This window comes from Lolium rigidum, chromosome 2, assembly GCF_022539505.1.
Source record: "Lolium rigidum isolate FL_2022 chromosome 2, APGP_CSIRO_Lrig_0.1, whole genome shotgun sequence".
In the NCBI taxonomy this organism is placed as follows: Eukaryota; Viridiplantae; Streptophyta; class Magnoliopsida; order Poales; family Poaceae; genus Lolium; species Lolium rigidum.
The window spans coordinates 64,772,812-64,844,900 of NC_061509.1; the positions used below are offsets into that span (position 1 = coordinate 64,772,812).

At 44.4% G+C, this 72,089-nt stretch overlaps 2 protein-coding genes across 7 annotated transcripts; both read left to right on the forward strand.

Moving 5' to 3' along the window:
* The first annotated feature begins 16,323 nt into the window (after positions 1–16,323).
* On the forward strand, positions 16,324–19,576 carry LOC124691856. Of its 6 annotated transcripts, none has more exons than XR_006999198.1 (7): positions 16,324–16,439; positions 17,873–18,028; positions 18,155–18,222; positions 18,380–18,557; positions 18,638–18,730; positions 18,905–18,995; positions 19,125–19,576. XR_006999198.1 is itself a non-coding variant. In XM_047225135.1 (3 exons), the coding sequence occupies exons 1-3, from the start codon at positions 18,277–18,279 to the stop codon at positions 18,968–18,970; spliced, it is 327 nt and encodes a 108-aa protein (XP_047081091.1). In that variant the 5' UTR covers positions 18,251–18,276; the 3' UTR covers positions 18,971–19,118. The 6 variants fall into 6 exon arrangements, 1 of the variants encoding a protein (XP_047081091.1); XR_006999199.1 differs by having other exon boundaries at positions 18,380–18,544; XR_006999201.1 differs by having other exon boundaries at positions 18,380–18,444.
* A 6,543-nt stretch (positions 19,577–26,119) lies between these two features.
* LOC124689819 (glycosyltransferase family 92 protein At1g27200-like) lies at positions 26,120–32,211 on the forward strand. The gene is made up of 5 exons (XM_047223288.1): positions 26,120–28,181; positions 28,307–28,352; positions 28,425–28,475; positions 28,579–29,503; positions 31,960–32,211. Exon 1 carries the CDS (start codon positions 26,120–26,122, stop codon positions 27,950–27,952), a length of 1,833 nt encoding a protein of 610 aa, XP_047079244.1. The 3' UTR covers positions 27,953–28,181; positions 28,307–28,352; positions 28,425–28,475; positions 28,579–29,503; positions 31,960–32,211.
* The last annotated feature ends 39,878 nt before the right edge of the window (positions 32,212–72,089 follow it).

Sequence of the window (72,089 nt, forward strand, 5' to 3'; positions counted from 1 at the left end):
TTTCAGAAATCCTAGTAAGGAAATATTCTCGGAATTGGACGAAATCAAAGCCCAGGGGCCTATTTTCTCACGAAGCTTCCGAAGTCCGAAGGAGAGACGAAGAGGGGCCACGGAGGGGCCACACCCTAGGGCGGCGCGGCCCCCTTGGCCGCGCGGCCCCGTGGTGTGGGGCCCCGTGCCGCCTCTTGACCAGCCCTTCCGCCTATAAAAAGTCTCCGTGACGAAACCCCCAGCACCGAGAGCCACGATACGGAAAACCTTCCTGAGACGCCGTCGCCGCCGATCCCATCTCGGGGGATCCAGGAGATCGCCTCCGGCACCCTCGCCGGAGAGGGGAATCCTCTCCCGGAGGACTCTACGCCGCCATGGTCGCCTCCGGTGTGATGTGTGAGTAGTCTACCCCTCGGACTATGGGTCCATAGCAGTAGCTAGATGGTTGTCTTCTCCCCATTGTGCTATCATTGTCGGATCTTGTGAGCTGCCTAACATGATCAAGATCGTCTATCCGTAATTCTATATGTTGCGTTTGTTGGGATCCGATGAATAGAGAATACTTGTTATGTTGATTATCAAAGTTATGTCTATGTGTTGTTTATGATCTTGCATGCTCTCCGTTATTAGTAGATGCTCTGGCCAAGTTGATGCTAGTAACTCCAAGAGGGAGTATTTATGCTCGATAGTGGGTTCATGTCTCCGTGAATCTGGAGGGGTGACAAGAACCTCTAAGGTTATGGATGTGCTCGTTGCCACTAGGGATAAAACATTGGTGCTATGTTCAAGGATGTAGTCACTAGTTACATTACGCGCAATACTTAATGCAATTGTATGTTGTTAGCAACTTAATACTGGAGGGGGTTCGGATGATAACCTGAAAGTGGACTTTTTAGGCATAGATGCAGTTGGATGGCGGTCTATGTACTTTGTCGTAATGCCCAATTAAATCTCACTATACTCATCATGATATGTATGTGCATGGTCATGCCCTCTTTATTTGTCAATTGCCCAACTGTAATTTGTTCACCCAACATGTTGTTCGTCTTATGGGAGAGACACCTCTAGTGAACTGTGGACCCCGGTCCAATTCTCTTTACTGAAATACAACCTACTGCAATACTTGTTCTACTGTTTTCTGCAAACAATCATCTTCCACACAATACGGTTAACTCTTTGTTACAGCAAGCCGGTGAGATTGACAACCTCACTGTTTCGTTGGGGCAAAGTACTTTGGTTGTGTTGTGCAGGTTCCACGTTGGCGCCGGAATCCCTGGTGTTGTGCCGCACTACATCTCGCCGCCCTCAACCTTCAACGTGCTTCTTGACTCCTACTGGTCCGATTAAACCTTGGTTTCTTACTGAGGGAAACTTGCCGCTGTGCGCATCACACCTTCCTCTTGGGGTTCCCAACGGACGCGTGTCGAACGAAAGACAATACGTCAACCACGCGCATCAAGCAAATTTCTGGCGCCGTTGCCGGGGAGATCAAGACACGCTGCAAGGGGAGTCTCCACTTCTCAATCTCTTTACTTTGTTTTTGTCTTGCTTAGTTTTATTTACTACTTTGTTTGCTGCACTAAATCAAAATACAAAAAAATTAGTTGCTAGTTTTACTTTATTTGCTATCTTGTTTGCTATATCAAAAACACAAAAAAATTAGTTTACTTGCATTTACTTTATCTAGTTTGCTTTATTTACTGTTGCTAAAATGGCCAACGCTGAAAATACTAAGTTGTGTGACTTCACTAGCACAAATAATAATGATTTCTTATGCACACTTATTGCTCCACCTGCTACTACAGCAGAATTCTTTGAAATTAAACCTGCTTTACTGAATCTTGTTATGAAAGAGCAATTTTCTGGTGTTAGTTCTGATGATGCTGCTGCCCATCTTAATAATTTTGTTGAACTATGTGAAATGCAAAAATATAAAGATGTAGATGGTGACATTATAAAATTAAAATTGTTCCCTTTCTCATTAAGAGGAAGAGCTAAAGATTGGTTGCTATCTCTGCCTAAGAATAGTATTGATTCATGGACTAAATGTAAGGATGCTTTTATTGGTAGATATTATCCCCTGCTAAAATTATATCTTTGAGGAGTAGCATAATGAATTTTAAACAATTAGATACTGAACATGTTGCTCAAGCTTGGGAAAGAATGAAATCTCTCGGTTAAAAATTGCCCAACCCATGGACTCGACTACTTGGATGATCATCCAAACCTTCTATGCAGGACTAAATTTTTCTTCACGGAATTTATTGGATTCAGCTGCTGGAGGTACCTTTATGTCCATCACTCTTGGTGAAGCAACAAAGCTTCTTGATAATATGATGATCAACTACTCCGAATGGCACACGGAAAGAGCTCCGCAAGGTAAGAAGGTAAATTCCGTTGAAGAAACCTCTTCCTTGAGTGATAAGATTGATGCTATTATGTCTATGCTTGTGAATGATAGGACTAATATTGATCCTAATAATGTTCCATTAGCTTCATTGGTTGCACAAGAAGAACATGTTGATGTAAACTTCATTAAAAATAATAATTTCAACAACAATGCTTACCGGAACAATTCTAGTAACAACTATAGGCCATATCCTTACAATAATGGCAACGGCTATGGTAATTCTTATGGGAATTCTTACAACAATAATAGGAATTCACCCCCTGGACTTGAAGCCATGCTTAAGGAATTTATTAGTACGCAAACCGCTTTTAACAAATCTGTTGAAGAAAAGCTTGGGAAAATTGATATACTTGCTTCTAAAGTTGATAGTCTTGCCTCTGATGTTGATCTTTTGAAATCAAAAGTTTTGCCTAATGAGAATCATCATAATAAAATTACTACTACAGCAAATGCCATTCAAGTTAGAATTAATGAGAATATAAGATTAATGGCTGAGCTGCGTGCTAGGTGGGATAGAGAAGAAAATGAAAAACTAGCTAAAGAGAAGAATATAGCTAAAGTTTGGACTATTACCACCACTAGTAATGCTAATGCTACACATGTTGCTGCACCTCCTACTAATACTAATAAAAGAATTGGTGTTAGCAATGTTTCCACTTCTAATGCAAAACGCGAAAACCGCTCGAAACCGCTAAACTGCTGAAACCGCTCGTGATAAAGCTGCCGAAATTTTTTCCAACATTGGGGATGATGATTCTATTGCTTTAGATTATAATGGTTTGAATTTTGATGATTGCCACATCTCTGAAGTTATAAAGTTCTTGCAAAAACTTGCTAAAAGTCCTAATGCTAGTGCTATAAATTTGGCTTTCACGCATCATATTACGAATGCTCTCATAAAAGCTAGAGAAGAGAAACTAGAGCGTGAAGCCTCTATTCCTAAAAAGCTAGAGGATGGTTGGGAGCCCATCATTAAGATGAAGGTTAAAGATTTTGATTGTAATGCTTTATGTGATCTTGGTGCAAGTATTTCGTTATGCCTAAGAAAATTTATAATATGCTTGACTTGCCACCGCTCGAAAAATTGTTATTTGGATGTTAATCTTGCTGATCATTCTACAAAGAAACCTTTGGGTAAAGTTGATAATGTTCGCATTACCGTTAACAATAATCTTGTTCCCGTTGATTTTGTTGTCTTGGATATTGAATGCAATGCATCTTGTCCCATTATATTGGGAAGACCTTTTCTTCGAACTGTTGGTGTTATTATTGATATGAGGGAAGGTAATATAAAATATCAATTTCCTCTCAAGAAAGGTATGTAACACTTCCCTAGAAAGAGAATGAAGGTACCTTTTGATTCTATTATGAGAACAAATTATGATGTTGACACTTCATCTCTTGATAATACTTGATGCACACTTTCTGCGCCTAGCTGAAAGGCGTTAAAGAAAAGCGCTTATGGGAGACAACCCATGTTTTTACCTACAGTACTTTGTTTTTATTTTGTGTCTTGGAAGTTATTTACTACTGTAGCAACCTCTCCTTATCTTAGTTTTGTGTTTTGTTGTGCCAAGTTAAGCCGTTGATAGAAAAGTAAGTACTAGATTTGGATTACTGCGCAGTTCCAGATTTCTTTGCTGTCACGAATCTGGGTCCACCTCCCTGTAGGTAGCTCAGAAAATTATGCCAATTTACGTGCATGATCCTCAGATATGTACGCAACTTTCATTTAATTTGAGCATTTTCATTTGAGCAAGTCTGGTGCCATTTTAAAATTCGTCAATACGAACTGTTCTGTTTTGACAGATTCTGCCTTTTATTTTGCATTGCCTCTTTCGCTATGTTGGATGAATTTCTTTGATCCACTAATGTCCAGTAGCATTATGCAATGTCCAGAAGTGTTAAGAATGATTATGTCACCTCTGAATATGTCAATTTATATTGTGCACTAACCCTCTAATGAGTTGTTTCGAGTTTGGTGTGGAGGAAGTTTTCAAGGATCAAGAGAGGAGTATGATGCAACATGATCAAGGAGAGTGAAAGCTCTAAGCTTGGGGATGCACCCGGTGGTTCACCCCTGCATATATCAAGAAGACTCAAGCGTCTAAGCTTGGGGATGCCCAAGGCATCCCCTTCTTCATCGACAACATTATCAGGTTCCTCCCCTGAAACTATATTTTTATTCCATCACATCTTATGTGCTTTTTCTTGGAGCATCGATTTATTTTTGTTTTTTGTTTTGTTTGAATAAAATGGATCCTAGCATTCACTTTATGGGAGAGAGACACGCTCCGCTGTAGCATATGGACAAGTATGTCCTTGGTTTCTACTCATAGTATTCATGGCGAAGTTTCTCCTTCGTTAAATTGTTATATGGTTGGAATTGAAAAATGATACATGTAGTAATTGCTATAAATGTCTTGGATAATGTGATACTTGGCAATTGTTGTGCTCATGTTTAAGCTCTTGCATCATATGCTTTGCACCCATTAATGAAGAAATACATAGAGCATGCTAAAATTTGGTTTGCATATTTGGTTTCTCTAAGGTCTAGATAATTTCTAGTATTGAGTTTGAACAACAAGGAAGACGGTGTAGAGTCTTATAATGTTTTCAATATGTCTTTTATGTGAGTTTTGCTGCACCGGTTCATCCTTGTGTTTGTTTCAAATAAGCCTTGCTAGCCTAAACCTTGTATCGAGAGGGAATACTTCTCATGCATCCAAAATACTTGAGCCAACCACTATGCCATTTGTGTCCACCATACCTACCTATACTACATGGTATTTTCCGCCATTCCAAAGTAAATTGCTTGAGTGCTATCTTTAAAATTCCATCATTCACCTTTGCAATATATAGCTCATGGGACAAATAGCTTAAAAACTATTGTGGTATTGAATATGTAATTATGCACTTTATCTCTTATTAAGTTGCTTGTTGTGCGATAACCATGTTTACTGGGAACGCCATCAACTATTCATTGTTGAATTTCATGTGAGTTGCTATGCATGTTTGTCTTGTCGGAAGTAAGGGCGATCTACACTGAGTTGAATGGTTTGAGCATGCATATTGTGAGAGAAGAACATTGGGCCGCTAACTAAAGCCATGATTCATGGTGGAAGTTTCAGTTTTGGACAAACATCCTCAAATCTCTAATGAGAAAAGAATTAATTGTTGTTGAATGCTAAAACATTAAAAGAGGAGTCCATTATCTGTTGTCTATGTTGTCCCGGTATGGATGTCTAAGTTGAGAATAATCAAAAGCGAGAAATCCAAATGCGAACTTTCTCCTTAGACCTTTGTACAGGCGGCATAGAGGTACCCCTTTGTGAAACTTGGTTAAAGCATATGTATTGCGGTGATAATCCAGGTAGTCCAAGCTAATTAGGACAAGGTGCGGGCACTATTAGTACACTATGCATGAGGCTTGCAACTTATAAGATATAATTTACATGATGCATATGCTTTATTACTACCGTTGACAAAATTGTTTCATGTTTTCAAAATCAAAGCTCTAGCACAAATATAGCAATCGATGCTTTTCCTCTATGAGGACCATTCTTTTACTTTCAATGTTGAGTCAGTTCACCTATTTCTCTCCACCTCAAGAAGCAAACACTTGTGTGAAGCTGTGCATTGATTCCTACATACTTGCTTATTGCACTTATTATATTACTCTATGTTGACAATATCCATGAGATATACATGTTACAAGTTGAAAGCAATCGCAGAAACTTAATCTTCTTTTGTGTTGCTTCAATACCTTTACTTTGAATTATTGCTTTATGAGTTAACTCTTATGCAAGACTTATTGATGCTTGTCTTGAAGTGCTATTCATGAAAAGTCTTTGCTTTATGATTCACTTGTTTACTCATGTCATACACATTGTTTTGATCGCTGCATTCACTACATATGCTTTACAAATAGTATGATCAAGATTATGATGGCACGTCACTCCGGAAATTATCCGTGTTATCGTTTTACCTGCTCGGGACGAGCGTAACTAAGCTTGGGGATGCTGATACGTCTCCAACGTATCGATAATTTCTTATGTTCCATGCCACATTATTGATGTTATCTACATGTTTTATGCACACTTTATGTCATATTCGTGCATTTTCCGGAACTAACCTATTAACAAGATGCCGAAGTGCCGATTGCTTGTTTTCTGCTGTTTTTGGTTTCGAAATCCTAGTAAGGAAATATTCTCGGAATTGGACGAAATCAAAGCCCGGGGGCCTATTTTCTCACGAAGCTTCCAGAAGTCCGAAGGAGAGACGAAGAGGGGCCACGGAGGGGCCACACCCTAGGGCGGCGCGGCCCCCCCTTGGCCGCGCGGCCCTGTGGTGTGGGGCCCCCCGTGCCGCCTCTTGACCTGCCCTTCCGCCTATAAAAAGTCTCTGTGACGAAACCCCCAGTACCGAGAGCCACGATATGGAAAACCTTCCAGAGACGTCGTCGCCGCCGATCCCATCTCGGGGGATCCAGGAGATCGCCTCCGGCACCCTGCCGGAGAGGGGAATCATCTCCCGGAGGACTCTACGCCGCCATGGTCGCCTCCGGTGTGATGTGTGAGTAGTCTACCCCTAGACTATGGGTCCATAGCAGTAGCTAGATGGTTGTCTTCTCCCCATTGTGCTATCATTGTCGGATCTTGTGAGCTGCCTAACATGATCAAGATCGTCTATCTGTAATTCTATATGTTGCGTTTGTTGGGATCCGATGAATAGATAATACTTGTTATGTTGATTATCAAAGTTATGTCTATGTGTTGTTTATGATCTTGCATGCTCTCCGTTATTAGTAGATGCTCTGGCCAAGTTGATGCTAGTAACTCCAAGAGGGAGTATTTATGCTCGATAGTGGGTTCATGTCTCCGTGAATGCGGAGGGGTGACAAGAACCTCTAAGGTTATGGATGTGTCTGTTGCCACTAGGGATAAAACATTAGTGCTATGTTCAAGGATGTAGTCACTAGTTACATTACGCGCAATACTTAATGCAATTGTCCGTTGTTAGCAACTTAATACCGGAGGGGTTCGGATGATAACCCGAAAGTGGACTTTTTAGGCATAGATGCGAGTTGGATGGCGGTCTATGTACTTTGTCGTAATGCCCAATTAAATCTCACTATACTCATCATGATATGTATGTGCATGGTCATGCCCTCTTTATTTGTCAATTGCCCAACTCGTAATTTGTTCACCCAACATGCTCTGTTCGTCTTATGGGAGAGACACCTCTAGTGAACTGTGGACCCCGGTCCAATTCTCTTTACTCGAAATACAACCTACTGCAATACTTGTTCTATCGTTTTCTCGCAAACAATCATCTTCCACACAATACGGTTAACTCTTTGTTACAGCAAGCCGGTGAGATTGACAACCTCACTCGTTTCGTTGGGGCAAAGTACTTTGGTTGTGTTGTGCGGGTTCCACGTTGGCGCCGGAATCCCCGGTGTTGCGCCGCACTACATCCCGCCGCCCTCAACCTTCAACGTGCTTCTTGACTCCTACCGGTCCGATTAAACCTTGGTTTCTTACTGAGGGAAACTTGCCGCTGTGCGCATCACACCTTCCTCTTGGGGTTCCCAACGGACGCGTGTCGAACGAAAAGACAATACGTCAACCACGCGCATCAGTAGGTGCCACTATGTTTTTATTTTTTTGCGCATGAAATGACTCAATTAGATATGTTAATATCATTTGTTGACTCTCTGTTGACCAGCTACTTCAGGGTAAAACTGAGTATATTGCATTTGCCAGTCTAAGTACTCGAGGGGAAAACTGAGTACAAATAAAATTTCTGTATAAGGCCCGAGGTTATAACTGAGTACACCAAACGTCCCAGGGTTAGACTCGTGTCGCGGTGCAGGCTGCAGCCGTGCATAGCGGACGCGTGTTGCGGTACACGCCACCTTCGTCTTTATAGAGCCCTTTTTCTCTCCCTCGACGCACGTTCTCACTGCAACCGCCTCTCCTGTCCCATCATCTTCTCCACAACCGAAGAAAAAACCCCGAAGAAAACCGCCGGCGATGGACAAGAATGAGATGCCCATTGTCGGTGCATCAGCCGCCGGCGCATCGGCCGCTGCCCCTGTCCAGGCCCCTGTCGCTGCTTCGAACGTAGCAGCCGGCGCATCAGCCGCCGGCGCATCGGACGCCGCCACCGTCCAGGCCCCCATCGCTTGGAACCCGTACGAACCAGTGCCGTACGTCGCGCCGGAGAACCCCTACGACACCAGCATCATCGACGACGAGCCGGAGGTAACCCTTTGCTCCCTTGTTCTTATCCCATTTCAATCCTTTTGTGTTAGATCTAGCGTTATTAGAGTTCGTCTGTTCCTAGTTCAATTCATTTGTGTTAGATCTTGCGTTATTAGGGTGCGTCTGTTCCTAGTTCAATCCTTTTGTGTTAGATCTTGTGTTATTAGTGTTTGTGATTTGCTTTTGTTTAAGATTTGTGCCGATGATGATGAATATTTGGGCACAAATTGATTCAGGGTTTGGTCAGTAAACAATTGGTGTGTACAAATTTGTTGTGCATGATCTTTGGTTTACTGACTCAAATCCTGGATATAAGTGTGTCCAATGTAACTGAGGCTACCTCTTTTTTTCGAGCCCATATTATCATGCATGATCTTTGTTCACTCTCTGTTCCATCATCGTTGCAATTGACTCTGTGTTTTTTGCACGATCTTTGGTGCTACGTGACAGGTGCAGAGCAGCGACGTCGACAGCGACGACGAGTCCTTCCACACCAAGACTCGTCACATCCTCAGGAGGCTGCAGTCCGGCCATTCGATGGCCCCTTTGCTCGAGGCATTTACAAGTGCCCCTTTTGCAACAGGAAGCTCCGCGCCACCGACTTCAACTGCCTGGTGAACCATGCTGAATCCATTGGCAGATGCGGCGCTAGAGTTGGAACAACGGTGAACGTGCATGCGTTCATGGCCAAACACAAAGCACTTGGGATTCACCTGCGCAACCTCCAAGCGAGTCACATGCGCTACCTGGAGGCGTTGAACATGCCTACTGCACTCTCTGTATGTGACTTATGTTGTAGGGTTCTATCGGTACTACTGTTGGATCTATCGTGAATATATTTATGCTATGTTGGCTGCTGTATGCAGCTTATCCTATATTTTCTCTGGATTTGTGCCCTAGATTTCCTACCTGATTGCGTAAAAATGAAGGCATAAAGAAATGAATGGCGCTAAAAAACAGAAGGAGAAGCTGCTCTAGATTTGCTACCAATTTGGGCTATCAAATATGAATGAGATCGAGCGAGAGAGAGGAAAAAGGTACATTGAAAACTGCTAATCTGGGCGAAAGCACTCGTGCCCACGTCCCAGACCCACACGGCTCAACACGCTACGGCCCCACATGCTACGGCCACACAAACATGGTCTCGTCCTGTCCCACGCGGTTCCTTCTTACCAGCCCCACACGACGCGGCCCCACACGACGCGGTCCCACAAATGACACGACCCCACTCGTCAGCACAGAACGGTCAACTTAACAGATTCCTTCCGTCCGAGCTCCTTCTGCGGGTTTCAGACAAGGTCTTGGGGAAAACTGAGGAAAAACTAAGGAGCTGGGAAAACTGAGCACAACTAAGGACCCGAGGGCACGAAAATAGAAATTCCATTTAAATACTACTTTGGAAATGATTTAATATTCTCAAGTAATAACATATGAGGTCATGAAGACTATCATCACCTCACATTGAATTACTTGGGAAAGTGATTAAAAAGGGAGGCTATACCTCATAAGATTTAATTACTATTTTTAAAATAATTTAAATGAGCTAGAAATGACTACATAGCCATTATTTGAATCTAGCCCATGATCATATGAAACAACCATGTCATAATTTCACATATTTAGATAGACAATATGCAATTTGATTTTTGAGAGTTGGAATCAACTCAAAATGAATTATGGTTGATTTTTAATAAATGTTTGAAATCTGAAAACCTACTGCCTTGTTATTTTTGTTGCAAGTGTTTTGTAATGAAACAAGGGTTGAGACCCATGGGGTTGGATAGAGAATTTCATCTACTTTCATACCAAATTTGAATCATCCAATTTGGAAGGGTAGATTTGTTTTTATTCAAATGTGAATAAGGCACCAGTATTCAAAATTGGTTTAACAGATTTAAAATGAATTCAAACGCATGGGCTTAGGCGGGAAACGAGAATGGGCCAGAGAGGGGGGTTCGTAGGCCGGCCCAGCAACGCATCTCGCACGCGCGGGCGGCCTGACAAAGGGTCCCGCATGTCAGTGACTAATAAAACCCGAATCGGTATGAGAGAAAGGGGTCCGTTGGATTAGAACGAAGATCGACGGTCGAGGCTCATCGTCATCAACGACGAGATAAAACCCTGGCTATGGCGGAGCTAGGGGGTCGGAGGCTTATCAGAGGTCCGGCGAGGTTCGGCGAGGTGGGCAATCGAAATGGTCGACGACGGCGAGTCCAACGAGGGTCGAGGGAGCGGCGGAGGTGGTCGAAATCGTCGCCTCCTTCTGGCTACTGCCGCGGCGAACTCCGGCCAAATTCCGGCGAACCTGGAAGCAATGTGGCGGGGCGAGTGTGCTAGAGTGCTCAGAGAGGAGAGGGGAGTGAGATGGTGTGCAGAGATCGAGCAGGGGAGGGCTCATTTTATAGGCTCGTGAGAGGGCCGAGGCTCACGGACAGGTCAATGATGGAGGCGAGGCTACAACGGCGGAGAGGCATGGGCGAGGTGCTAGGACGGTGCCGCGTCATCTGGCGGTCCTCGTGAGCGTCATGGCGAAGCAGGAGGTAGACGGGAGCGTGCGGTGACGTCGGTGTCCGGGAGGTACTATGGCGGGTGGCCGTCGATGGTGACGACAACTACAGGGCTCCGGTGTCCACTTGGAGGTGTCTGGGAGGGAGCTGGGTCATGGGTGAGTGCGTGTGCGAGAGGAGAGGGCGAGGGGAGGTCAGAAGTGATGGGGCGAGGCGACGCTCTGGCGTGCCCGTGGGCGTGTCCGTGCGCGCTCTGGTGTCATAGGGCGTCGTGGGCACGTCCTGGCCAGGGCAGTGCCATGCTCTCCTTGGCCAAGGGCTGGTGTGATCATGATCAGGGGAGCAATGTCAACCTCCAGGACATGCTGATGTGAGCCAGGGAAGAGAGGAGAGGGAGTTGGCATGGTGAGGTCATGAGTGCATGACATGAGCAATGTTTGGTCACTTCTCTCCTTGGAACAGTGGTGCAAGGGTATGGCTTGATCCAGGGGATGTAAAAGGACAATGATGATCACACATGATCTCTGGTTTAGGCAAAAATCCAAAGGATAATAGAGTGTATGCACATAACCAGATTGTGCACACCATGTGTTTGATGAAATGGCCGAAAGAACTTTGAATTTGTATTTTGCCAAAATAATTTATAGGTGTGATTCAATTAATATTTGGCACCTCTTGATGGCCTTGGTTTGAAATTTGGAAATGGTCTGGTGAAAATCAAATTTGGGTTGATCTAGAATCTGTTTCAATGTTGTCACTTTGGTTACTTATTATAAGCAATTGAATTTGATTTAGCATGATTGGTCAACACCACTTTATTCATTTTTATGTGTACTTGGATGAGGAGCAAAGAGATGGGAAAGTTTAGTTGAGAAACTGTTTACTACAGAGGCTCAAAGTAGGCACCATGATATAATTGTCACAAATGACATTTATCATATGTGACTTGGTTTTGATTTTTCTTTTGATTTGTTTTGCATTCCTTTGATTCAAATATTATTATTTTGAGTTTATTAAGGTTTTCAAACCATCTACACAAAGTAAGCATGGCCTAGGTGAAGATTTGCAAAAGTGGCCATAGTCTCATATGTGATGCTATTTTTATTTTATTTTCTTTTTGCTTTGTTTCTCTTTGATCCCAATAGGCATGGTTTAGGGTTTATAAGCATTGTTAAACACTTCAAACAAACATCATGGCAATATCACATCCTACATGCATGAGCACTATGCACACAACTCCAAGTTTTTGTTGGCTCAAAATTTTGGAATAAGGGAATTTCATTTCTTCTTTGTTTTGAAAATTTGGGATGTTACAAGATCTAGACCTACAATCCCCACCAATCCATTTTTCCTCTAAGTGAGGGAACCCCTTTGGATCTAGATCTTGCAGTCATTTGTTAATTTCCTCCTTGTCCTTCCTCTCTAATCTCATCCTATCATTTGTTGCTTTGGTGGGATTTGAGTGTGAAGGATTTGAACACCTCTAGTGTTCTTGCTTTGCATCATTGCATAGTGTTGAGCTCTCCACCACGATTAGTTCGAGTGAGAGACAGTGAGCTTGTTACTCTTGGAGGGAGACCTCCTAGTTGGCTTGGCGGGTGGTGCTCCGATCTCTTCAAGGAAGATTGTGAAGAGGTCCGGGCTTCTCCTTCGTGGAGCTTGTGAAGTGGTTTTGGAGCTTGCCATCTCCGGAGTGGAGGAAAAGCTAACCATAAAGAAATGACCATTATCCTTCGTGGGTTTGGCTCGGAGAATAGGGTGAGCCTTCGTGGCGTTGGGGAATCCTTCGTGGGACCTCCAGTTCTCCAAACGTGACGTACCTTCTTTCAAAGGAAGGGAACACGGGAATACATCCTCGTCTCCGCGTGCCTCGGTTATTTCTATACCCGAGCTTACTTTTCTTGTGATAGTCATCGTGCTTGAAGTACATATATCTTGCTATCACTTGTGCTACATATATCTTGTGCCTATCTTTCTTAGTTCTAGTTGTTATGGTTGCACTTAGTTGAGCTTAGCATATTTAGGATTTGTGCTTGTAAAATAAACGTTATTTTAATTCTGCATTCTTACAAGCTAAATCCGTAAGAGTTTTTAAAACGCCTATTCACCCCCTAGGCGCCATCTCGTCCTTTCAACAATGTTACGAGCAACTTCAAAATAATCTCGTTGACCATATGTGGAGGATCAAAGGATTATCAGCAAATGTCGCGGCGCCTTGATCTAGCCCCATTTATTACATTTGTTTAGTTGTTTTATTGTTTGTTGTATTTTAATTTGAAAACAATTTTCGCAAACATATTTATTTGTATGGTATGTTTAATAAATGGTTGTGTTTCCGAAAACCCCCTATAAAAAAGTTTGGGGACGACATTTGGGGGACGCGGCTGGGGAGCGACATCCTCCAAACACGACACGAATAAAACACGTCCCTCAAACACTCGATCCGACACCATTTAGGGATGCTTTGAAGGATGCGGTTAAAGATGCTCTAAACCCAGAAGTGAGGACCTCACCTATCTGGTGGGGAGAGTGGATAAAAGACTAGCGGGTATTGCTAATCTCTTGTCATATTCTAGCAAACTCATGGTGATTAAATCTGTTATTGCTGCGATGCCTATACTACTTTGCTATGAGCATAGTTATGGTACATTTTACCATTTTGGATCACTTTGAAAAGTTCTGCAGAATTTTTTTCATGGAACAACAAGGACATTCAAAAGAGTGGAAAGTGTCTTGTTAGTTGGGATAATGTCTTGCTAGTTATTTTTATTTGTATTTTTTTAAATATTTGTAAATATATTTAAAATGTATTTTAAATAAAGGATGCATATGCACCCTGGCAGAAACACCCTGTCCAAACAATATCATGTGAATAGTTATGTCAGAACATCAAAACTTATCATTCTTCCTTCGAGTTCTTATTTTTCCCAAAGAAATAAAATTTTATTTCAGAATTTTTTTACTTGTTTCCAGACAATGCGTTCGTACTCCTGCACCCGTGGATTTCCAATAATCCTAGACTTACGGACTCTTTCGGTTACAAATATTCTTACTGACTGACGTGGAGTAAATTGGTTGGTTCAGCTTTGATTCCTCCCATAAAAATCGGAAACCTTCCTCCACGCTACCGTGCACGATGCGCGTCTGTAGATGATTTCCGTAAAATGATTTTTGTAGGTGTAGCATTACTGGTGGATTTCCTATCCAAAGGGTGCCTTCATTGTGCTACGTTAACATTTGAGATACTTGTTAATTACATCCATATTCTGCAGTGACATAGAGACATAGAGTTACTAATTCAGGAATGCATTCACATACGAAGTATACTATGTTTGTTGATGACTGATTAGTACTAATTGATTGCAAGCAACAGTTCATTCATATTCAGATAAAGGATGTGATCGTTAAGTCATATACTTATGAAAGTCCTTATACATCTCTCTGATGCAGATGGCGGGGGTCTCTCGTCCTCCTTTTGGAGCAAAAATCAATTAGTTATATATGAAACAATGGGTGTAAAAGGTTATAAAAAGGGTGCCTTCATAGTGCTACCTTATCTTTTGAGATACTGGTTACTAATTCAGGAATGCATTCACATACGAAGTATACTATATTTGCTGATGACTGATTAGTACTAATTCATTGCAAGCAACGGTTCATTCATATTCAGATAAAAGATGTGATCGTTAAGTCATATACTTATGAAAGTCCTTATGCATCTCTCTGATGCAGATGGCGGGGGTCTCTCGTCCTCCTTTTGGAGCAAAAATCAGTTAGTTATATATGAAACAATGGGTGTAAAAGGTTATCAAAAAGGGTGCCTTCATAGTGTTATCTTATCTTTTGAGATACTGGTTAATTACATCCATATTCTGCAGTGGCGTAGAATTACTAATTCAGGAATGCAATCACATACTGAGCATACTATGTTTGTTGGTGACTAATTAGTACTAATTCATTGCAAGCAACGGTTCATTCATATTCAGCAAAAGGGGGTGTGATCATTAAGTCATTTATGAAAGGTAAAATATAAACAAGGTAGTTCATGAATAACTTCATTGATTAAGGCAGTGTATCATGCAATGCAACATAAGGACTGAAAAATACCATTTGCGGTGTTCCAGCAGTACGTGTAGCCCCTAATTTCGCCCACCGCAAAAACTTGGCCACCGAGTTCAATGGCACCACAGAACGTCGGAAAATGATGTTCAGGTGAAGGGTTCTCCAACATTCTCCAGTCGCCACCCCCTTCAAGGTAGAAAATCCTTTTGTCGAACAAGGCGATGAGCTTGTAATCTGCGTACCTCCCACCTTTTGTGGGCACTTGGCAGATTACAATCTTCAACAAATTAATTGCTCGACCCCAGAAAACATAGTATGACCATTCTTCAGTAGCAGGTTGATATGAAACACTATAATGACCAATCTTCGGATCAGGTAGGGATGGAAGGGGGATATGTCGCTCGGTGTAGACGTTCACGAGGCACCACTAGCACCCATGATGATCGGCGGCGGCGATCCAGTCGCCGTTCGCGCCAAGCCATTTTCTGTCGTGCATGAACGTCAGGGCGACAGAACGGCGATGATGGTCGAGGGGCACCAGGTCGTACACGGTATCATGCAGACGAGATGCTCTCGCCACGTCCCAGTGTTCATCGAACCAATAAGCAGGCGGAGGCATCAGCAGACAGGGTTCATCCCAATGGTACATCTTACATTTATCTTACTGATCTGGTCGTAGAGCTCCCTGGAACATGCGCGTCCGTAGATGATTACCGTAAAATGATTTTTGTACGTGTAGCATTACTGGTGGATTTCCTATCCGAACGCACACTTCTCTCAATCTCTCTCCTCACTCCGGTGGCCCCCACACACTGCCTCCCCACCCACGCCGCCGCGCCCCATCCCACCGCCGGCCCGAGGATCTCGCTCGCTCGGGGGCAGGCCAGGCCTCCCCCGCGGACATCCTCTCTACCGGTTCCGCTGCCGCAGCCACCGCGCGCGCGTTAGAGGGCTGCACAGCGCCGGCCTCCACCTCCCGCGGGACAAGTGATGCTGGCGAGGATGCCCCGCTCCACCCTTCCTTCGAGCAGCCAGGGATACGGTCCCCGCCGCCGTCCTTTGCACAGCCGTGTGCGCACACGCCTCCCAGCTGCAGCCGGACGCGGATGACGGGCTTCCACCGACCACCGCTGGCTGCGCTCAAGGCCAAGGCCAATTGCACGACTGGTGCAGCTGTCGAGCCTGCTGCGCCTTATCTAGGTGCGTATGTGATTCTTCTCCTTTCCTGGAGCATTTATTTCGACTCAGTTCAAACTATTACTATGTTGTTCCAGTTAGTAATGACATGAACAGATTGCTTGCCCTGTCTTCTATATCATGGATACGTAGATTATTTTTCTGAAATATAGAAGCAGAGTGGTCAGCGGAAAAATAACACCACCCAGAAAAGTTCAGTGTGTGTGTACCAAAGATTATTGTACTACTCAGAGCAAGCATGCAAACTTCACATCGTGTGTAGGAGTCCAAAAAGTACCCTACAGTTACATAGATTAATAAATATATCTAGAGGAAAAAATAATCTGGAAGTATATTGCTGAGAAAACATCAGGGCCTTTTGCTGATTGTGTGAAACTCCCCTGCAACAGAGGATGCACCAATAAATGATATAGACAATCTAAATGGGAGAAATTCGAAAAGAAGTGTGAGCCGCATACCAGGAAAATGACATTTTGTTCAGTATTAGCGTGTTGGGGAAATAATCGATGGCATCGATCAGTACTCTACATGTAAAAGGAACAATCGTATAAGGATATCAACAAGTTAACTTAGAATGCAGTAATCAGTTTATAGGAGGCAGAAAAGATCGGTTGCAGCCTCTTGTAGCATTGTAGGTAGTCCATGGATGCCAATACACATGTCTTGGATGACAGTAGGAGGAAAATATATGATGTCTTGGCTGTGGCTACTGAGCTTTGATGACTCAAAATAAGGTTTCATCCACACGCGGCAGACGCAGATGAAGACAATCACTATAACCTATAGTAAGTTCCACAATCACTATAATGAAGTGGGCTGGATTTTTACAGAAAAGGAGGGGGAAATGAGAAGTGGGGAGGCGATGTGGTTAATTGGAAGTGGAAAGACTGCGTGCGAAAAGACCGCTTGGGATTTCATTGTTGTTTGGCAAAAAAAAAAGATTTAAAAATAATATATGATGTGGCGCTGCTGCTTGTACTGCAAAAATCAGTAGTGTGGGGGTCCTATTTAGTTATAGAAGATATATCTGTTAAGGAGGCACAGTATTACACATGGAGTATACTAATTATCAATCTAAATCTGACATATGTTCCACTGTTAGCTTAATCCACTGCAAAACATGTGTTTCAGTATGTGTCATGTCCTGCTGATATCAGTCTTCGCTGATGTCTAAACATGTATTGTTAGTATGTTGCCTATGCCTACTGCCCCTCACATTAATGGTTTTGTAGAACCTTGCTGTTTCAAGCTGATGTGATATTACTAAATTTTTGCTAGCTGGATGCTGGAAAATTTGGTCTGATAACAATATAATTGTTGGCCTTATCCAACTAGATAATCTGAAGCTGTGGTTTTGTGTAACAGTACTCTTGTTTTTATGTAAACAGTGCGCAAGTTTGGTCACTATGATTAATTCTGTTCATTTTATTGCCTAGATTTGTTGGTCATGAATATGAAAGGTGCGAGAAGATTGCTGTTGCTGCTTCTTTAGCATATGAATGTGTTGAAATGGCTACTCAAGGCTGCATACCACAAGTACCCTATTCCAAGCAAGTATCGCCAGGTGTTTCAGGCAGTTGTAAAGACACCAGGTAGTTGATCGGTGAACAGTAAGGGTATAGTCAAGAATGAACAACAAGGATTGTCTATATCTGAAATAGTTGTGGTTTGCACGCATGAAACATGTTTGGATTCGATTTCTTCTTCGCTCAATGCAGGTCTTAGAAGAAAGTTCTAACGGCAGGTTTTGATCCACCTAGATCTCGATGGTGCTGGAGCCTCTAATGTGAGCTTTCTTTTTATAGATTTTTACATGGATAACAAATCTTGATAGTACTATATGAATGGTAGGAATAAGGATGAAATGCCTTTACTTATTTTCTCAGAGCTCGCTGTATCTCGTGGTTGGTGCATAACTAACCTTTTACCATTACTTTATCCAGTGAAGAAAGGAACTTGTGTTGTCACTGTGGCCCTACATTTTGTGCTGACTGCTCAAGATTGCCAGGTAGCAGCCTATTTGCTGTGTAATGTACTGCTATGCAGCCTACTCAGAAGAGATCCCTGAACCATATCTGAATGGGGCATCAGTTCCCATTCCCTTTAATGTACTTTTAAAAGGTTCAAAGTACCATCTCTATTTTTGTGCAAGGGGGACTTTTTTCTAGTATTGACCAGTTGCTACTTTCGTATTTGTTCAGGAGTTGGCTGAACTTGTGCACAAGGTCCATTTGCTTTGCCGGCTAGCAAGGGTTGGGGTAGTTGACATGGCTTGCAATGGGCCTCTAATTCAGGTGCATTATACCATTGTTCATTTATACCATTTAAATTTCTCATGTTCCAAGATGATGCAGTTTCATGATAGATTTTCAGAAGTACTAAACTGAGGCATCTTTCAAGATAAACCATGTTTGTTTGTTTTTCAAAACTTGATAAACCATGTTTGTTGTTCAAAATGTTCTTTTCAGGCTTCAGTTCTCTGTTTCACCACACGACTTGCTGTGGAATGGTGTAGACATTCAGAAACTGGCTAATAACCTCCTTAGTCTTGTGAGCTGGGTAAGCCCTCTTTGGGTTTACATGTATTTACATATTGTTTCCATACATTCTTTTCTTTCTTAAATAAAAGAATATATTGTGCATGTAGTTCTATTGTACATTCTGTGTAATTGCATGATCTACTGACAGGGGATCTTTCAAATGAAATATGGCTTTCGCACTTCAAGTCATGTAGGCACGACTGAAGAGGTATTGTATCTGCTCCCTTACGACTGTGCTTGCTGAAGGAATTGGCTCCACCTCTTCCTTTTCAGATTTAAGAACCGTGTAATTTTGAAAGAGCGTAATCTTATTCCGTTGCGCTACAAGCTATTTTTCCGTTTGACATACCTGCACCACCGAACCGCGTGGCGCTAACAATAATCATACAAAACAGGATCATAAACCATACAACGGAGAGTGCTAGTTCAGTGCGTGCCCTGCCCACCTCATTGAATTGCTTTGAGATGAACCTGGTATAAGAGCATGTCTAAGAGCAGGTCTAACAGACCCCGTAAAAGGGGCAAACCCGTATAATAACCGCCGGTTTGAGGGTTTCGGCTCTACCCGGCCATCTAGCACGTCCCGTAAAAACGGCTCCCGAATCGTTTTTTGCTGTTTTCGAGTACGGGGCGGGTCCTCGCCCCCTACTTGTGCGGGGTGGGAGCAGGGATAGTGGGCGAAACCACTATCGTCCACTCCACTGCGCGGGAAGCATTTCGCTGAAGCCAACTGCCGCCGCCGCCGCCCGATCTCCTCCCCCGCGCCATTCCCGACCGGATCCGGCCGCCATGGACCGTCCGCAAGAGCCGCCTACCGCCGGCGGTACACCTCCTTCGGACGCGGTGGTTGATGTCCCCGTCGGAGGTCCGCCGGCCGCCGGCGTCGTGTCCGCCATGATCGCCTCCACCATCCCGTCGAAGAGGAAGAGGATCCCGAAGCAATTCTTCGAAGCACCGGCGGCGGCCGCCGATTCACCGGCGAGCGCCGCCGGCTGCCAAGAAGACGGGCCGGTTGAAGAGCAAGGCCGCCGGCCGAGGGCGTGGCGCCGGCCAAGGTGCGGACCAAGGCAATCGGCCCGCATCGGCCTCGCGCCTCCGCCGGCCTCCAAGGTCACGACCCCTCCTCCGTCCGTTCCGGCCGTTGCACTGCCCGCGCCGCCGCCAACCACCATCGACGTAGACAAGGTGTTCGATGTTGAGTCCACAACATCGTACTTGGAAAAAGCTCAACGATTCCGCGGTGAATTTGGACGCCGGTATCGGTGCATTCGATGGGGAGTGCAATGTTGAAGACTTTGATGATGAGGAGGAGGATGAGGGTGACGAGGAGGTGGTTGAGGTTGATTCGGCTGCCGCCGGTTCTTCGTCGACGCCGAGCCACGCACGGCGAACTACGGCGAGATCGAGGACGTCATCTTGGTCCGTGCTTGGAGCAAGGTGGGGATGGATGCGTGCACCGGAGTGGACCAAGGCGGCAAGCGCTATTGGCGCCGCATTGAGGATCAATACCATCGACCGAAGCCTCGCACGAAGAGCATGGCGGACGGATCCTACCGCTCCCTTGAAGGCCGATGGAACATCATCAAGCCGGCTTGTTCTCGTTGGAGTGCCGCCATGGATCAAGTGGCCGACAACCCTCCTAGTGGATGCGTGCTCGGAGGACTACATAAGTTTTCCTTGTGTTGATGATGTGTTCATGATGTGGAAACATCTCCTCATACTATTGTTGTGCAGCCCAAGTATGCTCAAGGTAGGTACAAGGACATGGCCGGCTCAAAGAACAAGGAATTTCAATTTGAACATTGCTTTTCCATCCTTCAACATCTTCCTAAATGGAAGTTGCGGGACAACGAGCCAAAGTGCAAGAAGGAGGCACTTATCACCATGGATGATGAAGCGGAGGACATGAGGGGGAGAAACACCAAGCAAGCCCGAGGGCAACAAGAAGGCCAAGGAGAGGGTCAAGGTAGAACTTGAAGCAGCCTAGCTTCGGGAGAAGTTGGATCAACTCATGAAGTCCAAGGAGGCATTGACGATGAAGACGTTGGAGACCAAGCTCATCATCACCGACAAGAAGAGTGTGGTGAAGCTTGCCAAGGTGCAAGCAAGGAAGGAGCTTGACATGAAGATGATCGCAACCAAAGAAGCCAAGGCCATGAAGGAGCTCTTGGCCGAGGAGAGGAAATCATGATGATGCGCACCGACGGCATGGACGAGGATCACCTGGCGTGGTGGAAGGAGACCAAGGCGGACATCATTGCGAGGAAGAAGGCTGCGCGTCAAGCTCGTGATCAAGGTGAGTCTCCGGCGAGCGGTGGCGCCGGTGGTGATGGATCCGTTGATGGTTGATCACATTTGGGAATTCCGTGGCTTGAACATTGCCTATGATCGTGTTGTGATGTTAAAACTATGAATTATGCATCACATATTTTTGATGTGCTATGTTTGATGTGAAATTGTTGTGCAAATTTCTGTCTAAAACCCTGTTTTGAGGGGCCAAAAACTCGGACGAGCTAGCAGAGCCCGTATCCCCACCCCGTAAAACAGAATTATTCTGTTTTACGGGGTGGGATACGGGCTCGCTAGCTCGCCCGAGTTTTTGGCCGGCTGAAACCGGATACAGGGCCCTTTACTCGTGTTATACGGGGCGAAAAAATACGGGGCCTGTTAGACATGCTCTAACAGGCCCCGTATTTCGCTGCCCCGTATAAGTCTCTTATTTCGCCCCGTATCGAAAAACTGCTCCATTTCGAGCCATTCCGTCTAGCAGACCCCGTATTTCGTCCCGTATTTTCAAAAATAAAAACCCCGGGAAGTTCATCTTCATTGATCATACTAGGGATCATACATACATATTGATCATACTACATCTAACTAAGCATCAACCTACGTCTAGTCGTCAAGGATGACGTAGGGGATGAAGGCGATCCTCGCCGCCTCCTCCTGCGCCTGTCGCGCCTGCCGCGCCTGCCGCGCCTCGAACTCCTGGACGGCGGCGATGGCCGCCGCCTGCTCGTCTGCCTCCGCCCGAGCTTTCTCGGCGGCCTCCGCCTCGGATTCGGCCACCGCACGGCGGTAGGCCGCCTCCTCTTCCGCCGCCGCGTCTTCCTCCTCGCCGCCTCCGCTTCCTCCGCCGGCCGGTGCCGCCGATGGTGGCCCTCCATGCCGCCAACGCCGCGCGGTCGCGGCCGCCACCGCGCGCGCCATTTCTCGAACGCTTCGCCGCTCATCGGCTTGAGCGGCGGGTCTCGCTTGTACCACCGCCCACCCGCGGCGTACTCCCGGAGCGGCTCCGGCACGTACGGCGCGCCGGCGTGCTTGCGGGCCGCGCGGACGGCTCCCGGCGGCGGACAACTTGCACTTGAGCCGCCACGCATTCTCTACGGTGTCCGGCGAGCGGGATCGCTTCGATCCGCTCGCCGGCGAGGCGCTACTGCGGCGGCGGGAGTCCATCCTGGCTTGGGGGTGGAATGCGGCGCGGAGGAGCGGCTAATTGCTCGCCGGAGCAGGAGGAGGAGGCGGCGGCGCACGGCGGAGCTAGGGTTGCGAGTGAGGGGTTAACCCCTCACTCGCACTCGCGCCCACTATATGTACGGGGCGACGGGGCCGATTTCCTGGGCCCCGTATTCCGCCGAAACGGGGCGGCCCGAATACGGGGCCTGCTAGACGGCCCAAACCGCGCCTGCCCCGTATGTCGCCGGAATTTTACGGGGTGGGCGGGTTATACGGGGCCTGTTAGACATGCTCTAAGAAGAGCAAAAGGAGTGAGCATTTGGTGCACATGAGCACCACTGCTCTCAGTTTTTTAAATATTAAAAAAATTATGTATCTGTGTTTCAAAAAATTATCACATTTATTTCGTGAATACATATATATGTTTCGAATACTCGTGAGAAGTTTCGGTAGAAGTTGCATTGTATTTTGAGCTACAAGGAAAAAAACAAATTTGTGGCTACAAGTTGCATTGTATTTTGAGCTACAAGGAAAAAAACAAATTTGTGGCTACGTATAGGTACATATATTTGTCAGAAATTTGTCTTTTTTGTATAGCTCAAAATATAACATATTTTTCTCCAAAATTTCTACCGTAGCTTCGAAATGTTTATATGTATGTAGGTATTTAATTTCATTTTTTTTGAAATTTAAATAATATGATTTTATAGCACCGGGAACACTGGTGCTCATGTGCTAAAGACACTTTTCGGAGCAAAAGGGCGTAACCAGTGCTCAAAGCTATCACTGATGAGTGATGTTGGCATAGTTGGCTGAACTTACGTGACTATGACTTTCTTTTCCCAGTAAATCCGTCCAGCGAAAGATCCTGAATTTTACACCAAAAATATCCTTTTAAAGTAGGGTATTCGTGCGGGGATGGCAGCTTAGGATCAACCTCATGAAAATTTTATATTCCCTTACGAGGGTTCAACCACGTGGAAATGTTCTTTAATGTAATTTTCAATTTAGCTGGTCGTGACCAAGAAACCACCGGCTTTACTTGGTGGGCTGGGAATGCCAGGCTTATCAATTTGTGCTACTGAGCAATGAACACATTTGAAATGCCTCATTTACGTACTAAAAAAGCCCATGAATGAACAAGGCTTAATTTTAATTTCCACACTTAGCTACTCTAGGTTAGGGAGTAGGACTTGGGGGAGAAGTTCTCCCACACATTGTAGGGTCTAGAAAAGGGTATTTGTAGGTAGCATTTCCCTTGAATTGCTTTGAGATGAACCTGGTATAAGCAAAGCAAAATTTTGATGACACAACTGGGGCGCTTCGTCAGGCCCGCCCTTCTGGTATAAGCAAAGCCAATGGGATAATTTGCAACATGAGACTATTATTTGTACAGACACCCATCGTGTAAATGCGCAGTCCCCACTAAGTTTTTGGCCGCAGATTTTTAAAGGTTCTTCTTCTCCACCGAGGATGAACTTGAGCTTCATATCGCGGGCACCTACACCACTGCTGGGGACTACGCCACTTGCGGTGGAATGAGCGGGGAATTCTGCATCGAAGCTGATGAAGGGCCTCCGTAATGGCACAACGGCCTGGAGGTCGTATGTGAGATGGCACCGAGCAGTTACCAGTATCAGCGCTCGGAGCAACCGCCCTTTAGCCATGAGATTTGGTGGCAGGCTAGCCCTAGGCCAACAGGAAGCCACCAAGGATGAGCTCCAAGACTATTGTACTCTCCAAAACTTTCCGCTCTGCAGACCTGCAAAGAACAACACCACATCGAATCTCCTCTTCTTCTCCACCACGTCGTTGGCTTGAAAGAGGAAGGCTCATGACCTCACTGCTCAGACCTCGAGAGCCCCATATGAGCTTTATTGAAGGGTGTAGAAGCCATGCCGCCGCCCGCCTCCGGCTCCCTCCATCAGAGCACCACGAGCAGCCATGCCGCCACCACGAACCACCGGAAGCACCTCGCACTCCACAACAGCAAGATCCCCGCGAGCTCACACCATTCTCCACATGGTTAAACCTAAACCTAGCCCTATTTCTCTCTCGCCTCTCTCACGCCTCTATCCCCTTGAGAGTCGCCGCCCGCTCTCCGACCCCTCTCCTCTCTCTCTCTCTCTCCGGCGGCTCTGCCGGATGGAGTAGAGGGGAGAGAGGGTGTCCGACCCTTTTGTACATAATAGCTAGGGCTAGTGTTGGCGAGCTGCCGGTAGTTTGGAGTAGAGAAGCGGTGATTTTGGGCAAGATTTGGTGCAGCCTGGTGGGATTTCTTCCTCTGCTTCGATGGCAGGAGTGGGTGGGCGGCGTCTCCTATCCAGGGATCTCCATGAATAAGCCCAACGTTCTCCAGATCTGCAGTGCGGCGGTGCTGCTTCTCCTTCTCCTGGCCGGCCGTGGAGGCGAGGGAGAGAAGGAGTGCAGTGAAGCAGTAGGTGGAGCTGAAGGACGGCGGGGGTTCTCCTCTGCTTTGGTGCGATGGCGCGGCGCCAAGCAGTCGTCCATGAAGCCCTCTGCAGTTCTTCCGAGGTGGAAGACTGCTGAGTTTGCTTCTGTGATAGCCCTCTTGATAAGCGCCTCTGTTGTCTTCTCCAAGGTCGTTGTGTTGTCTCTGCTCTCTTGGCCGTCCGTGGTGGCGAGGGAGAGGATCTTGGCAGCTTCGTGGATCTTGAAGTTTGGCGATGGCGTCGGGAGATTTCGGAGTCTGTTCACCCTTCGGCAGTTCTTCAGCGACGGTGTGATGTTGCCACCGCTATCTTCGGCCAGAAGATTGGCCCCGCCGTGTGGTTGCTCCTGCAGCGTTTTCTTCATCCAACGGAGGATCTTCTTCAGCTTAAGTGCGGTCCTCCAAGCTCCTTCTCTTCCAAGTGGTTTCGTCCCCAACAAGAGGTGGAGTGGCGACATCTAGAGGTTGCTCATCGCCGTCGTGTTCCAAGAACTCGATTGCGTTTCTGCAATCTTTTTTAGGGTCTTCCATGTTAAAGTGCAGGGCCTCGTTGTAATTTTCTTTCCCCGTAAGGTCCGACACACAAATGTACACCCACCGTCGTAATACAGATTTCAGGCCCTTCGAGGCCTTTCCCATTCAAAAAAAAAAACTAACCATAGCCCTATTACTGCTATAAGAGGAGGCCGTCCCCCTCTCCCGTGTCGTCTCCGGTCGACAAAGCCGCCAAAGAGGTGCTGGGGAGGACACATGAGCTGTGAAGAAAGGGGAGGAGGAGAGAGAAAGAGAAAGGGGAGATGAGAGCGTGCGATCGGTTTGGAGAGCTATGAAGCTGGAATACGTTGGTGTGAAACATGGTTATGTTGTTGGCGCTCAAAAAAAAAAACGATGCGGCAAAACCCTTTTTGAGTAGAATTTAAACATAGGCCGTGCCCTGCTGGGTAATTGGGCTTCGTAGTAATGCGGCCCACTTAAGGCAGATCCACGCTAGACTGGAAAGAAAGAAAAACTGCGTGGAAAACAAGCTGACTCGACGAGTTCGTGTCGGACTCGGTCGATGCCCGGTCGGTTCGTTTTAGGGCATCGTATTCGTATATCGACAGCTAGCCCTAAACTCGATCAGGTCTGAATCTCAATCTGCAAACAAGCTTTCGTTCGCTCGCTAGACCAAGAAAAGCTTCCTCCGATCTTTGCTCCCAATTTTCGACTCCCGCCGCTTGCCGCAAAGCTTTCCCGCCATGCCGAAGCACCCCCGCCCCAGCCGCCTGCGCCGTATCCTCACCGCCGCCGGGGCTGCTACCGTCGCTGGTCTTGTGCTTTTCTCCGGGCGCCAGGCGGTACTCTCCAAAGCCCCCGTCTTCTCGCCGGGCCTGTTCCCCGGCGGCCTCGCCGTCGAGAGCTGGCCGATGCCTCAGGAGCTGCTTCGCCCGCCGACCTTCCTGTTTCCGCACCCGTCGGAAGCCGACATCGATTTTGCCCTCCCGCGTCGCCTCTTGCCGCTCCGCCCCCACTCGCAGCCCCAGCACGACGCCGATGCCGTCTTCCTCCCTGATGAATCGGATGCCGCGGTCTTCCCTGATTCCGATGCCGTCCTGCTCCCTGACTCCGAGGTCCTGGTCCTGGCCGATGAGCCTGTGGACGACGCGATCTGTGCCTTCCAAGGTGGTGCCTCGTCCCCGGCGCGTTCTCTCGGGACGCTGCCAGGGCCCGGACGCCACGCCTACCTCTGCGCCATGCCTGAAACAGAGCAGACTATCCAGCCGCTCCAAGCGCCCCTGCTGCTTTCTGCCTCCTCCTCCGCTGACTCCCCCGCCGCCGCCCCTGCTGATCTCCCTGTCCGCCCGATGCTCAACTGGAGGAACCGGCTTGTCTTCGATTCTGCTGTTCTCGACGGAGGCGACGTGCTCGTCTTCGCGAAAGGTGTCATCCGCCGCCAGTGGGCAAACACAGCCAATCCCCCCGTCCAGTGCGTGTACCATGGCCGTGATGATGGCGCGTCGGCCTCCCTCCCAGCCATCACTGCGGCGCAACAAGTAGCAAGGTGCCCCCCTCCACCGGCTCTTCTTACTTCCAGCAACACCCAGCTCCGGGTAACACTGTCTGTCACCGGCGAGGAGCCCATCCCCTCCCTTGCGATATACCGTCCACAACAAAGTGACCTTGCAGCAGTAGCACCACCTACGAGAAACAATATCTGTGCCTGCACAATGGTGCGCAATGTCTCAAAGTTCCTTCGCGAGTGGGTACTGTACCATGATGCTCTGGGCGTCGGCCAGTTTTTCTTGTACGACAATGGAAGCGAGGATAATTTGGCGGGTAAGGTGGCCGACTTGAGGTCCACAGGAGTCAACATTTCCACCGTGGCCTGGCCTTGGACCAAAACGCAGGAAGCTGGCCTTTCCCACTGCGCCGCAGTGCACCAAGCATCGTGCCAGTGGATGGCATTCGTTGATGTCGATGAGTTCATCTTTTCTCCGGACTGGAAAAATTTAGAGAGTCCCTCAAAGTCCATGCTTGAAGCACTTGTCTCGGTTGATCCACAGATTGGCCAAATCTATCTCCCCTGCTTTGATTTTGGTCCCTCGGGTCAAACAGCACATCCGCAGGAAGGTGTTTGTCAGGGCTATACTTGTCGGTTGAAGACCCAGCAGCGCCACAAGTCCTTCGTCCGTCTTGACGCCGTGGAACCTTCCCTGCAGAACTCTGTACACCACTTCTCCCTCAGATCTGGTTTCACTAACATGTGGACCAGGCTGGCGCGCATCAACCACTACAAATATCAAGCGTGGACAGAGTTCAAGTTGAAGTTCAAAAGACGTGTTTCTGCATATGTAGCTGACTGGACTGATCCGGTGAACCTAAAGTCCAGTGACCGAGCTCCTGGTTTAGGAGTTGAAGCTGTCGAACCACCTGGTTGGGCTGACAAGTTTTGTGAGGTAAAGGATACTGTTATGCAGGAATTGAGTGTAAGATGGTTCGGTACTGGATTCGGAGGCCATGGATCATCCAAGTCGAAGGGTTCCCATGAAACCCACACCGGTGATGTTGCCCTCTCCCCCTCTCTTCCATAGTTTAAAGTAATAAAACATGAACCAAACACTCAACTTGCCAAAAAAATAAGATAGCCCTTAAATTTAATAGTATACATATTTTTTGCAAAATATTTGTTTGTTCAACTTAAAATTTTCATTTTTTAGGGTGTTCTGTTTCAGGATCCTCTGGAAACTCCTATTTAATGTTTCTAGATGCTTTTATTTAGGTTTCCAGTAATGTTGGTACGCCATGTTCTTCTTTTTGCAGGTCTGTAGTATTCAATGCATCTAAAGATCCATCATTTTATTATCTCCTGTCACATGTTAGCATAATTTATCTGTGATATAGACGCTTCAATGTATTTCATCAGGTTATTGCGTTAGTTCTTGCAGGTTCTTGGCGCGCTTCTTTTGGCGCTGGCTGTTCTTCTGGGTGCAGGTATGGTGGATTTGGGTGTTCATTTATTTTTTCTTATCCTGGGTTTTGCTCTGTTGACTTGTTGTTTTGCAGGTGCGTTTTGGTGGGCGTTGGTAGCTGCTGTTGCTGAATTTCTGTTTTTAGGTGAGATTTTGTTTTCATATTTTTATGATTGGACTTCTGTTGCTCTTTTTGAGAAAGTACAAGTTTCCTGTAGATCCTAATTCCCCCGGTTTGTTCTTTCTAGATACTGATATCTTGGTCATCTGTAATTAGGAGCAACTGCTATTGTCAGAAAGCGAAGCGTCCCACCAGAGGTTCTATGTTCAGCCATCAGTACACACAGGTTAAACTCCCTGTTATTCTTGTGCGTTAACCTATGTTACTCTTGCTCCTTATCTGTTCTTCCTCACTGATCTTCAGTTTGGTACCTTGCAGCCAGTATTATATTTCATACTAAAATGTGACAGATATGCCATCCATGATCCCAACGACCTAAATTATATTTTTGGATATGAACCGAATAAATATCACCATGTTTTCCCCATATAGGAAAAAATGTATAGTCAGTTCCTGTTTTACACTTACAGAATATACGTGGAAATTCAGTTGGCAACAAGAATCTTATAGAGGTTACTTTCATTTCCCTGGGTGATTAGTTCAGGAAAACATTTTTCGGTCAGTTATGTATATCCCTTCTAAGGGTACACTTTATTCATTGAATTAGGAATTAAAAGTTACAAACGTGCAGGGTGGTGGCAAGGAGCTCTTGCAGGAGCTCTTGCAGCCTCCAAGGTGATTGCACTATCGTACTTTCTTTATTTTGTTTCTTCTGTAGTACACAAGCCAAACTAAAACTTATAATCTTGCTTATTTTGATGTCAAATTGGTTGAGCTATCTCTCTTTAGGATGACCAAGTTTATGGGTTTTTTAACATTTGCTACGCTAATTGATCATTGTTTTTCTCCATCTGCAAGTTCTGAGGATTAAAACTGGGAGTGGCAGCGATGACGACTGACACGAAGGCGGTAGCCGGTAGGAAGGGGGTGGTTTGATGTGGGTGACGTGACTCCCACATATTACCCATGGTGTCTGGTGGTGGAAAACGAACTACTGTGATGTCGAACTCTGACGTGCCATGACGGCACCACCCATGACCGCCGCTTCCCAGGTGATCGCACTATCGTACTTTCCCAGGTGTCGAGGGCTTCCTGCAGATCTACCTGGGGCTGCCACTGTCAGCTGTGAAGCTCACCCGGGCTGCCTTCTCCCTGGTGATCGCGCTTTTGATTAACTCAGCGCTTGATGCCCTTGCGGACTACGCCACGGACACCCCGCGTTCCTCCCTCCCGCGCTGCTGCACATCCTTGAACGGCTGCCCTGCGACTTTCTGTGGAACGCTCTGGATCATCCCTCTGGAGCCAAGTGCCTGGTGGCCTGGCAGCAGGTGTGCCGTCTCAAGAAGGAAGGCCGCCTGGGCGTTCGCTGTCTCTTCAAGCAAAACCGGTCCCTGCAGGTGAAGCTGCTACACCACCAGCACTCTGACAGCACCCTTCCCTGGTCGAGGTTGTTGTGGGGAATGTCGGCTTGCCCCATTATCCCCATGAAGCGTCCCATTATCCCCATGAAGCGTCCCTCCGTGCCAGCCGTGCACCGGAAGTGCCTGGTCGAGCTCATGCCGTTCTACCGGGATATCTCAGCTGTCTGCATCGGTGATACCCACCACACCTTGTTCTGGCTTGACACCTGGCTCGCCGGTGGTGTGATCAAGCCACGGTGCCACGTGCTGTTCACCCATGCTGTGAACGCAGGGGCCAGCATGCACTCTGTACTGCAGGCTGGCCTTGCCGGGGCTCAGGTCCCCCGCCTCACAGCTGTCGCCACTCGGGAGCGCGCCGAGCTTGCGCACGTTTCCCGCTCGGACGTGGACGACACATGGTCTCTGGTGCGCTGCTCAAAAGCTAAAGGCAGCACATCATCTTCAGATGCAGCCTCGCCTCTGGCTTCTGGAACTGCACACCCACCTGATGCTGATGTCCGCCTCCTACACTCATACAATGCTCCCCTTCCCCCCCTGGTGGATCAAAGAATGGCTTCCACTTCCATCCTTCTGTGCTGCTGGAACATCTGAAGGCACCGCAACGCTGTCACCTTCAGAGAGTAGTGACCTAGCCTGTCGCTCTTGCTTCAGATGTGCCGCGATGATGCCTGGTTGTGGCGTGCCTGCCTCCCTTGGGATGTGCAATGCTCCACTGATGCTTGGCTTCTCTTTCTTAGCTCTAGGCCCCCGTAGGTCCCCCCTTTCTGCCTCCTTTTTCACTGTAATCCCCAAACTCCAGCTGTATATCTGGCTTAAGGCCAAATGTTTTGAATGAAAAAGTTCAGGTGGGTTTTTTGGACGACTAACTGGCTCGAGTGTGCTTCTTGCTCAAAACTCTGCTATTTCTTTCTAGCCAGATCTTCCAAAGGGTTATTAGATTAGCAGCTTGTTGAAATCTTTTAACTGCAGTGAAATCTAAGAAGACCATTAGCTGGCCAGACTTGCTTGTTGAAATCTTTTAACTGCAGTGAAATCTAAGAAGACCATTAGCTGGCCAGACTTAGGAACTGTGTTTGATAGTTGTTATGTGTTAAATTATCACTGGAATACTGAGGAACCAATACTTTTTTTTCAGATATTTGAGGAACCTGACCACACGGCAGATGCTTCCACATCAGATAATTGTGCTATTATCTTTCCTCTAAAATCATATGCTTGCATCAGTCCTCACAAACGAGTGATACTGAGCAGTCTATGTAGGTTCCAATTCCCATCTTTATTTGCAGTGGTGCATATTTGTAGTCTTTTGTTCAGTTTGCCCTTACTCAACTCAGTTCCTGTCTTTTCAGTTTTCTATTGCAAATGCAAAACAACAACAGACATCCTTCCAATGGTTTTTTCCTTCATATAATGCCGGTGGATTCTGTAGGTCCTATTGCAGAGATTATGTCTCTTCTTCATAGTTGAAGTTTATACCGTGATATACAAGCCTGCATTTAAAGAAACTTATTATATTGTGAAGATGAGTAAGAAATGACCCTTTTCATTCTATAGTTCTGATTTTAAATAAACTTGCTAGATTGTTTATTTCACAGGTTTGCATGTACCACTTAATAACAGGAAATTGTCTGTGAGGGCTGCAAGATCTTATTTACCAAGCCTCCATGCAGATTTAGAAAGTTATGTGGGTTGAGATTGCGGTCTTGATACTTTGAATGAATTCTGCTCTTCATATTTAATTCTCGCCATAGTTACTACTCCATCTAGATTATTTAATGGATCATTGAGTTATTATTAGATGACTCAACTGATGCACCTTGGATTGCTGGTTTAACTGCATATGTTTGATTTCTATGCAGACACAGATATGTTGTTTATCTAAGTGATTTGAGAGATGTTTAGACTGACAATGTTTGGGAGATGTTGGGTCTTGTTAGTCAATAGAGTAGTTAGCATGGCAATTGTTCTGTCAAATGATGTGGAGATTTACATGGAACTAGAATAGAAAAGAATTCACTATTTTCCTTTCTTGTATCTTCCCGAACTACTGCATTTATGTTTTATCTTATCTTTCAACTCTTCTTCAGATTCACTTGGTATTTTCCATCTCTGGTCTGATCAATGGTTCACGGACTGAACTGCCGACTAGAAAAATGACCTCATCTGTGCTTATGGTGTTCTTTCCCGTATTTAGTAGAAGATTTTTTTGTAGTTCTTTCATACAGTATATGATAAGGATAGCTCCTGTAATTGTGTGTCTCGAGTTCCAGATAGACCCAGGGCATCCACATGTACATGTATTTGTTTTTTCAGAGGGGAAAAAGGAGTGAAAACCAGTGAAAAATAAGGCATCTTTCTTTGAGTGTTCCATGTCTGGGAAATTAGCTATGGAGGCATGAGCAAGAATGCTTTGTGATGGATGTATGTACATAACAAGAAAGAAAAACTATATCTGCTTAATGCTTCATGTTTGTGTGCCCAGGAAATGAGATGCCATGAGCCTGGCGTATACCCCTGTGTTCCTAGTTATAAGGTGCACACGTTTTTCGAGACTGACTTTTGTTGCTTTCTGTTATGACCACTAGCCATTGCCGAAATAAAACTGAATTTGATGCGTAGGAGCTTAACTTGAGATGGAGTTCTCCTGTTGCGTTAATTCCATTTAGAACCCCATGCTCGACGTAAAGAATCAAAATAAGTATACCTGTACCACAATATTATGGCATGCCACCTCATTGTGTCAATGTTGTGGAGGCATCTCTGGAACCTGAAAGCTGTAGAGCTGATGCTACAGCAACACTGCATAGCCCAAGATGGATGTTGATGAGCCGACTCTGGTCTCTGGAGGTTGGGCTCATCATTCGGCCGTTCGGAGGTCGCGTTCTATGTATCAAGGTGCATCGTGAAAGATCGGGAAACTAGTCCTCATCATGTGTACCCACATGATCCATAGGACCGATAGATCTTGAACTCCCTTGACAGATTCAAGCACATATGATTACTCTTGACAACTCAAGAACTCACACATCTTTATTGGATAACTAGACGAACGTCCGAGACGCCGTCATAGGGCCAACCCCGCAGGGATGGTGATAACTGGAACCCAAGGTTCTACATGATCTGAATCAAAACTAGACCGCCTCAAACCCTAGCCGTCCCACCTCCTTATATGAGGGGGAGGGTGGCTGGCCAACCCCTATTGGGTTGGGGCGCCCACTTATGGGCCTAACCCTAATTCGACTTGGACAGGCCCAAGTCAAATAGACTCAACTGAAAACCCTAATTTGGCCCACCACATGACCTGGCTACATTATTATTTCCTAATAACAAGACTATAATAAAATACTGGTACAACCTTAGACCTAATTATCATATCAATGGTTGTCCTAGTGTACCAGGCCTGGATATCCATATCATCTCTCCCCTTCTTCAAGAAGCGTTATCCCCAACGCGTGAGGGTCTTCTGGAAAAAGGGTAGCGTCAGATAAGAACATCGCCGGACTTCATCCTCAAGCCTCGCCAGTCTTCCACACCTCATCCTCCCTCTCGACTAGCTTTTCTTGACCTTGGCGCCCCTTTGGTCTTCGACGCCATCAACCTGATTGAAGTTACGAGCATCCTCCCAAATGCAACTGAAGCGCGCCATACAAATCACCCAAAACAAACAGAACAAACTCATGTCCGCCATGGATCCAAATAAGCTGAACACACCCGAGTACGCACTCTCTTGGATCACCAATGTCTTCCTCCTTTGAAGAATTTTGTTGATACACTCCACGACGCACAAGCAGCAACAACAACAGCAAAAAGCAGCAGCAGCCGCCGGCCTGGAGCCGCCCCTGCTGACCGGTCGGCCAGGGGCCCGGTACAACCGGCCTGGGCGCCGGTGCATCCGGCTTGCGGCCCGGTTGACCGGCCGAGGCACCGGGCGATCCGTCCCGACTCACAGTAATCGCCCCGGTTGGCGTCAGCGCCTGTCCCGGTTTGCGTCGGACCTGCCCGGCCTGGCAGTCGGTCCAGCCGGCCTGGGCGCCGGAGCCGCCGGTCTGCTGGCCGGTCGGCCGGCCGTGTGACCGGCCCGGCCGGTTGTAGAGCCGGTTGACCGGGTCGTGGCGCCGGCCGCCGGACGAATCTGTCCTTCTTCCCCGCGAATTTTCCTGCCGCGGCAGAGAATTCCTGCGAACTCCTGTCGTGGCAGAGCTTTGGTAACGCTCCTCCTTCCTCTCCCTTGCAGCGACCACCTCCGCATGAACGAAGGCCGTTGGAACTTGACTCTGCCGCCCACTTCCTCCTCCATGATCTTCACCAACAGCATGGCGGCGATGTACCCAATGGTAGCCACAACAGTCGAGCAGAAACAACTGAGCAACAAACCAATCTGCACCGTGATCAACCTAGCAATCTGATACCACATGATGAGGACTGGTTTCCCGATCTTTCACGATGCACCTTGATGATCCATATGACCGATAGATCTTGAACTCCCTTGACATATTCAAGGATACTCAAGCACATATGGTTACTCTTGACAACTCAAGAACTCACACATCTTTATTAGATAACTAGACGAACGTCCGAGATGCCGTCATAGGGCCAACCCCGCAGGGATGGTGATAACTGGAACCCAAGGTTCTACATGATCTGAATCAAAACTAGACTGCCTCAAACCCTAGCCGCCCCACCTTCTTATATGAGGGGGAGGGTGGCCGGCCAACCCCTATTGGGTTGGGGCGCCCACTTATGGGCCTAACCCTAATTCGACTTGGATAGGCCCAAGTCAAATAGACTCAACTGAAAACCCTAATTTGGCCCACCACATGACCTAGCTACATTATTATTTCCTAATAACAAGATTATAATAAAATACTGGTACAACCTTAGACCTAATTATCATATCAATGGCTGTCCTAGTGTACCAGGCCTGGATATCCATATCAGCGCGTTCCACAGAGGTCCGTGCCTCCAGGCGGATGCGGCCGGTGGCCTGGGCCTCGTGGTTCTCCTCCCGACAACACATGCGCTCTTGGCGGCCGCGCTCCGTCGACACCGCATCCTCCCGGGCGCGCCGCTCGAGCGAGGGCAGCTGGAGGAGGTGGCGGGATGCTTGCAGAGCGAGGACCTTGTTCTTCTAGCCGAGGAGGTCGCCTAAACGGCGGTGGCCGGCCCGACAGGTGGCCTCGTGCTCCTTCGTCACGCGCGTGAGGTCGACGAGATGCTCCTCGATGGCGACGTTGATCTTCGCCATCTCGAGGTCATGGAGGTAGTCCTCCGCGTCGACGGGCTCCTCCTCCGCGGCGGGCTCCACCTCCTCCTCCGCGGCGAGCTCCGCCTCCTCCTCCGCGGCCTCGTACCAGCCGTCCGCGGCCGCCTCCACCAGCTCCGCGTCCTCTTCCTTCTTCGCCCTCCCCTGGGCCGCGACGCGGATCGCCTCGTCGTCGGCGACCCAACGCGCCCTGCCGCTCCTCCTCCTCCGTCCGCGGTAACCTGGCCCGGGCGGCGAGGGAGAGCTTAGCCTACGTGGTCCACAGGGTGCGCGGTGTCGTTGCCTATTCGACGGTACCTCGGAGGAGGGATCCTCACGAGGGGGAGAAGAAGTAGGGGCCATAGGGCGGAGAGTCCTCGGGACGGTGGTACGCGGTTTACCTAGCTTCGGAACACATGCTCGATGACAGGGCCTACTGCTACTTGTCTGGAATTATCTGGGCGCTTTCGCGTTGTTACAAAGAGTTGTGGTTGCGCCTCTAGGGCTCCCAGGATCCGGCTTATAAAGGCGCGGATCTAGGGTTTACATGAAGAGTCCTAGCCGGAATACAAGTTGCCTAACTACGGAATATTACATTGCCGTGCATGTCAAGGATCCACCTTCCATCAATGTCGTACTGGATCTGGATACTTCATGGGCATTCACGGATCCGGCCTCCTTCGTAGGTCGGTTAGGATCCGGCTCCTTGCTCCTGGGCTGGACTTCATCCATCATGATCTACAGCAACTGGGCCGCCCGATGGGCCACATGCCACATCACCACATCTTGACTTTGTTATCTTTTTGCAATCTTTGATCCTCTCTATAGTGTGATTCCTCCCGAATATTTGTCAGTGGATACGTGCATTTGATTCCACTCAAATTATGAGAAATGCACACGATATGGAGGAACTCTCACTATATTGGCCTTCTAAATTTTTCACCCATTCGGCAATTGGTGCCAATGGGGGAGAAGTTTGCAGGGTTTAATTAAGGGAATTTGTCTATGTCTTTGCTTTGTGCTTAAGCATATGCCTTTCTTGCAAGGCATCTTGTTGTTTTGCATAGTTCAATATTTCGAGAAAACTCCACTAGGCTTTGAATGCCAATGTATGCAATGAAAGTCAAGTTCATTAACACATGCCTATATTATGGGGGAGTTTGCTCTATGTATTAAACTTGTTTGTTACTTAAATCCCTTATATAAACCCTCTCAAATAGATTGTCATCAATTACCAAAATGGGGGATATTGAAAGTGCATGGAGCCTCCATGTGTGGTTTTGGTAATTAATGACAATCCCTATGGAGTAATGTTTGCATTGAGTTATATTTGTAGGAGTTCTCCATAGGCAATGCTTGAACCATACGTTGTATTCAAGATTGCAATAAGAAGCAAATGAAGAAGATCAACTGTCAAGTATGTCTTGAAGATGAAGATGAAGTGATCCCTCAAGTTTAACTTCAAGACATCAACGATGAAGAATGAATAAATAAAGTGCAAGTTCAATACGAGCCATCTCGAAGAGATCATTTGCTTGAATCTTGTCATCCATATGGTGATCATGGATATGATAAGATGCGCCGAAGAAGAATCTCTCCCATGATGGATTATGGGGGAGAGCAATCCACAAGACTTCGTCAAGCAAGCACAATCAAGAAAAAAGTTCCATCTTGTTGCGGTCAAGACCATCATTATCGAGCTCAAGTGAAATACGCAAGTTTAAGGTTTTCTCTTGATAGGGCTTCTATCTCACCGGTCTCATGGTGTAGTTGGAGACCAGTTTATAGTTTAGCTACCGTACTATCAAGAGGGCTCTCGAGTGAGTAATTCGATCGTATCATTCGGAGAGAGCTTAAACCTTTGCATACTTGCATCATATTTCTTGGTTGTTATTTGGATCTTATCCATGTGATGTTTTAGAGCTTGTACTTATTCTCATGACAAGCTCTAGTTCATCGAGAATGATTTTTGCACGGGCAACTTATGGCATTTTCGAGGTTGGAGGATTCAAGTATGGATGCCATGAAGATAAAGATACACCTTGTGTATTGGCATCAAGATCATCGATCAAGATAGTATGATAGAGCATGAGAAGATACAAGGTTTACCAATACAAAGAGTGAAGAATAGATTCAAGTTTGGTCAACACATGAAGCATGAAGAATGTGCCACGTAAGTGACGTGGTATGCCCATGAGAGGATGACGGCAAGTGGTGATCGTCATCAAGGTTGAGTTGGGCAAGTTCAAGTTGAGCATCTCGAGAGGATCATATGCTTGAAGCTTGCCGTCCATTTGATGATAATGGACATGTGAAGATGTACATCAATGGAGCTTTCCCATCATAGTGTATGGGGAGCATTTGTGAGTCTTCAAGAAGTAACGATGATCAAGTAAGGCATTCCGGCTTGAGTGGAGCTTGAAGAGCTATCATCAAGATCAAGCGGGATGCGCTAGGCAAAGGTATGGCCTTGCTAGGTTTTCCTTTTACCGCTCTCAAGGTGGTTGTTGGGAGACCGGATTATAGGATAGATAGTCGCACTATCAAGAGGGGCTTTCGGTTGGGTAACTTGATCGCATCGTCTTAGGGAGCTCAATCCTTTGCATACTTTGCATATCCCTATTGCTTCTTAGTGTTTCTCTATGAGAGGTTCTTGAGCTTGTTGCTAGCTTTACAACAAGCCCAAGTTCATCGAAAACGGAATCCGCATGCATCTTCTATTGCGTTTGCGAGTTTGGACGCCTTCACCGTTTCTTGACGGTGGGAGACTTCCTCTCTAAAAACATCTAAAAATATCCTGTGATGAGTCTCCATATTTCCAACAAAATTGGTTTCATGTCAATCGGGGTCCGGACACAAAAGTTATCACAGTTTTTGTATAACATGGTTTTCATGCTGGCCCGGTTTCTCACCCGGCCTGACCGGCCGTCCCACCGGCCGGCCCGGTTCAAACCGGCCCGTGGACTGGTGCCAACCGGGCCATGTACTGTAAGACACAGAAGTGTCCCGATCATGGCCCGGTCACAGGCCCGGTTTGGACCGGCCGGGTCCGGCCCCTCGTCCGGTCTGACCGGGCGGTGGACCGGCCTCCCCGGCGCAGGTTCTGCACGACAAAGACCCGCCCCGGTCACGACCCGACGCCTGGTCCGGTTTGGACCGGCTGGTCCGGTCCGTGGCCCGGTCTGACTGGGTCCTGCACCGGACGGCCCAGCCCTAGGCCCGGTTGATCGGCCTCCTCGACGGCTGACTCAGCCCAACTTTTTCCCAACGGTTATATTTGCTCTTGGGCTATAAATAGCCCTTCTTCCACCTTGGGCTGGATAAGTTCTCTCTCCTCCATTGTTGACTTTGAAGAACTTGCCCTATCTCTTGATTCCCCCCATGATTCTTGCTCATTCTTGAGGGATCTAAGAGAGGAGATCTAGATCTACAATCCCCACCAATCCATCTCTCCTCTAAGTGAGGGGAACCCTTTGGATCTAGATCTTGGAGTCATTTGTTGATTTCCTCTTTGTTCTTCCTCTCTAATCTCATCCTAGCATTTGTTGCTTTGGTGGGATTTGAGTGTGAAGGATTTGAACACCTCTCGTGTTCTCGCTTTGCATCATTGCATAGTGTTGAGCTCTCCACCATGATTAGTTCGAGTGAGAGACCGTGAGCTTGTTACTCTTGGAGGGAGACCTCCTAGTTGGCTTGGCGGTTGGTGCTCCGGTGATCTCTTCAAGGAAGATTGTGAAGAGGCCCGGGCTTCTCCTTCGTGGAGCTTGTGAAGTGTTTGTGGAGCTTGCCATCTCCGGAGTGGAGGAAAAGCTAACCATAAGGAAAGGGCCATTATCCTTCGTGGGTTTGGCTCGGAGAATAGGGTGAGCCTTCATGGCGTTGGGGAATCCTTCATGGGACCTCCACTCCTCCAAACGTGACGTACCTTCTTGCAAAGGAAGGGAACACGGGAATACATCCTCGTCTCCGCGTGCCTCGGTTATTTCTATACCCGAGCTTTCTTTCATTGTGATATCCATCGAGCTTGAAGTATCTATTATATCTTGCTATCACTTGTTGTTCATATATATTGTGCCTATCTTGCTTAGCTCTAGTTGTTGTTGTTGCACTTAGTTGAGCCTAGCATATTTAGGGGTTGTGCTTGTAAACTAAACGTTAGTTTAATTCCGCATTCTTACAAGCCAAATCCGTAAGAGTTTTTTCAACGCCTATTCACCCCCCCTCTAGGCGACATCTCGTCCTTTCACTATCCTCCCTTGATGACTATGATGGTTCCCTGTATGATCTTGTAGAGCTTATTACTAGCTTCGAACGAGCCCAAGATCATTAAAATCGGAGTCTGGATGCTCAAGTTATGGTCTTTCTCGTTTTGCTCTTGCTGCCAGTTTTCTCCAGGCCGGAAATTCCGGGCCGGAAATTTGCAGAAATTCCAGCCCCCGAAAAACGGCTAAGGACCTACGAAAATGAGTCCCTGGACCCCCCCCCCCCCGGAAATTTGGCCGGAAATTTCACTTTCTAGGCCGGAAATTCCGGTGGGGGCGGAATTTCTGGCCCTCAATTTGGCCGGAAATTCCGGCCTGTTATGCCCCAACGGCTTGATTTTTCTGGGGGGGGGGGGGTATAAATACCCCCTTCTTCCTCCTTGGGTTGTTGCTTCTCTTACTCTCTCCTCCATTGTTGAACTTGAGAAGCTTGCTCTATCTCTCAACCCCTCCATGATTCTTGCCCCCATTTAAGGGAAAAGAGAGAGGAGATCTTGATCTACTTTTCTACCAATCAAACTCCTCTCTTTGTGAGTGGAATCCTCTAGATCTTGATCTTGGAGTTCTTTGTGAATTTCCTTTGTTCTTCCTCTCTTCTTCCCCCCACAAGCTTTTGTAGCTTTGGTGGAAGTTGGGAGTGAAGGATTTCCCATTGCATTTGGTGCATTGGTTTGAGCTTTCCACGAAGATTCATGGAAGTGAAAGTGAGGAGCTTTTACTCTTGGGTTCTTGGAACCCTAGACGGATTCTAGGCCTTTGTGGTGAATTGTTGGAAGCCTCCAATTAAGTTGTTGATGTGTGCCCCAACCTTTGTGTAAGGCCCGGTTTCCGCCTCGAAGGAAATCCCTTAGTGGAACCATGACCTAGGCCTTTGTGGCGAGGGTCACCGAAGAATAAGGTGAGGCGCTTTCGTGGTGCTCGGTGTGTGGTGTGACTACCGCATCTTGGGGTGAGGCCTTTGTGGCGTTGGTGTGCATCGAGCAACCACACCTCAAGGTGAGGCCATTTGTGGCGTTCGGGAGCACTAAGCCATCGCACCTCTCCAACGGAGATTAGCACTTGCAAGAGTATGAACTTCGGGATAAATCATCATCTCCCGCGTGCCTCGGTTACCTCTATACCCGAGCTCTTTACTTATGCACTTTACTTTGTGATAGTCATCGTTCTTGAAGTTATATATCTTGCTATCACATAGTTGCTTATATTGCTTAGCATAAGTTGTTGGTGCTCATAGGTGAACCGTAGTATATAGGCTTTGGGCTAGACAAAGTAAACACTAGTTTTATTCCGCATTTGTGAAGCCCATCTCGTAAAAGTTTTTAAACTGCCTATTTGTTGTAGATATGCCCAAGAGGCAATAATAAAGTGGTTATTATATATCTTTATGTTTATGATAAATGTTTACATACCATGCTATAATTGTATTAACCGAAACATTGATACATGTGTGTTATGTGAACAACAAGGAGTCCCTAGTAAGCCTCTTGTATAATGTAATGTCCCAGGTTTAGAGACGATCGAGGGGTAGATTTTAGAAAGGGATGTGCATTGCATCGTAAATTCTGGGGAAATTTTGCGCTTTTAAAGAAAACTGCATCGAAGGGGGACAAGTTTCTCTCTCGACACCTTACAGGGTTAGGGTTTCGAGAGTGCGATAAACTTGCACCTCACTTAACTAAACTAGGGTTTTCGAGAGGAGAGGGGAGTTAGTGCATCACAACTTTAAGTTGCATGATTGAATTCAAACAACTTGTGTTGGAATTCAAATTTAAACATCACATGATTATTTCATAATTCAAATTTAGATGATTCATTCAATAAATATCAATAATCAAGTATATAATTAATACAACATATAATTAAAGCTCATTAGAGAAACTTTGAGCTTTATTGATCAACACACATGATACATTGTCATTTACAATATTCAGAATTGAATTATGAAATATTACAACACATTACAAGAATTGAATAAATGGAAAAATGAGAAAGAAAAGGAAAATTACAAGGAATATAAGAACTAGCTAAACTACACTAAATGATCATCTTGAATTTCTTGATCAACAAGTGGAATTAGACATCCTTGATCATCATATTGATCCCTGCAAAGACAAACTCAAAAAAATCGAGAACACATTAGGCCAAGTGGCAAAGCCACTTGGCAGGTTAGCTAAAAATGTGAAAATGGAAGGATAACATCAAACATGCCGAGCTGATCCACAGCACACAAGTCCCAACCATGCACAGTGCAAGCAGCTCACAAGGTGAGGTGCATGCTCACCAGCACACTCACACAGGGGGATTCATCTCACACACAACACCTTGCTGTCGACCAAGGAGAAGAGCACCAGGAGGTATATAAACTTTTCAGTCACCAAATCCTTGATGCTCATCGACACCAGCATCAGGGTAAGAACAGCAAGAACAGGAAGAACAGCCACTGCTGCTCAACCTACTCCAATGATCACAGAAACTAACCCAAGCATCACAAGCTTGCAAGGAGGAGCAGGGCAAGCAAATCAACCAAACCAGAAGCAAATCCACTACATCAACACTTAATCTAGGAGCTGGAGTGAGGTATACCCAAATTCATGAGCAAACATCAGTTTTGCTCAAAACACAAGCATGTGCATAACACATACACAAGTCAGAGGGTATGATTACCCTGTGTGCATCATCATTTGGTGTTAAACCATTTGATGCTGGCAAAATGGGGAATAAGCCGGAAGAGAATAACCCTAGGAAAGAATTGGTCAAGCCAAGTATATCATCACTAAGGCAAACCAAAGAATCCAGCAAGGATTGATCCACAGCTAGCGTAGCTCAACTCACCTAGCACTAAATGGTTCACTAAACCATCAGATATTAAGAAAAATTATTGTCTATATGATTTTCAACATCAAAAGCTACTGGCAATCCAAAAGAAAGGAATCAACCAGAAAGCATCTAGCAATCCACAACAAGCCACAGAGAGGGGAGCTACCCAAAAACAGTAGATTATTACTGCTAGGGTCACCTCAACCACAAAACCATCAAGCCAAGCACTAGTATCATCACCCAGATGGGTTCAAAGAGGAGCTAGGGTCCCCAACAACTGTTGGCATCCCTCTAGCTCAATCAAATTAATTATAAGAGTCATCACTGCAAGCAGTTCATCTCATTTATCCAATAAACAATGACAAGCTATATAGATAAATGAAATACATAAGTCACCAGTAACTGGAACACTTGCACATGATCCAGAGGATCACTGCAAGCATTAGTAAATGATTTATTAAGCATTAGCAATCACCAGCACATGGTGAGATGCTACACAGCTATAGAGAGCATCACCAATAAGGCACAGACAGAAGCACATCAAAGACATGAGGTACCACTGGATCAAGTTACACAAGGATAGCACACAGACACATCACTTGGTCCCTGCTCAAGCAAGGATTACTTAAAGTAATCAAGCCGGGGATGAGCTATATAATTACACAAGATCGAGCGGTAGCCTAGCAACATCCGGAGCAACATGGCAATGCCATGAGCATCACGAGCATGCTCATGAGCAAGGGCATAAGCTTCACATCAACATAACAAGCATAGGCGGCACTTGCAAATGCAAGTATTGCAAGCGACGATAAGCGCAGAGATGCTTAAACGGATGGCTTACACATATATCCAAGCCACTCGCCACAACTAGAGTGATCAAGCAAGCAATGAAGCGAGCGATAGCATAGACGAGTAGTAAGGAATGAACAGCGATAGTAGATCATGGCATCCAAGCATGCGACGAGGCAACAACATAGCAATATGACATGGCAACTAGAGCTAAGAAATCATCAGTAGCGCAGCAGCATGCCAAGCCCTAGCACGGCACAGCAGCAGTAGCACGGCATGGCCAGCATCTCCACGAGGGGAAGCAAGGCCAGTAGCTAGAGCTAGACAAAGAGGAGGAGGAGAGAAGGAAGAAGAACAGGGGTACTGACCTGGAGCAGAGCACCACGGCGTCACCGTGGAGACACGGCGGCACGGGCCTACCACGGCAGCGCCAGGCCGCAGCCAGGCCAGGCGTCGCCGGGCGCAAATGCCCCAGCACCACCACGGCGAGGCACACGGCCACGCCACGACGCCAGGATCGTCGGCGGGCGACGAATCGCCGTGAATCACCACGACCGTGTCGCAGATGCGTTGGCGGCGAACGGTGGCGGCGAAGAAATGCAGATCGGTGCAAACCGATTGGTGCGTCGTCGAGCGGCCGTCCTTTTGCGACCGATCTCGCCGGCGGGAGTGGCCGGAGGCGGCCGGAGTAATCCGGCGACGGCGCGGGCGACGTGGGAGTCGCCAGAGCTCGGAGGAGTTAGGGTTAGCGCGAGCGAGTGAGGAAGGGGACGGGTGCGTCCGACCAAGCCAGACGAGCGGCTCGGGTTAGACTTAACCGCTGGGCCACCCTGACAGTGGGCCCGGGGCATTTCGAGTCTTTTCACAAATCCATTTAAACCAGAAACTTTGAAATTAAATAGAAAATGGATAAAGGCTCTAAAAAAATAATTAAAAATATGAAAAATGCTCAGCATAAAATTCTCTATCAGAATAAAATATCAAAAGGAATTTGTGAAGACAACTAAGAATAAGTCCTAATTTGATGATTATAATAATCATTTAAATCGCACTTTATATTTTCAATAATGAAAATAAGTCCATAAATTCTTTTGGACTTTAAAAACACCTTGACAACATTTCAAGGTTGTATTTTACCCTAACCAGAGTATCCCTAAATTGTTCTTAGTATTTACCTCTCACATAAAATGATAAGACACCGGAGGGGGAACAAACCCTAAAAAATGGAAAGCATGCATAATTGCTTCTTTAACCATTGCCCTTATCGGACAATGATGCTATTTTTCAGCAACAGAGGACAAGGGTCAGTCCACACCATCCAACCGCAACACTTTGCGGTGTTCGAGCAAGTTCATCACTTGCTCATGTCATTTGAGTATTTTTACCAAATTACTTGCAAAGTACTATGATTATCACTATTGCATAAAAAGCAAAACCACTATTTTCATAACTATGAATATGACTATGTGGTGGGCAATGGAACCATGGATTGTGTTGATATGGTGGAGGTTCCATTGCAAGGGTTTATATCCATCTAGGATTAAACAACAAATGTCGTCCAGTGATTCTTGTGCCGTAATACCCGTGTTAACCATAAGATCTGGAGTGGGACTGAATAGTCAACCGTATTTCCACCTCTTGTACATCAACGGATGCGCTTTACCGTAGTACACTTGTAATCCGAGGGAACAAGCTGGTGAGGCTGGGGAGTCCTAAGTCCCCACGGCATTGTCTGTAGTACACTTGTATCCCGAGGAGCAAGCTGGTGTGGCTGGGGAGTCCTAAGTCCCCACGGTATTGCGGTCTATGATGGGTTGCAGCTACCGGCGAAGGAGTTTGGTTCGATCCCAGATTGTTGTCACGGTCGGGGGCCATCCTTAATTGGAGTAAGTACACCGGCGAGGACCCAGGGTCGAGGCATGCAACAAAGGGTGGGTGTGCGAGGTAGCAGAGGAATATGATTGGCTATGACCTTATACCGGGCCTCACACCGAAGGAAGTGTGGACAGGAAAGCTGCCCGGTTGGCACCAAGGTTAAGATCTCTTATGGGTAAAGCAACCCACCTCTGCAGAGTGTAATGAATCGTGACCTGTCACTCCCTGATCCGGGTTTGGAACTGCGAACACTGCCGGAAAGGAGCTCCATGAAGTTCTAGTAAACCGGTGAAGGCTGACGGACATAGTTCTTTGAAATAAAAGCAACCTCTTGAAGAAATGGTTATCAAAACCTGCTTTGGTATTAGACTTTCTGGTCTGATATCGTAGCTAGTGCATTAAACACCTCTTTTCTATAATGAACTTGTTGAGTACGCTCGTACTCATACCACTCTTAAATCCCCTGCTTAGATTGTCTGAATCGACTGGAGGAGGACAACGACGACCCTGAAGGAGCAGAAGTCATCGGCTATGAAGAACCAGACCTCTCCGGAGGTATCGAAGGAGTAGACTACCTCATCGTCTATGGAATCGGGGAGGGTTCCGGAGGAGAGCAAGCATAGACCTATCGAGTAGTAGTAGTATCCGAGCAGTACGAACTCTTAGTACTTAACTGCTCGAGGAGAATAAATGTATAACCTAGTAAGACTCTTATATTGTAAGTTGAGTCGGGTTCGCCTCGAACCCAGGAGTATTCCTCTTAGGACCCAAGAGGAACTCCGAGATGATATGTACATGTTGCTTGTAATAATAAATCAATGAGTATGGACCTGCTATGTTCGTTGTACTACTCCGAGGGATGTAATATTTGCGGATTGGTACTTCGTGAATGTTATATCAACGACTGGCATACTACAACATGCAGTGGTATGCAGGGTCACCACAGTTGGTATCAGAGCAAAAGCTTTGACCTTAGGTTGGAACCTAGTAAATGGGACAAGACGTTAGAAGTCAAATAGGATTAGTAAAGAATTCTCTAAAAATATGGTGTATATTCACTTGAGAATAAAACAATCATATCTTTTAGTGCGATAATTCTTTATTATCTCTATTATGATGCATCATTACTAACATTATATTCTTTCTATTCTACAGCCAACTATGGCAAGTTCACGTTCGGGACGTAACGTGAAAGTGAAGGAATCAACCTTGAGTGACTATGACGGAGGACTCGCGGACATTCTTCGTGCTATGTTACTTGAATTTGGGTGCGATCCCCAGATCCAAGTAATGAAATACATGTACTACGATGGTGCAGTATTGGCGAAGTGTAGGGTAGGACTAAGACTTCCAGAATCCCTAGGAATGAGTGTAGTGATGCCAGCAGGTGAGGCTAGAACCATTAACACGGCCTACCAAATAGCCATAACGAAAGCCATCACTGATATTCGGGGACATAAGACCAAAGAGCTTATTGGTTCCGAATTCGCACATATTCCTCATATGGAGGAGGAAGATGATCCTATGCTTGACCACTTCAAGCTTGCAAAAAGAAAACCAGCAGAAGCCGCTAAGTACATGGATAACAGCCGCAATCTACTGTCATTGTTCTTTCAGTTGAACCGACATCTGTCGGGAGCAATTGACACAATGTTGGAAGAGTTCACTGAGCCCAAGGAGGAGACGAAGGGGAAGGAACCAATGGAGGGTGAGGTTCACACACCAGTTTCTTCAGCTGGTGACTTCACAAGTATTGACCATCCAGAACAACAAACCACACCTATTACACCTAGGTACTTTCCTAGTAGTTCCCACGGAGGATATGAGGGTGGAGAGGAATCCGGAAACCATCAGCGTTCCGAGACTCCTATAGAGAACTCAACAGGTTGGCGTTGGGGGTCATACATGGGAACCTATAGCGATCCAGTCAGGTGTAACCCTGAGATGGATGAGGACGCCACAACCCAGTTCCAGAACCATCAGTATAGTAGGGGAGACTATGAGGAGTATCCTATACTGATTGAGTCGGATACAGATGGTGGGAATACCTATGGCGGGGTCACAGGGGAGTACACCCCAGGGGTGGATTATGCTGCATTGAATAACCAGTTCATGAACACAAATTTTCTCCCTGGGATCATCCTCTGACTCTGACTACCAGCCGACGGGAAGACCCTATGTTCCAGATTCTGTCAGGAGGACTACACGTTTGACCGGATGGAAGCCTGGGATGTACCGGGAGTAAAGCACGACTAGAGACCACCATGGGAGGCGAGACTACAATACAGTTGTACCACATGTATTGTATTATGTATATTTGTAGAAATTTGTACATATACTTCAATAAGTGAGTTTGCATACTCACATCGCTACTGAGTATTGTAATAAACCACTTAAGTATGTATATACATGGTATATGTTTTTTATGATATGAATTTGCTTCTTGATTTCCATTGCGTCACTAGTTCTGTGCACAAAGTTGAGCTCAGAAAACTTGCACATGGAGTAACTATGAATACCACTTTGTGTTGCAGAACTAGGGGGATATGTCGGGAGCGATGGGTGAGGAGAGTGAAGCACAACGCCTCGAGCGCGAGGCAAGGCAGAAGGAGGAGGCAGATGAAGCAGCCAGAAACCAGTTTCCACCACCACCACCACCCATGACGCAGCAGAACTTCCTCCAATACATGCAAATGGTGGAGGAAAGGCAACGAGTGACCATGGAGCAGCAAAATAAGTTCTTTCAGGAGCTGCTTCAGCAGAACAAGGTGGAAAGGCCAGATAATCAGGGAGTCACTTTGTCGGACTTCCAGAATACCAAGCCAATATCCTTCGCATACGCGCCCGAACCCATGGACGCGGAGGATTGGTTGATGGACACTGAGCGAAAGCTCAACACTGTCGGATGCAATGACCTGGAGAAGGTCAGGTACGCAACACACTTGTTGTGTGGACCCGCTGCATCTTGGTGGGATAACATAGTAGCCGTTTATCCGGCTGAAAGGGTGTTTACATGGGAAGAGTTCAAGAGGAAGTTCAGGGAATCCAATGTCCCTGAAAGTATAGTGGAGTTGAAGCGTCGAGAGTTTGAGAGTCTCGAGCAGAAAGATAAGGCCATCCTGACTTACGTCAGGGAGTTTTCAAAACTGTCCCGGTATGCCGTTGAGGAGGTCAACACCGAGGACAAGAAGAAGAAGAGGTTCTTGCGGGGATTAAGTCCTCAGTTCAAGGTACAGCTCAGGATGTTGAGAGCTACCGAGTTCCAGGAGTTGGTGGATGCAGCCATCACTCTTGAAGATGACTTCAAACAACTGCAAGAGGAGAAAAGAAAGAAGGCTAAGTTCGAGCCTAAGAGATTTGTCAGCAACAAGCCTAACACTGGCTTGAGTTTCAAACCAAGGTACAACAACAACAACAACAACAACAACACGAGGAACCAAGGATTCCAGGCCGCAAACCCGATTGTTTGCCGCATTTGTGGAATGAAAGGACATCTCTCAACGGAGTGTCGTAAACCCAAAATCATCTGTTTTGGGTGTCGTCAGGAAGGGCACATGTTGAAGGATTGCCCTAAAAACAGAAATGGAGGAGGTCAGTCAGGAGGAGGAGGAAACAGAGGCGGGAATACCGGAGGGAATTGGAAGAACAAGAAGCCCTTCGGCAAGTTGAACTGCACCAGCTTGGAGGAGGTGGTGAACTCCGATCAGGCAGTGATAGGTACGCTTCAGATACTCACTCATCCTGGCAAACTACTTTTTGATACTGGTGCAACTACATCATTCATTTCTCAGCAATTCATCATCAAACATGGGATTAGTTGCACTAAGTTAGATACACCTATAACCATACTTTCTGCGGGGGGAACGATAGTAGTAACCCACACCAAACAAGGACAGGTCATTATGATCAATAAGTGCGTGTTTGACGCAGACCTGTTCATTCTACCGATGAAGGACATTGATGTCATTCTTGGTATGAACTGGTTAGAGGCAAATGGAGCCTTGATAGATTGTGTGAACAAAACAGTGTCTCTGAAAAGCCCCGATGGAAGTAGAATGATTTATCAAGGAGATAAGCATACCCAGATAGAAGTAGAGCTACAGTTGAATAGCATGAAGGAAGTAAAGCTGGAGGACATACCTGTAGTTAATGAATTCCAGGATGTTTTTCCTAAGGAATTACCTGGAATGCCACCAGATAGGGAGATAGAGTTTACTATCGACCTAATTCCAGGAACAGCTCCGATTGCGAAGGCACCATACAAGATGGGGCCTAAGGAGTTGAAAGAACTCAAGGAACAGTTGGATGACCTGGAACAGAAAGGATTTATTCAGGAGAGTATCTCACCATGGGGATCACCTGTGATATTTGTGGATAAAAGAGATGGAGGCAGAAGGATGTGCGGAGACTACAGGAATCTGAATAATGTTACTATTAAGAACAAGTATCCACTTCCTAGAATACAAGATATGTTTGATCAAGTTAGAGGCGCGGGAGTCTTTTCAAAGATTGATCTAAGATCCGGATACCATCAGATAAAGATCAAGAAGGAAGACGTTCTGAAAACTGCCTTTGTTTCAAGGTACGGACATCATGAATACCTAGTAGTACCTTTTGGATTAACCAACGCCCCAGCAATCTTCATGAATCTTATGAATAAGATCTTCATGCCATGTATAGACAAGTTTGTCATCGTGTTCATCGATGATATCTTGATATATTCCAAGGATAAAGCTGAACATGCTGAACATCTTAGGATAGTGTTGCAAACACTAAGAGAACATCAACTCTATGCCAAATTCAGCAAGTGTGAGTTTTGGCTAGATCAAGTAGAATTTCTTGGTCATGTTATTAGCAAGGATGGAATAGCAGTAAACCCAAGCAAAGTAGCAGCAGCTTTAGATTGGGAAGCACCAAAGACAGTCAAAGAAATTCGAGGATTCTTAGGAATGGCATGATACTATAGGAGATTCATTGAAGGATTCTCTAAAATAGCAGGACCAATGACTAAGCTGTTAAGGAAGAACACACCGTTCGTGTGGTCTGATGAGTGTGAGAAGAGTTTTCAGACTCTGAAAGAGAAACTCACCACATCACCGGTGTTAGCAGTCCCAGAAGTTGGCAAGGATTACACCGTGTATTGTGACGCATCCAAACATGGATTGGGTTGCGTACTCATGCAAGATCGGAAGGTAATATCTTATGGATCGAGGCAACTCAGACCTCATGAAGTGAACTATCCAACACATGATATAGAGTTAGCAGCAGTCGTTTTTGCACTTAAATCTTGGAGACATTTTCTCTATGGAGCCAAGTGTGAGCTCTATACTGATCATAAGAGTCTCAAGTATTTCTTCACTCAGAAGGAACTCAACATGAGACAGAAAAGATGGCTAGAACTAATCAAGGACTATGATTTGACCATCAATTATACTCCAGGAAAAGCTAATGTAGTAGCAGATGCCTTGAGTAGGTGATACGTCTCAAACGTATCTATAATTTCTTATGTTCCATGCTACTTTTATGATGATACTCACATGTTTTATACACACTTTATGTCATTATTATGCATTTTCCGGAACTAACCTTTTAACGAGATGCCGAAGTGCCGGTTCTCGTTTTCTGCTGTTTTTGGTTTCGAAATCCTAGTAAGGAAATATTCTCGGAATTGGACGAAATCAACGCCCAGCATCTTATTTTTCCCGGAAGGTTCCAGAGCACCGAAGAAGGACCAGAGAGGAGCCAGGGGGCCCCACACGCCAGGGCGGCACGGCCAAGGGGTGGGGCGCGTCCCCCTATGGTGTGGCCCCACCAGGGCCCCTCCGAGGCTGCCCTTCCGCCTACTTAAGGTCTCCGTCGCTAAAACCCTAGACCGATAAGCCACGATACGAGAAAATTTCCAGAGCCGCCGCCATCGCGAAGCCAAGATTCGGGGGACAGAAATCTCTGCTCCGGCACGCCGCCGGGACGGGGAAGTGCCCCCGGAAGGCATCTCTATCGACACCACCGCCATCTTCATCAACATTGCTGTCTCCTATGATGAGGAGGGAGTAGTTCTCCCCCGAAGCTAAGGGCTGTACCGGTAGCTATGTGGTTAATCTCTCTCCCATGTACTTCAATACAATGATCTCATGAGCTGCCTTACATGATTGAGATCCATATGATGAGTTTTGTAATCTAGATGTCGTTATGCTATTCAAGTGGATTTTACTTATGTGATCTCCGGAGACTCCTTGTCCCACGTGTGTAAAGGTGACGAGTGTGTGCACCGTGTGGGTCTCTTAGGCTATATTTCACAGAATACTTATTCACCTGAGTTATGATTTGAGTTGGATGTCTCTATGAAATTGTGGTGTGTTAGTACCTCCTATGAATGCTCACAGTGACATCGTGGGGTGTTTATTAGTACTTGGGAATACATCTTTAAGGTTTGCCTACATGATGAATTAGTGTTCGTTATCTTGCCAAAGAGTAATTCAGAATCGCATAGTGAAGTGCTTATTTATATTCCTTTATGATTGCAATGTTGAGAGTGTCCACTAGTGAAAGTATGATCCCTAGGCCTTGTTTCCGAATATCGAAACTCCGTTTATTTACTGTTCTACTGCATGTTTGCTTGCTGCCATCTTTATTTCAGATTGCTATTACCACTCATATTCATCCATATCACCTGTATTTCACTATCTCTTCGCCGAACTAGTGCACCTATACATCTGACAAGTGTATTAGGTGTGTTGGGGACACAAGAGACTTCTTGTATCGTGATTGCAGGGTTGCTTGAGAGGGATATCTTTGACCTCTACCTCCCCGAGTTCGATAAACCTTGGGTGATTCACTTAAGGGAAACTTGTTGTCTGTTCTACAAACCTCTCGCTCTTGGAGGCCCAACACTCGTCTACGGGAATAGAAGCGTGCGTAGACATCAAGCTATTTTCCGGCGCCGTTGTCGGGGAGGTAAGGTAAAAGGTATTCACATCCTCCGACTACTAACCTATTTCCTAGCATCTGTTGCCGGTGTGTGAGTGCTCGAAGCTATTTCCTTTAGATCCTGCAATTGCATCTTTTTGTTTCTTGTTTTTATTTTCACTAGTTAGGCTTAATGGAAAACAACAAAAATATTAGAGATCTTTATAGTATCTATCTTGAGTTAGGACATGAGGTGTTTGAAGAGAAAATTAAAAAACCTATGGAACTTTATATGCATGATAATGTCAATGTTATTAGTATGAATGCTTTGAACACCATTGTTGCTAATGCTATGGAAAATTCTAAGCTTGGGGAAGCTGGTTTTGATGAGTATGATATTTTTAGTCCCCCAAGTTTTGAGGAGAAAATTTACTTTGATGATACTTTACCTCCTATATATGATGATTACAATGATGACTATCATCCACCTACTATTGATGAGAAAATTAATTATGATTATACTATGCCTCCTATGTTTGATGATTATGGTGATAATGACAGCTACCTTGTTGAATTTGCTCCCACTACAATTAATAAGATTGACTATGCTTATGTTGGGAGTAGTAATTATTTTATGCATGAGACTCGTGATAAGAATGCTTTATGTGATAGTTATATTGTTGAGTTTGTTCATGATGCTACTGGAAATTATTATGAGAGAGTAAAATATGGTTGTAGAAATTTTCATGTTACTAAAACACCTCTCTATATGCTGAAAATTTTGAAGTTACTTGTGTTTTATCTTCCTATGCTTGTCACTTTGTTCTACATAAATTTATTTGTGTACAAGATTCCTATGCATAGGAAGTGGGTTAGACTTAAATGAGTTTTGATCTTGCTTTTGATGCTCTCTTTTGCTTCAACTCTTGTTTCTTGCGAGTGCATCATTAAAATTACTGAGCCCATCTTAATGGCTATAAAGAAAGCACTTTTTGGGAGATAACCCATGTCTTTATTTCGCTACTGTTTTGTTGTGTCTTGGAAGTTGTTACTGCTGTAGCAACCTCTCCTTATCTTTATTTTATTGCATTGTTGTGCCAAGTAAAGTCTTTGATAGTAAAGTCAATACTAGATTTGGATTACTGTGCAGAAACAGATTTTTTGCTGTCATGAATTTGAGTAGTATTCTCTGTAGGTAACTCAGAAAAATCTGCCAATTTACGTGCGTGATCCTCAGATATGTACGCAACTTTCATTCAATTTGAGCTTTTTCATATGAGCAAGTTAAGTGCCCCTGAAAAATTCGTATTTACGGACTGTTCTGTTTTGACAGATTCTGCCTTTTATTTCGCATTGCCTGTTTTGCTATGTTTGATGGATTTCTTTGTTCCATTAACTTTCAGTAGCTTTGTGCAATGTCCAGAAGTGTTAAGAATGATTGTGTCACCTCTGAATATGTAAATTTTTGATTATGCACTAACCCTCTAATGAGTTTGTTTTGAGTTTGGTGTGGAGGAAGTTTTCAAGGGTCAAGATAGGAGGATGATACAATATGATCAAGAAGAGTGAAAAGTCTAAGCTTGGGGATGCCCCCGTGGTTCGCCCCTGCATATTTCAAGAAGACTCAAGCATCTAAGCTTGGGGATGCCCAAGGCATCCCCTTCTTCATCGACAACTTATCAGGTCACCTCTAGTGAAACTATATTTTTATTCCGTCACATCTTATGTGCTTTACTTGGAGCGTCTGTATGTTTTTATTTTTGTTTTGTTTGAATAAAATCTGATCCTATCATGCTTGTGTGGGAGAGATACACGCTCCGCTGTTTCGTATGAACACATAAGTTCTTAGCTTTATTCTTAATGTTCATGGCGAAGGTTGAACTACTTCGTTCATTGTTATATGGTTGGAAACAGAAAATGTTGCATGTGGTAATTGGTATAATGTCTTGAATAATTTGATACTTGGCAATTGTTGTGCTCATATAGATCATGTTAAAGCTCTTGCATCATGTACTTTGCACCCATTAATGAAGAACTACATAGAGCTTGTTAAAATTTGGTTTGCATGATTGGTCTCTAGAGTCTAGATATTTTCTCAGTTAAGGTGTTTGAACAACAAGGAGACGATGTAAAGTCTTATAATGCTTGCAATATGTTCATATGTGAGTTTTGTTGCATCGTTTTATACTTGAGTTTGCTTCAAACAACCTTGCTAGCCTAGCCTTGTATTGAGAGGAATTCTTCTCGTGCATCCAAATCCTTGAGCCAAAAACTATGCCATTTGTGTCCACCATACCTACCTACTACATGGTATTTCTCTGCCATTCCAAAGTACATTACTTGAGTGCTACCTTTAAAATTCTATTCTTTGTCTTTGCAATATATAGCTCATGGGAAAATAGCCTTAAAAACTATTGTGGTGAAGAATATGTAGCTATGTATCTTATTTCTAAATAAGTTGCTTGTTGAGCGATAACCATGTTCCTAGGGACGCCACCAACTATTACACCTTTGTTGAATATCATGTGAGTTGCTATGCATGTTCGTCTTGTCTGAAGTAAGGGTGATTTATCATGATCAAATGGTTTGAGTATGCATATTGTTAGAGAAGAACATTGGGCCGCTAACTAAAGCTATGATCCATGGTGGAAGTTTCAGTTTGGACAATTAATCCTCAATCTCTTATGAGAATATTATCTATAGTTAAATGCTTATGCATTAAAGAGGAGTCCATTATCTGTTGTCTATGTTGTCCCGGTATGGATGTCTAAGTTGAGAATAATCAAAAACGAGAAATCAAATGCAATCTTTCTCCTTAGACCTTTGTACAGGCGGCATAGAGGTACCCCTTTGTGACACTTGGTTGAAACATATGCTATGCAATGATAATCCATGTTAATCCAAGCTAATTAGGACAAGGTGCGGGCACTATTGGTATACTGTGCATGAGGCTTGCAACTTATAGGATGTCTTATACATAACACATATGATTTATTACTACCGTTGACAAAATTGTTTCTTGTTTTCAAAATGAAAAGCTCTAGCACAAATATAGTAATCCATGCTTCCCTCTGCAAAGGGCCTTTCTTCTACTTTATTGTTGAGTCAGTTCACCTATTCTTTCTATCTTAGAAGCAAACACTTGTGTGAACTGTGTGCATTGATTCTTACATGTTTACCTATTGCACTTGTTATATTACTTTATGTTGATAACTATCCATGAGATATACATGTTACAAGTTGAAAGCAATTGTTGAAACTTAATCATCCTTTGTGTTGCTTCAATGCCTTCTACTTTGAATTTATTGCTTTATGAGTTAACTCTTATGCAAGACTTATTGATGCTTGTTTTGAAAGTACTATTCATGAAAAGTCTTTGTTATATGGTTCAGTTGTTTACTCATTGTCTTTACCATTGCTTTGAATCACTTCATTCATCTCGTATGCTTTACAATAGTATTGATCAAGATTATGATAGCATGTCACTTAAGAAATTATCTTTGTTATCGTTTACCTACTCGAGGGCGAGTAGGAACTAAGCTTGGGGATGCTTGATACGTCTCAAATGTATCTATAATTTCTTATGTTCCATGCTACTTTTATGATGATACTCACATGTTTTATACACACTTTATGTCATTATTATGCATTTTCCGGAACTAACCTATTAACGAGATGCCGAAGTGCTAGTTCCTGTTTTCTGCTGTTTTTGGTTTCAGAAATCCTAGTAAGGAAATATTCTCGGAATTGGACGAAATCAACGCCCAGCATCTTATTTTCCCCGGAAGGTTCCAGAGCACCGAAGAAGGACCAGAGAGGAGCCAGGGGGCCCCACACGCCAGGGCGGTGCGGCCAAGGGGTGGGGCGCGCCCCCCTATGGTGTGGCCCCACCAGGGCCCCTCAGAGGCTGCCCTTCCGCCTACTTAAGGTCTCCGTCGCGAAAACCCTAGACCGATAAGCCACGATACGAGAAAAGTTCCATAGCCGCCGCCATCGCGAAGCCAAGATTCGGGGGACAGAAGTCTCTGTTCCGGCACGCCGCCGGGACGGGGAAGTGCCCCCGGAAGGCATCTCCATCGACACCACCGCCATCTTCATCAACGCTGTTGTCTCCTATGATGAGGAGGGAGTAGTTCTCCCCCGAGGCTAAGGGCTGTACCGGTAGCTATGTGGTTAATCTCTCTCCCATGTACTTCAATACAATGATCTCATGAGCTGCCTTACATGATTGAGATCCATATGATGAGCTTTGTAATCTAGATGTCGTTATGCTATTCAAGTGGATTTTACTTATGTGATCTCCGGAGACTCCTTGTCCCACGTGTGTAAAGGTGACGAGTGTGTGCACCGTGTGGGTCTCTTAGGCTATATTTCACAAAATACTTATTCACCGAGTTATGATTTGAGTTGGATGTCTCTATGAAATTGTGGTGTGTTAGTACCTCCTATGAATGCTCACGGTGACGGCGTGGGGTGTTTATTAGTACTTGGGAATACATCTTTAAGGTTTGCCTACATGATGAATTAGTGTTCGTTATCTTGCCAAAGAGTAATTCAGAATCGCATAGTGAAGTGCTTATTTATATTCCTTTATGATTGCAATGTTGAGAGTGTCCACTAGTGAAAGTATGATCCCTAGGCCTTGTTTCCGAATATCGAAACTCCGTTTATTTACTGTTCTACTTGCATGTTTGCTTGCTGCCATCTTTATTTCAGATTGCTATTACCACTCATATTCATCCATATCACCTGTATTTCACTATCTCTTCGCCGAACTAGTGCACCTATACATCTGACAAGTGTATTAGGTGTGTTGGGGACACAAGAGACTTCTTGTATCGTGATTGCACGGTTGCTTGAGAGGGATATCTTTGACCTCTACCTCCCTGAGTTCGATAAACCTTGGGTGATTCACTTAAGGGAAACTTGCTGCTGTTCTACAAACCTTTGCTCTTGGAGGCCCAACACTGTCTACAGGAATAGAAGCGTGCGTAGACATCAGTAGGAAGAGCACTGGAGGAGTGGAGCAAGAAATAGCACCGGATTTGAAGAAGGAAATAATCCAAGCCCAGATACAACTTTGGGAGAAAGAAGCTCATGAAGGACTATCGGCTTTACAAGTAGCCGATGAACTAAGTGTTAACCTAAAGAATGAGATAATCATGGATCAACTGGACGATCCATTCATCGTGGAGGAGATGAGAAGGATTGATGAGGGAAGACCATCAGAATTTCACCGAGGAGAGTCGGGATCATTATGGTTCCAGAAAAGGATTTGCGTTCTGGATATTGATGAGATCAAGGAAGTTATACTCCGGGAAGCACATCAAACACCGTACTCTATACATCCGGGAAGTACAAAGATGTACATGGATCTCAAGGAATTGTTCTGGTGGAATAACATGAAAAGAGAGATAGCACAATATGTGGCGGAATGCCATACATGTCAAAGGGTGAAGGCGGAACATCAAAGTCCGGCAGGACAGTTGCAACCTTTACCAATCCCAGAATGGAAATGGGAAGAGATAGGAATGGATTTCATCACCGGACCACCCATGACTAATAAAAAGAAGGACATGATATGGGTAATCGTGGACCGGTTGACGAAGAGTGCACACTTCTTAGCAGTAAACCAGCAGGACAAGGGAGAGAAACTCATCGATCTTTACATCAAAGAGATTGTGAGTAAACATGGAGTACCCAAGAAGATAGTGTCAGATCGAGGATCCGTATTCACATCTGCCTTTTGGAAACAACTACATGAAGCTTTAGGATCCAAATTAGACTATAGCACCGCCTATCATCCCCAGACGGGAGGACAAACAGAAAGGACAAACCGGATATTGGAAGATATGCTTAGGGCTTGTGCCCTAGACTTCGGAGGATCATGGGAGGAGCACTTACCACTAGCAGAGTTTGCGTACAACAATAGCTATCAAAGCAGTATCAAGATGGCACCATTTGAAGCTCTGTATGGAAGGAAGTGTAGATCACCGATCTGTTGGTACGAGGCAGGTTCAAGCAAGGAGTTCAATCCAGATTATGTCAAAGAAAAGCAGCAGATCATCGACATCATAAGAGATAGGCTTAAAATAGCTCAAAGCCGACAAAAGAGTTATGCAGATCAAAAGAGAAGAACATGGGAGCCACAAGTTGGAGACATGGTATACCTTAAGGTAAGTCCGATGAAAGGTCTTCAGAGATTTGGAGTAAAGGGGAAGCTTAGCCCTAGATACATCGGACCTTTCAAGATACTGAGTCAGAACCGAGGGTTAGCCTTTGAATTGGATCTACCGGGAAGGTTAGCTCAGGTACACAATGTATTCCATGTGTCTCAACTCAGGAAGTGTTTAAAGACCCCAGACGAGCCAGTATCACATGATGAGTTAGAGTTACAACCAGACTTGACATATATCGAGAAGCCAGCCATGATTCTCGAGGAAAATTGGAAACAACTCAGGAATAGAGCCATTAAGTACTGCAAGATTCAATGGAAGCATCACCCCGAGAGAGAAGCCACCTGGGAAAAGGAAGAAGACCTGAGGAAATCGTACCCAGAACTGTTCAGGTATTACAACCACAACTTCGGGACGAAGTTTTCTTTAAGGGGGAAAGGCTGTAATGTCCAGGGTTTAGAGACGATCGAGGGGTAGATTTTAGAAAGGGATGTGCATTGCATCGTAAATTCTGGTGAAATTTCACGCTTTTAAAGAAAACTGCATCGAAGGGGGACAAGTTTCTCTCTCGACACCTTACAGGGTTAGGGTTTCGAGAGTGCGATAAACTTGCACCTCACTTAACTAAACTAGGGTTTTCGAGAAGAGAGGGGAGTTAGTGCATCACAACTTTAAGTTGCATGATTGAATTCAAACAACTTGTGTTGGAATTCAAATTTAAACATCACATGATTATTTCATAATTCAAATTGAGATGATTCATTCAACAAATATCAATAATCAAGTATATAATTAATACAACATATAATTAAAGCTCATTAGAGAAACTTTGAGCTTTATTGATCAACACACATGATACATTGTCATTTACAATATTCATAATTGAATTATGAAATATTACAACACATTACAAGAATTGAATAAATGGAAAAATGAGAAAGAAAAGGAAAATTACAAGGAATATAAGAACTAGCTAAACTACACTAAATGATCATCTTGAATTTCTTGATCAACAAGTGGAATTAGACATCCTTGATCATCTTATTGATCCCTTCAAAGACAAACACAAAAAAATCGAGAACACATTAGGCCAAGTGGCAAAGCCACTTGGCAGGTTAGCTAAAAATGTGAAAATGGAAGGATAACATCCAACATGCCGAGCTGATCCACAGCACACAAGTCCCAACCATGCACAGTGCAAGCAGCTCACAAGGTGAGGTGCATGCTCACCAACACACTCACACAGGGGGAGTCATCACACACACATCACCTTGCTGTCGACCAAGGAGAAGAGCACCAGGAGGTATATAAACTTTTCAGTCACCAAACCCTTGATGCTCATCGACACCAGCATCAGGGTAAGAACAGCAAAAACAGGAAGAACAGCCACTGCTGCTCAACCTACTCCAGTGATCACAGAAACTAACCCAAGCATCACAAGCTTGCAAGGAGGAGCAGGGCAAGCAAATCAACCAAACCAAAAGCAAATCCACTACATCAGCACTTAATCTAGGAGCTGGAGTGAGGTATACCCAAATTCATGAGCAAACATCAGTTTTGCTCATAACACAAGCATGTGCATAACACATACACAAGTCAGAGGGTATGATTACCCTGTGTGCATCATCATTTGGTGTTAAACCATTTGATGCCGGCAAAATGGGGAATAAGCCGGAAGAGAATAACCCTAGGGAAGAATTGGTCAAGCCAATCACTAAGGCAAACCAAAGAATCCAGCAAGGATTGATCCACAGCTAGCCTAGCCCAACTCACCTAGCACTAAATGGTTCACTAAACCATCAGATATTAAGACAAATTATTGTCTATATGATTTTCAACATCAAAAGCTACTGGCAATCCAAAAAAAAGGAATCAACCAGAAAGCATCTAGCAATCCACAGCAAGCCACAGAGAGGGGAGCTACCCAAAAATAGTAGATGATTACTGCTAGGGTCACCTCAACCACAAAACCATCGAGCCAAGCACTAGTATCATCACCCAGATGGGTTCAAAGAGGAGCTAGGGTCCCCAACAACTGTTGGCATCCCTCTAGCTCAATCAAATTAATTATAAGAGTCATCAACGCAAGCGAGTTCATCTCATTTATCCAATAAACAATCACAAGCTATATAGATAAATGAAATACATAAGTCACCAGTAACTGGAACACTTGCACATGATCCAGAGGATCACTGCAAGCATCAGTAAATGCTTTATTAAGCATTAGCAATCACCAGCACATGGTGAGATGCTACACAGCTACAGAGAGCATCACCAATAAGGCACAGACAAAAGCACATCAAATACATGAGGTACCACTGGATCAAGTTACACAAGGATAGCACACAGCACACATCACTGGTCCCTGCTCAAGCAAGGATTACTTAAAGTAATCAAGCCAGGGATGAGCTATATAATTACACAAGATCAGGCAGTAGCCTAGCAACATATGGAGCAACATGGCAATGCCATGAGCATCACAACATGCTCATGAGCAAGGGCATAAGCTTCACAACAACATAACAAGCATAGCTGGCACTTGCAAATGCAAGTATTGCAAGCAGCAGTAAGCCAGAGATGCTTAAACAGATGGCTTACACATATATCCAAGCCACTGCCACAACTAGAGTGATCAAGCAAGCAATGAAGCAGGCAGTAGCATAGACAGTAGTAAGGAAGGAACAGCAGTAGTAGATCATGGCATCCAAGCATGCAGCAGGCAACAGCATAGCAATATGACATGGCAACTAGAGCTAAGAAATCATCAGTAGCGCAGCAGCATGCCAAGCCCTAGCACGACACAGCAGCAGTAGCATGGCATGGCCAACATCTCCACGAGGGGAAGCAAGGCCAGTAGCCAGAGCTAGACAAATAGGAGGAGGAGAGAAGGAAGAAGAACAGGGGTACTGACCTGGATCAGAGCACCACTGCGTCACAGTGTCGGCATGATGTCTACGCACACTCCTTTTCCTGTAGACAGTGTTGGGCCTCCAAGAGCAGAGGTTTGTAGAACAACAGCAAGTTTCCCTTAAGTGAATCACCCAAGGTTTATCGAAATCAGGGAGGAAGAGGTCAAATATATCCCTCTCAAGAAACCCTGCAATCACGATACAAGAAGTCTCTTGTGTCCCCAACACACCCAATACACTTTTCAGATGTATAGGTGCACTAGTTCGGCGAAGAGATAGTGAAATACAAGTGGTATGAATGAATATGAGCAGTAGTAACGGCGCCAGAAAATAGCTTGCTGGCGTGCAGTTGATGGTAGTAATATTGCAGGAAGTAAAGATGCAGTAAAACAGTAAATAAGCGATGACTGCAGTATTTGGAAACAAGGCCTAGGGATCATCTTTCACTAGTGGACACTCTCAACATTGATCACATAATAAAACCACTCTACACTCTCTTGTTGGATGATGAACACCATTAATTGTGTAGGGCTACAAGAGCACCTCAATGCCGGAGTTAACAAGCTCCACAACATTCGATGTTCATATTTAAATAACCTTAGAGTGCATGATAGACCAACGCAATTATACCGAGTACTAACATAGCATGCACACTGTCACCATCAAGCTATGAAAGGGGGAATAGGTCACATTAATACTATCATAGTAATAGTTAACTTCATAATCTACAAGAGATCACAATCATAAACTATGCCAAGTACTACATGATGCACACACTGTCACCATTACATCATGGAGGAGGAATAGACTACTTTAATAACATCACTAGAGTAGCACATAGATTAATAGTGATATAAAGCACATTGCTATCATAAAGTAATATAAATAAGCACTTCACTATGTTATCTGAATTACTCTTTGGCAAGATAACGAACACTAATTCATCATGTAGGCAAACCTTAAAGATGTATTCCCAAGTACTAATAAACACCCCACGCTGTCACTGTGAGCATTCATAGGAGGTACTAACACACCACAATTTCATAGAGACATCCAACTCAAATCATAACTCGGTGAATAAGTATTATGTGAAATATAGCCTAAGAGACCCACACGGTGCACACACTGTCACCTTTACACACGTGGGACAAGGAGTCTCCGGAGATCACATAAGTAAAATCCACTTGAATAGCATAACAACATCTAGATTACAAATCTCATCATATGGATCTCAATCATGTAAGGCAGCTCATGAGATCATTGTATTGAAGTACATGGGAGAGAGATTAACCACATAGCTACCAGTACAACCCTTAGCCTCGATGGAGAACTACTCACTCCTCATGGGAGACAGCAGCGTTGATGAAGATGGCGGTGGTGTCGATGGAGATGCCTTCCGGGGGCACTTCCCCGTCCTGGCAGGGTGCCGGAACAGAGACTCATGTCCCCCAGATCTTGGCTTCGCGATGGCGGCGGCTCTGGAAGGTTTCTCGTACCGTGGCTTTTTCGTATCGAAGATTTAGGTCAGGGAGGCTTAAATAGGCGAAGAGGCGGAGTCGGAAGGGCTACGGGGCAGCCACACAACAGGGGGCGCGCCCCCCTTTGGGCCGCGCCGCCACCTTGTGTGGGGCCCACCTGGCTCTCCTCTGGCCCCTCTCCGGTGTTCTGGAAGCTTCGTGGAATTATAAGATGCTGGGCGTTGATTTCGTCCAATTCCGAGAATATTTCCTTACTAGGATTTCTGAAACCAAAAACAGCTTCCTTCGATCCATATTAATTAATTAATACTAAAATGGATGTATTTACAACTAAAATGTGTCTACATACATCTATATTAGCGTCAATTAATATGAATCGGAGGGAGTAGCTCTAAACATCATGTAGTACTTCTTCACGGTAGGTACATTGTGACGTGCCGATATGACTGCTAATAAACATGCCAAATATTAAATCAATTAGATTATGAAGTTTGGGGTAGAAAGAACTTGCCATGATATGACACATGTCTAAAGATAATAATAGGGGCTGCAGTCATTGGACATTGGGATCTTACGGGGCAGTGCAGCCATAGCCTGTAGTGGCTTGCTAGTGGAACGCATAGTGGATCGGCATTGGCAGCAGATTTTTAGCTTTACAAGATGTTGAGTGTGGCATCTTCCTGCAAGATTACTTAAGAGATTAAGGCTGATGCATGCTTTGACTTACCAGGTTATATAGAGATTAAGCCGAGCGCGATCCATTTCATTAATGTGATATTCCATAAATGGTTCAAATTATTAGCTTCTCTAGATATGTATCGGATTGGGCCGCTGGCGATTGTGAAGCAAATAGTTTTCAAGTCGCTGGCGAATTTTTGGTGCGAACATAATCTGATGTTGAAGTGCCCATATAAAGTTGCTTGTGGTCACCTCAGGGAGGCCGATAGGTTATATGATCTTATGATGTATAACCAATAAGGAACTGCATGTTATATATGTTTATGCATTTATAGTTAATGAACAATGAATGTGTGGCCGATTTGGGGTGATGCTAATAATTGTTTTTTCAAACTATTGGTAATTCATCTGGACGAAGCATCTTGTGTTGATAAACTTTATTTCTCTGTCCCAAATTAGTTGACTTAGTTTTCTCTAAATACATATGTATCTACTTTATATTTACCAATTTATAAGATGTGTTTGGTTTGAAACCCTCTTTACAATTTGCAACCTGAAGTTGTTGACCTGCATAAACGGGGCGAAACGTCGAGTCTTCATAGTCGCACGGCAGACCGGCCGAACGACGGCACTAAGGCGAACTCATCGTGGGTGGCGACGATGGTATGTGCGAGGGCATGGAATAGAGTCCCAATACTTTCCACTTTTTCCTGAGACCCAATGGCGGCGGAAGTGAGGGCATCCATACGGAGTTTATCTAGTCATCGGGAGATAGGTACGGCGAAATTTAATCTATGGCATACGTGGGTAATTATTTAAAATTCTAATATTACATGATTATTATAGAGATCAAACGGGTTCTAATTGCCTAGTTAGTTTGATTGATGGTTGGATGTTTTTGTTTTTTGTGTGATTTTCTACATAAAAGTCTTATAATTTGCTAGAGAGAGAGTAGACACAAAAAACATTAACGTTTCTAGACAAAGTTAAGTCGATTAATTTGGGACTGTGGGAGTAGATTGCTACCACCAGTCATTACATAACTACTCCCTCCGTCCTACGAAATATATCGAAGATTTATCAAAATTTAGATGGATCTATTATTATTTTGTGTCTAGATACATCTAAATCTTGATAAATCTTTTACATGTTTCACGAGGAAGTATATCATTGCGGATACCTTTTTTTACCGTAAGCCTTATAGATCAGTTTCAGACTTTTACTTTAGGATAAAGACAATGTTCTATAAACAATTAGCTAAGTATGAGCCAAAATCAAAGAAATTAAATATGGATGCATGCATACGTGTAGTTGATTGACGAAGCGAAGCCTAATCAATTGGCAAAAGATCAGTGAGCACGTACTTTGGTGATTCGCGGCCGCCGCCGTACTGGTCCAATACCTGAATATTTTATGGCCACCGCCGGACTTGCCAAGACCTGCATACTTTGATCGATCAAGGAACCTATATATTTTAATCGATTGGCTTCATGCAAACCACTCGAGACGTGGGCATGCAATGGTTGTTGCTTGCTTTTTACCAGTACACCTCATGCTCATGGGACACGCTCTATCTGCGTATCTACCGGCGGCGGCAGCCTAGTAGATTGATCTAGTTAATTCTAGGGCGTTACATGGAAACATTTTATTCTATTCACGGAAAGAGTAACGAAACGGTATCTCATAATGGCAAAGGTGGGTAATTTATTTTAACGGGAAAGATCAATCGGCTGTGGTTTGCTATGTATAAAATTAACGGACAGATGATTCTGATTATTGTGGGATTTTCTAGCTAATTCTCTAATTTCTGGTTAGCCCGTAATGTACTTTTAATATATAATAGATTATTATTTTTAATGAAGTTTACATCAACATGTTCTTCTTGGGCAACCAATGAAGCTAACGGAACATTATTAGGATCAACATTAGTCCTATCATTCACAAGCATAGACATAATAGCATCAATCTTATCACTCAAGGAGGAGGTTTCTTCAACAGAATTTACCTTCTTACCTTGTGGAGCTCTTTCCGTGTGCCATTCAGAGTAATTAATCATCATATTATCAAGGAGCTTTGTTGCTTCACCAAGAGTGATGGACATAAAGGTACCTCCAGCAGCTGAATCCAATAGGTTCCACGAAGAAAAGTTCAGTCCTGCATAAAAGGTTTGGATGATCATCCAAGTAGTCAGTCCATGGGTTGGGCAATTTTTAACCAAAGATTTCATTCTTTCCCAAGCTTGTGCAACATGCTCATTATCTAATTGTTTAAAATTCATTATGCTACTTCTCAAAGATATAATTTTAGCAGGGGATAATATCTACCAATAAAAGCATCCTTGCATTTAGTCCATGAATCAATACTATTCTTAGGCAGAGATAGCAACCAATCTTTAGCTCTTGCTCTTAATGAGAAAGGAAACAATTTTAATTTTATAATTGTTGGAGATATGCCCAAGAGGCAATAATAAAATGGTTATTATAATATATCTTTATGTTTATGATAAATGTTTATATACCATGCTATAATTGTATTAACCGAAACATTGGTACATGTGTGATATGTAAACAACAAAGAGTCCCTAGTATGCCTCTTAACTAGCTTGTTGATTAATGGATGATTAGTTTCATAATCATGAACATTGGATGTTATTAATAACAAGGTTATATCATTATATGAATGATGTAATGGACACACCCAATTAAGCGTAGCATAAGATCTCATCATTAAGTTATTTGCTATAAGCTTTCGATACATAGTTACCTAGTCCTTATGACCATGAGATCATGTAAATCACTCATACCGGAAAGATACTTTGATTACATCAAACGCCACTGCGTAAATGGGTGGTTATAAAGGTGGGATTAAGTATCCGGAAAGTATGAGTTGAGGCATATGGATCAACAATGGGATTTGTCCATCCCGATGACGGATAGATATACTCTGGGCCCTCTCGGTGGAATGTCGTCTAATTTCTTGCAAGCATATGAATAAGTTCATAAGAGACCACATACCATAGTACGAGTAAAGAGTACTTGTCAGGAGACGAGGTTGAACAAGGTATAGAGTGATACCGAAGATCAAACCTCGGACAAGTAAAATATCGCGTGACAAAGGGAATTGGTATCGTATGTGAATGGTTCATTCGATCACTAAAGTCATCGTTGAATATGTGGGAGCCATTATGGATCTCCAGATCCCGCTATTGGTTATTGGTCGGAGTGAGTACTCAACCATGTCCGCATAGTTCACGAACCGTAGGGTGACACACTTAAAGTTGGATGTTGAAATGGTAGAACTTGAATATGGAATGGAGTTCGAATATTTGTTCGGAGTCCCGGATGAGATCCCGGACATCACGAGGAGTTCCGGAATGGTCCGGAGAATAAGATTCATATATAGGAAGTCATATTCCAAGTTTGGAAATGATCCGGTGCATTTATGGCAGGTTCTAGAAGGTTCTAGAAAAGTCCGGAAGAAATCACCATGGAAAGTAGAGTCCCGGAGGGACTCCACCTTGCATGACCAGCCAACCCTAAAGGGGAGGAGTCCAAGGTGGACTCCCCTAGGGTGGCCGGCCAACCCACCTCAAGGAAAGGTGGGAGTCCCACCTTGGGTAGGACTCCCTCCTTGAGTAGGTTTCCCACATATGGGAGGTTTTAGTGTTGGGGTCTTATTCGAAGACTTGGACTAGAACTCTTGGTGCTTCCACCTATATAATGAGGGGCATAGGAGAGGGGGCTGACCACTTCAAGCCTCAGCCTTGGCCGCACCCCTTAGAGGGCCGGCGCCCAACCCCCTCTCTCCCCAAACCCTAGCGGTCTCTCTCCTCCACCACATCCCGCACGCTTAAGCGAAGCTCCGCCGGATTTCTCCACCACCACCGACACCACGCCGTCGTGCCGTCGGATTCAAGAGGAGCTACTACTTCCGCTGCCCACATCTGGAACGGTGAGGTGGACGTCTACCGCAACAACAAGAGCCTCATCTTGTAGGCTTTGGAATCTCTTCAAGGGTGAGACTCGATACCCCCTCGTTGCTACCATCTTCTAGATTGCATCTTGGCTTGGATTGCGTGTTCGCGGTAGGAAATTTTTTGTTTTCTATGCAACGTTATCCAACGAGTGGTATCGAGCCGTGTCTATGCATAGATGGTTGCACGAGTAGAACACAATGGTTTTGTGGGCGTTGATGCTCTTGTTGTCTTTAGTTTGAGTACTTTGCATCTTTGTGGCATAGTGGGATGAAGCGGCTCGGGCTAACTTTACATGACCGCGTTCATGAGACTTGCTCCTCGTTCGACATGCAACTTGTATTGCATAAGAGGCTTTGCGGGTGTCTCGTCTCTCCTACTATAGTGAAGATTCAATTTACTCTTCTATTGACAACACTAGTATCACCGTTGTGGTTCATGTTCGTAGGTAGATTAGATCTTACTCGAAAACCCTAAACCACGTAAAATATGCAAACCAAATTAGAGACGTCTAACTTGTTTTTGCAGGGTTTGGTGATGTGATATGGCCATAATGTGATGATGAATATGTATGAGATGATCATTATTGTATTGTGGCAACCGGCAGGAGCCTTATGGTTGTCTTTAAATTTCATGTTGAGTAGTATTTCAAAGTAGTTGTAATAGTTGCTACATGAGGTGAACAACCATGAAGACGGCGCCATGGACCTTGACGCTACGCGACGATGATGGAGATCATGCCGTGATGATGGAGATCATGTCCGTGCTTTAGAGATGAAGATCGAAGGCGCAAAGACAAAAGGGCCATATCATATCACATATGAACTGCATGTGATGTTAATCCTTTTATGCATCTTATTTTGCTTAGATCGCGACGGTAGCATTATAAGATGATCCCTCACATTAATATCAAGATAATAAAGTGTTCTCCCCTAGTATGCACCGTTGTACGGTTCGTCGTTTCGAAGCATCTCGTGATGATCGGATGTGATAGACTCAACGTTCACATACAACGGGTGTAAGCCATGTTGCACACGCGGAATACTTGGGTTTGCTTGACGAGCCTAGCATGTACGGACATGGCCTCGGGACAACGGAAACCGAAAGGTTGAACACGAGTCATATGGATGATATGATCAACATTTTGATGTTCACTATTGAAGCTACATCATCTCACGTGATGATCGGTTTTGGTGTAGTGGATTTGGATCGTGTACCACTTAACAACTATGAGGGATGTTGTATTAAGTGGGAGTTTATTAGTAATTAGATTAAAACATGAACTAATTATCATAAACATAGTCTGAGTAGTATTTTGAATTAATTTTGTAGTATTGGCATCCGTTTTCTACCATGCGCTAGTCTTGTAATTGAGATAGAAATACTCGTTAAAATCTGACAAGAAACTTTACGGATTGGTACCGTATTGTTAAAGAATCAAGAATTGATTAAGTCCTATTGCAAACTATTAGTAAACCTCACATTGTTGATTCAAAGAGCTATGGTTTCAATTAGTACCTAAAGTTATCTTGTCTCCGTGAAACTTGAAGTTCAAATCTGTTTGAAAAGTAAGGAGCTGAAAATTTAGTTTTCAGAAATAATCAAGGTATGAGATATATGTGATATCTAAGACCTTATTGCAAGATGATAGAATATAATTTGGTGAGACTACATGAACTCATAAGTTTTATGGGAATGTACGAAGGTTGAAGACGCAAGGCGTCACAATCCTCCAACTATTGGGGCACTAACGATATTCGCATATCCATGAAGTGACCATCCTTAATATGCACCGTTGCTAAGACTCGTCGTTTCGAAGCATCACGTGATGATCGGGTGTGATAGATTCTACGTGTGCATACAACGGGTGCAAGCTAGATTTGCACATGCAAATACCAAGGTTAAAACTTTACGAGCCTAGCATGTACAGACATGGTCTCGGAAAGTCGTCATGATATGATGGATAAAATTATGAATGAAATTGTTCATCATATTACAAGGTTACTAATAGTGAAATCCGGAACACTTGTCATATGATGATCAACTTCAAAATAAGAACCTCAAGGTTATTGGTATCAGACCAACAAACCTAGAAGTTATTAATGTTGAAGTGTTTTTCTGAATAATGAGGAAAGCTAAAAGAGAAACTGCAAAAGATATTTTGGCAGAAAGAAAGAAAAGACTAGAAAGTCTAGCTCAGGTGTATATAAATGATATACATGTTATGATTGTATTCCTAGTTAGGTCACACTATGAAATTCTTGGGTATTAGTACTATATTGGTTGGTATGAAGTGTCATACAAAAACAACGCAATACAAGAATTCAATGGCCTAAGTGACTCACAAGGAATATGATAGGAATGCACGCCTGGAACAAAAATAAAGTGTTATTATGTTCATCGTTGGCATTCTATCTAGCCCTTAGAATTTATAATAAAGAACTTAATAATTTTTATTTTGCTCGGTCAAATGAAAACAATGAGTTGTTTAAATTATGACATTACTCCATGTACGATGGATAAGTTATTATAAATCTTAATGGTGAAACACACATACATAACACTGACGCTAAAATGCCATAAGGCAAATGATTTGAATTTCACTTATTTGTGAAACCGCCATTTAGGTCATGTTGGAAAGGAACGCATGAAGAAACTCCATGCAAATGGATTTTTGGAGTCATTTGATTTTTTGAATCGTTTGGCGCTTGCAAATCTTTTCTAAAAGAGACTAAAATACCGTTCATAGGCCAAGTTTTGAACGGGCAACTAACTTAGTGGAAACATACATGATGATGTATATGGATCACTGGGCATAGTTGTGTGCGGGAGATTCTTATACTTCATGAAAACTTCAAACAATGAATTGAGTATATATATGTGGATATATTCGATAAGGAAGAAGTTTGAAACATTTGAATGGATTCAAATAAATTTCAGCATGAAGTAGAAATCATCGTAATAGAAAAGTCAAATATCTATGATTGGATCATAGTGGAAATATTTGAATTACTAGTTTTAGCGAACATGTAAGAGAGTTATGAAATTGTTCTACAACTCACATTTCTTGGAGTATCATATTAATGATAAAGTATCCGAGAGATGTATCCAAACCTAGTTGGGTCAATGATGAGATAAAATATTAATGCCATTATATTTTTGTGAATTATGCTTTAGAGACTACCGCTTTACACTAAATAGAGCATCATCATGATCCGTTGAAATGACATCATACGAGTTATGACATGGGTATGAACCCTAATTGTCTTTTCTTAAATTTTGGTATGCATAGCATAAGTAAATAAGTTTACAACCAAAATCGGATGAATGTCTTTGTTGGTTATCCCAGAGAATTGATTGGGAATTCTTCCCACAATGGAGACAAAGACAAAAGTGTTTGTCAATGTTTCTTATTTCCAAGAAATTGTTTCTAGCGAAGTTTTTGAGTGGGAGGACAATAGAACTTGATAAGGTTTATGAACACTGAGCATAATGATCGAGTAGCGCATCATCGGAATTGGTTCGGAAGCAGCCACGACGATCATGGCTCCTATGACTACAAAGTGTTTTAGCCATGGAGATCGAAGTACATATTGAACCTTGTAGGTATGGTTTACTTTGTGATCAAATAAATGATTTGTGGACAAAGGATTGATTTTGAACAATGATAAACCAACTACAAGCAAAGAAGTTATGATGAGCCCTGACTCCGTTAAAATGGCTATACGCCATGAAATCCAAGATTGATAAATACTTTTTAAAAGTAAATGGATCTATAGAATTGATGGACTTGGATGAAATATCCTTGAAGAAGCTCGACTTGTCGAAAAGTTGTTTACGACAAAGTTCAAAGAGTTGACTACGATAAGATTAGATCTTCCGTAGCAATGCTTATAGTCTATGAGGATTATTCTAGTAATCGCTACATATTTCTTTTATGAGATATGCTAGTAGGATGGCAAAATATATTACTTAACGAAGTGTGTAGTAAAGGTGTATACAAGATACAACCAAGAGTTTTGCTGGTCCGTGGAATACTAGATAGGTATACAAACTTCAATTGGATGAAGTGAGTATCACGGAGTTGGAATCTTCACCAGATGAAATAGTCAAAGAGTTTTTTGATTTCATCAGAGACGATGAAGAGGCTTGCATTTGCAAGAAATTAAGTGGGAGCGCTGAGACATATTTATAATACTTTATGTAGATGACATATAGTTGGTTATAAATAATGTAATTATATACTTGATTAAAAGGTTTCATTGAGAAATTAACTTCAATGAAAGGATATGGACTGAAACATATCTAGTGTCAAGATCTATGAAGATAGATTGAAACACAAAATAAAGTTTAAGTCAAAGTACATAGAATGGATATTGAAATAGTTCAATATAGAAATATTAAGAAAATATTCTTATCATGTGAAGTTTTAACAAGACTTGAGTGTATCTGACACTCAATGAGTAAAAACACATGAGTGATTATAGATCACGAATAATATGTACACAATCAGATATCCTGTGCTATAAAGTGTTATGAGCATATACCAGAATAATTCATATGATGATCATTGGACGACAGTAAGAATATCCTTGAGTACTTAAGAAGAACTAAGGATATATATATATAGTTTTGTATGGGGTAATGACAAACAAATCGCTGTAAAGTGTTGCACCGATATTAGTTTGATCACATATAAAAATAAAATTTAAATCTCAAATTAGGCTAAGTGTTATTTAAAAGTAGCACAATGAGATAGAAGTTGTCTATGCTAGATTTAGAAGAGTTCTAAATATTGTGACGGATTCTACAAAAGAAGGCAGAGTATGTCATTGTTTTGACAATGACATAGGATGTTAAGTCAAGAGGTTCTTTGAGAACTTGGTGTAGTTCCGACAGAGTCGAACTTTGAAGCTATATTGTGTGTGACAATATTAGTGACATATTTTAGACCGCGGAATTAAGGTTCCATCAGAAGACCAAACATATTTAATGCCGACTCATTTGGAAATGAGTGATGCGTTGAGACGCAAATGAATTACAAAATACATACGTTTCTGAACATGTCAGATCCGTTGACTAAAAACTTCTCCCATGAGCAAAACATGATAA

Excerpts from the sequence above, each read along its gene's own strand:
- LOC124691856 (XM_047225135.1), top strand. The coding sequence starts at position 18,277 with ATGAATGGTAGGAATAAGGATGAAATGCCTTTACTTATTTTCTCAGAG. Across the intron at positions 18,445-18,637 it reads TGACTGCTCAAGATTGCCAG|GAGTTGGCTGAACTTGTGCA; the intron begins GTAGCAGCCTAT and ends GTATTTGTTCAG. Across the intron at positions 18,731-18,904 it reads GCAATGGGCCTCTAATTCAG|GCTTCAGTTCTCTGTTTCAC; the intron begins GTGCATTATACC and ends TGTTCTTTTCAG.
- LOC124689819 (XM_047223288.1), top strand. The coding sequence starts at position 26,120 with ATGCCGAAGCACCCCCGCCCCAGCCGCCTGCGCCGTATCCTCACCGCC.